Below are 51,221 nucleotides of genomic sequence, written 5' to 3' on the forward strand. Positions count from 1 at the left end.
TGCAGCCAGATACACAGCAGCACTAAGCTCCATTCTGGGAAACCAATGCATCTAAAAAAAGTGCAGGGCTGTTTTATTTTCCTCTAACTGTTGGAATGGAAATACACTGCTGTAGTTTTTACAGGGCTTAACCCCTATGAAAAAATCGAGCGCACAGCAATTATCACTGCTCTTTTGCATTCGTTAAGGCAAAACATATCCACATACAGTAAACTACATCCTTAGCCATTTTACTTTAATACTATGTGTGATTTTAAAGCAGAGAAGGTGTAAAATGAGCAGCAAATCACTTAACCACAGATTACCCATAGGGGTTTATGCATTTAATAGCAGATCTTCTTCTATTCATATGGGAAAAAAGTGCAAGCGTAACATGCTACTATGGAGCAAGAACACTGGATCTAAAGGTCACTGTAAACTGCTTTGCAAGCCATGGTATTTCTGGCACTGACTAAAGTATCTACACAATTAAAATTAAATAAATACTGTGATTAGACTTAGAGGGCTTTGGTTTTGTTTCCTTTCCACTTGTACTAGAAAAATATTCACTTGCTGTAATATTGACCACAACTTAACCCTTCCAAAGTAGAAGTCAGATACAAGGTGTGCAGCACCAAGGAACCCCGATTTCCAGCACTAAAGAGTTAAAAAAAAAAATCTGAGGCTTATAGTAATTTTTTATGTCTTTGGAAATTGTTGCAGGACTGTGAACATGAAGTGTAAAATACTACTGAGATGATTAGTACCCAAGTAATGGATAACGCTACATAAACTTCTCAAAATATCTTCCCTCTCAGATTCCGCAAGAGCTACAACAACTCCTGCAGATGCCTGGTGGGTTGGGTTTTCTTCCTCTCTTTTTCTTTTCTTTTTTTTTTTTTCTTTTTTTTTTTAATAATGCAAAACATTTTGGGAAACCACCTGCTATAGTTTCACTGTAACTCAGTTTGACTACAGGGAAAACATGGGTCTTTACTGAAAGAGCACATACGTGAACGACACTATTACCTACAAATAAAGGAGCACTTATACAGGTCATTCCACAGTATTAGTCAAACTGGTAATGCAGAACTCACTCGCTTCACCACTGACCTGAGCCTTTGTTAGGACAGTTTGGATAGCGTTGTTTATACTGCTGCACACTAGGATTTACTTTCTTTAAACCATCTTTTTGGAATTCAGCCAAATGAAAAATAAAAAAGGGAAAAAAGAAAAAAATATTCAATTACATTTAAAGGGAATGGAAACAGTCCATTTAACTTAAATGGTATTTTAAAATGTTTCTATTTATTCCCACTAATTGCTTTATTTTTGTAACATACAATTATCTTCTCTCCAAGTGGCACTTGGCTGAAGAGCACCAAAAATCCACGTCAAGTGGTATTTTCAGATGAACTCTGCCCTCCTCCAGAATCAGCTCTTTTTGCAGTTGTTGACAACTTTACCAAATGGTCCACAGTAAAATTCCTAACTCTGCCAAAAGCAGAATTAAGCAAACAGCATCTTCTAATTTTAAATGAGCACAGATTCTAATTAAAGCCATTGTAATAGATCTAGAAAGGGCTGGTGGCAATTGAGAATGTAAAGAGATAATTTCAGAAAATAAAACCAAAAAACTAAGGCATAAGGCAAAAAATATTAATAATGGAAACTGCACAGGTGAGTGATCAAGATTTTCATTTATATATAAAATTCTCATTATTTCAAATATTATAATGCTAAACACTAGAACTTGAAAATGTAAGTACAATAAATGTACTGACTGCCTCTTTATTAGTGAGCCCCCAAAAAATCCCATTTACTTTAATAAATGAATATTTACTTTTTATATTCACCCTACACAATAAAAAATTATACTAATTAAAATAAATAAAATGTTAAAAAATAAGTTGGTGTGCTATCATATATGCCCTTTTCAATGGAGAGGATCAGAACTTACACACAAATGCCACAAGCAATTTGTAATCCATAAAATAATACTGATCATAAACCTATTACAGAATTAAACTACAGTTAATCTAATAAAATACACAGTAAATTTAAAAATTAATTTAAGCAAGAAACATATTTGATGAGTTCCAGCCTTAAATCTGAGTAAATCAGACTCTGAAAGTTGATGGAAAAATGTAACAGGAATGAAAAAATTCAAAAGTACTAGTGTCGTAAGTATGTATAATTTCCTATAGACCAAACTGCTGTCTGTAAATCCAACTTACATGGTGTAAACACGGAGGGTCCAGAATGGCAAATACTGACTTGGGACTGTAACTATAATTACTGCTCTCATACTGCTACTGGACAATAATGAAAAAACCAAGAGTGAATTTAAAATTAAAAAAAAAAAAAAAAAAAAGAAAAAAGAAAAAGAAAAGAGTAGCAGCAGAACTGGGTATCTATGTATTTTAAGGATTAACTAATCACCTGACTTAGGGTTGAAATCACCAAAAGAAAAAGTATACCCTGCAAAAACAAGCAGTAATTGCCTATGTGGAAAACCAACTTCTGTAGCGCACATATTAAACAGATGTATTGCGAAATTTTAAGCAATGTGGACCAGTAATGATCAGCAAAAACTGATTTAACCTTTATGCAAATATTGATTATTGAAAATAATATGCATTCGTTACAATCTTCCTATTTAAAAATGAAAATAAAATTTCTGATAAAATAAATAGCTGAAGTGTGATTACCACTAATCTTATCTGTAGGAAAATCTTCTCATTATGCAAGCATATCTACAGTGCCCTAAATGTCAGAATTAAATACATGTCGCTCCTTTAAATTGGAAATTACACTTCAATGGTATCATATCCTACAGTGATATATATACACACACAAATACAGGCGATTCTCCTTGGTTCAGTTCTATAAAGATGTTTCAGCATCCACATATTTCACAACAGGTGAATCTTCCACATGTATTTTCACACTTTCTGGTTTTTCAGTGCTGTTTGAAAGTAAAGAAGGAAATATAAGGTTTGGTTCACTTAAGTAAAGATTAACTTTCAAACATTTTCTACCTAACTACGAACACCGAAAGTATTTATGTAAATACATTTTTAATGATGCATTTCTATTACATTCCAGTAATTGTTAAATACTATTCACAGGAAAAGTATAAGCTTAAAGAAAGAAATCACCAAGATCGCACCTATAAATTCCATTTCCAGTCCCACTGCTTCTTTTATTTATTCAATTGATTTTAAATTGTTTTGCAGAACAACTTGGGGGGGGGGGGAGCAGGGTGTGGAACAAACAGCCACATACACACCACAGAGAAAATCCAAAAAACTGTTTAGTTAAAAATAATCAAAAATACATAACGAGCGATATTATTAATACTGCTTAATTCTTGGGCAAGGAAACAATTCTGCTCACAATACAAGACTGCGGAAACATTTCAGTATTTGCAAAATGGGGAACCACACTTGTAACAACAGTAGAGGACATTTAGAAATCTGCCTAAGTGTCCATTCAAGTGGAAAACCCTTAAGACATAGGTGGCACCTGAACAGTGACTTATCTAAGGACAGAAAGGAATGTCCAAGGCAGTCACAGGACAGAAGAAGAGAAATTGGCACAGCATGAGAGGAAGGATTCTCTGGGCATGAATTTTACAAGAGAGAACACATCTGTGGAGTTGCTCTTCAAGGAATAAAAAAAAAAAAAGTATTAGAAATTCATGCGAATAGAAAAAATTCTGTAATTCCTTAGAAAATGTAAGTGTGCCTGGACTCTGCTGAGTCTATAAAATATGACAGATAGTGGAGTGAAAAAGAACAAGCAATCTAGAAAATAATTTTTTTTAAAAAGACAAGATTTCTAAGTAATCGTGCTGACCCTCACAACATGTCTGGAATTCCAATTGCTTGCTTCAAGCTGCATCCTACTTGAAACCTATAAATCTGAAAATAGCAGTGACTACGGAATCATTTTTACCACAGCACTAAATACCTGTCCATACTATCAAATGAAGACTGTTACACAAAAAAACCTTAATGGAACTGAGATGAAAAATTTACTGTGAATTACTTTTTACTGAGCAGTGGTGACATCTCTAAATCTCTCCAGCACCCATAATAGAAGAAAGGGTAGCAAATACTCCAAAACAGCAACCAGTTGAGTTAAGGTTCAAGAAAATCCTGCCTTCTAACATTTTTCCAGATTCATGCAGTAACAGGCAGCCTCTTGAAAGAGCTAGTTTCTGGCATGAGTGGTTTTTATTTTCAATTTGTAGTTTTAGCAAGTTCCCTTCCAAGATGCAATTTTTATCATACTGATCTCAAGCAGGGCGTGTTATGGAATCAAAAGGAAATGTCTTACAGCAAAATATAACACGTCAGAAGCCAAATTTACTAGTCCTGCATATAATTCTATACTACCTTAACCTAGGTTTCTGAGAACTTAACATGAAAGACAATAAACTATTAAAACACAAGGATATACCAGACACACATAGTGTTATCTGCCTAATGCCTCTGTTATCTGTCTTCCTGACAGTCTAGCTCGTGTGGTACTAAAGTTTTTAAAAATATTTCTTTAAATGTTTAAAACATTTATTTCAACATTTTAAAATGTTTAAACAATACAGGCTGAAGATTCACTGAGAATGATCCCTCCACTAATGAGTCTCTTCAGCTTTTCCTATTACAACACCTCCAAGCTCTCTCCTTGTCTCCTTCTTCACCCTTGGTTGACCCACTGTCTTGTCAAAATAAAGCATATTTCCACACCTAGTTTGTAGCAATGTACACGCTGAATAAATAGATCATATACAAGGGCTAAGTGGCCAATCACTACTGCTGTTTCCATGATGCAAGCCAAACAGCACCCAATAGCTTGGACAATTTATGTATGAACATTCCCTCACCACCAACTCTTCCACAGAGATGTAGTTTTGCACAATTTGATACTGCTGAAACCTGTCTTCCTTTGACATGTTTGGCTGAAAGGGATCAACCACAAGAAGATGCACATACAGTCAGCAGGATTGCATAAGCTTAGTTTTCAAAGTCAACCAGGCCCATTCTCCCCTCTTTCCGACATAAAAACTTCTAAGCAAGAGCATTGTAATGGAACAGTCCACAGATACCAGTCCCTACAAATTACAGGCCTTTCAGGAAGTTGGGGATATTCCATGTGAATATTCAGGATTTGGCTCATCTCCCTTGATAGATTTAGCCAGACTGGGAAGAAACTAGGATAGAATAGCAGAATGATCCATTGCACACAGACTTCCTTGTTTGATGGGGAGCTCACTGATAAAGAGGCCCCTAGCTGCCACAGAAGATGCACATTAGCTTACAGGAAACTTTTGTAGCACCAAGGACTCCTAATCTGTCCTGTACTTCATTCAAGTATGTTTCATATCTAGTGAAGATAAGATTTAATTTTTAGATACTAAAAATGAGCTGGGGAAAAACAACAAACCAACCAAACCACAAACACAGGGGGCAGATCCTAGGGCAGCGTAAAACAACAATGGAAGTGCTGGACATCTCTTTTATTCCCACCAGCATTTGTAATGTTCAGTATCAAACAATTCCCATGATCATAGACACTCTAGTAAAGCTTTTAGAAACCCTAAACCCATCAGAGCAGTATACAATTGTTATTAAGCAAATAAAGAGTAATTTAATAATTTTAATACTACATTTAATAAAATAATTGAAATTTCTCATAGAAATTTTAACTTCAGAGTAAAGAGCAAAAATTAAGTTCAAATTCAAGTTCCTCGAAAGTAAAGTCAGTGCAGATTACCAAATCATGTATGCTCATTTTTTTGAGATACATTTCAAGAAATCTAAGTACAGTTATTAGCTGCTAAACACAAGATCACAGTTAGAAAATGCATGAGTAATTATAGCTACCTCAGGTTAGCTCTGGTTACTTTGGCATTCTCAGTACTCATGGCAAGAGCCTTCCACTGTGCGGTTTTGGCCATTTCGTCTGATATGTTTACAATAGAGGGATCAATGCTAAAGAACAAACACACTTCCTGGTTAGTATTCAATACCTTGCAACAGCATTATACTTATGGTCACTCATCATTTACATCAGTTGTGCCTTCTTTCAATATTTACGCAGCCACAAGTTGAGTTCCTCTCCCGAAAACTTATTTCAACAAAAATTTGAATATTTCATTCACTTAATGATGCCTTAATCACATCACATCTTAAAACAGTTTTTCACACAGATACCACCTGTTCCAGTGTCTGACCACCCTCACAGTCAAGAATTTCTTCCTAATATCTAATCTAAACCTTCCCTCTTCCAGCTTAGAGCCATTCCCCCTTGTTCTGTCATTAACTGCCCTTGTAAAAAGTCCCTCCCCAGCTTTCTTGTAGCCCCTTCAGGTACTGGAAGGCCACTATAAGATCTCCCCGGAGCCTTCTCTTCTCCAGGCTGAACAGCCTCAACTCTTTCAGCCTGTCCTCACAGGAGAGGTGCTTCAGCCTGACAACTACGTTGGTTACATCCCCAGTAAGGGAGATAGAGACAAAATGCCTTCCAGTGCTGAAGGAACTTTCCATCAGTGAAACCTCCAAGCAGCACTTCTCTTTCGGGAAGAGAGACAACTGGTAATCCTGTCCTCAACATTCACTATCAGAAAATGACCTTTTAAAGTAAAAATGGCTGCCTGTAAAAAGGTTTTTTATATCACAGAAATTACAGACTTTAGCCCTCACTTAAATAAACCAAAGAACTACACACTTAAGACTTTTTCTGAAAAATCCAAGTGGTTGGTAAACACATGGCTCAACTGATGCTATTAGTTGCTTAATACTCAGCATTTCATGCACAGTAACACACAAGTATTCCACAAAAACTGACCAAGGAAGCTTCTTCACCTTGAGTACAGCTGGTCGAAACTGAGTCATCTGATCTGTTCAAGATGGTCATGTAAATTTACAATTAAGATGCAGCTTTAAAGAACAATGCAACATAAAAATGCTACTATAGCACCATGAGATATATCTTCATACTTCCTCATCATGTCTGAGTTACAAGCTTGGGAAAAAAATTAATTCAACTCATACACAACCAACTTAATAGGTAGAAAACTACAGCATGTGATACAAAAACTCTTAAAAGACCAACATTTTATTATACCTGTATTTTAGGGTTTTTACAGGAAAATCCAAATTTGTTTCTCCATAAGCAAGGTGCACACTTTCACTGTCCCCTGTTTGAAGCATTCTCTCTGCTTCCTGCAAATTCCAAGTAAAAAGTTTTTCAAATTACTCATTCAGCAGAAATCAAAGTAACTCATGCTGACAGCTAATTTTTATTGGAGTAAGGGGTATTTCTCTGTAGGTACTGGAGTTGAACACAGGAGATATAGTTTAAGACCTTTTTTCTTAGAAGTGTTTTATCCAGGTAGAAGGGATAGGGGGGTGGGGAAGGAGGGTGTTACAAGTTCTGTAAGAATTCAGCTAGCTCATGTACAGTTAGGTAAGACTTTTATGAAGAAGTTACACAAGGTATGTTACTATACTACTAGTAACTAGCAGTAGGTTTTAACTACAGCTCTGCAAACACACACAAGCAAAATGTCTCTGATATGATGAATAGTTTGTGATTAACATAAGCAGGGTAAAGATCCTTATTCCACTGCTTTTCTCTCCCTCTCCCTTCTCTCTCCTTCTAACCTGATGAAAGACAAAACAATATTTTGTGCTAAAAGTGCTTATTTCCACTTTGCTTGTTCATTTTAATCACAACTAAAAGTCGTAGTCCATAATAGCATCATTGAAACAGTGACTCTTCCTTAACATAATTGCCAGTAATAGTTCCTCTAGCACTGAATCTCATTAGTAAAGAATTTCAAAAAGTGTATTTGGTATATAAGGTCCTCAGGCCACTTAAAATCCTTTTAAGTCTTGTTGAGTATTTTCTAGTAATTTACAACATGCTTAGTTTCATTGTTTTCACACTTACTGCTTTCTCCTTTTTCTTTTTGTCATCTTCTTTCTTCTTTTTACTTTCTGGCATAAGATCATCAAGCCAGCTAAGCTCTCTTTTGGTAAAACATAAATCCATGAGCTTGCGAATGAACACTAATGCTAGAACCTTAAGGGAACCATAAATAGAATCATTTTCATTAAACTGTTTAAATGAACAAAAATGCACACACACTTTCAGTACTTTCAGAATTTCTAACTGAAGCCCCTTTTTGTAGTACTAGTTTTATCTTACCATGAAGTTAAATAATTTCCACTTTCAATAGCTATTTGCAACCAAATTGCTTATTTTCAGGAAATGAATTGTGTTTCAAAAACAAACAATTTGTACTACGGGTTCTTTTCTTTCCCACTCCCTTCTTTCTTAAGGCAGCAAATATGTTCTGAAGAGATCCTGGACAACGCACGTGTTGTTGGAAAATTATTAACTTGTAAAACAGAAAACTTACCATCATAGGGAAAACAACAGCAGCTGCAGAGGCTTTAATCACCCACAAGAGAACTAGACAAGTGAGCTGAACAACTGTAAAGATATGGACTTTCCAGAGTGGTACATAGCGTAGATAAATCAAGTCAGGTTGATGTTTGGCAGGCATTCCAAACAGTTTTATACGGTCAAAAAACTGCATTGAAAAATAAAATCATCCTTCAGTTAGCTACCTTCTTCCCCTCCAGAAGGAAATAAGTATTTTTAGGGGACTCCAGAAACCTAAATTAATCCCAAATAAAATACTAATGAAGGACACTTGAATACTCAAGGGGATGGGGCTGTGGGCTGTTTTATTTTGTTGGTTTTCTTTGCTCCTCTCATTACTACTACAAAACTGCACAATATTCCTGAAAATTTCTTGTTCAGCTACACTACTGAAAGAATAAATGCAAAAGAACTGGGAAGTGAAAGCATGATAAGGTAACAACAAATATCTGAACATGACACTCAGGAAATTATCCTACATGCTACTGAGACACTATGGGACAACTTTATCATTACTCACATAAAGTAATGTGTTACAGTTTCTAATTAATTTAGTGCTAAACAAAAGCAAACTGCTCATTAAAATCAGACTTTACCTGAATGCCTTTTAATGAAGATGCTCCCATGTAAAGAAAGACACCATACAAAACTGGCATTGGAATAAACTGGGGAGGAAAAAACACTCAAACAGTTACCTGTGGAATCAACATGGCATGACATAGCAGTCCATACTAGTGAAAGACAGACTAAGCTATTTTTTTACTTTTATATTTTACTGAATTGAAATGTATAAACGTTGAGGCTCTTATTCATACAGAAAATATATGCATCACTGAGTAGCAAAAAAAATCTAGACCTAACAAGGCTATCACCAGGATTAAAAACAATAGTTCAGTCTTGACTGCCCATTCATTCAATTTTCTCAGTTGTAACCAAGACTTCTATTAAAGCTAAGTATGCTGCTTTTATGTGGCTCTCTGATAGGGACTGTATTGAGACTATCAACTCCATGAAACTGCCATATGAAGTTTTACTTTTGACCACTAATCTTGCATTTCTGGAGCAAATACATTTCCTGAGCTATGAAAATTTGATAATTATTCAGGGCTAAATTTTGCTCTAATATGATGATCAATTTAAAGCTTAGTGAAGCTTTCTTTGCTCCTGAATTCATGAAGCTTCTAAGTAAAGGACAGTCAAGGTACAATTCAAAGTCTTAATAAAAACTGCTGGTATCAAGCCTGAACAAAAGCCTTTACTGAAATTTAAATAGTGTGGAAGCCTTAGAGATTCCTTACTGCACTTGTGCATGTGTGCATGTATAAAAGCTAGTGGTTTCACTGTAAGCTCGAGAATTTGACATCTTAATACTTCATTTATGTTAACTTCTACTGCATTAAATCAGTATAAATCCATACATGGAACAAAACCACAGTAACCTAAAGATGCAAGGCTCTGTTCCCTTTCCTTCTTTTGAACAGTAACGACCATTCACATTGAAAAAGAAAAGCATCTCATAAAGAGCAAACAGCAGTAATTTTATTCCTATGATCCTTGCTTCCATAAAAAATAGAAATATTAATTTCTAAGAATCAGCTGTTAAACCATGGGGTAAACATCTAACTTCAGCAATCAGCACTTTCATCTTTTGCTTTAGAGCAAAAATAAATTTATTTCAATACTTTTGCTTCTAATTCTGATCATTTGCATTATACAGCTGAGAGCTTCGTAGCTTTTCGACCAGAGCTTCTCAAATCTGAATACTCATTTTTAATAACTGCTACTGCCCTACTGGTTTCAGACATTCTCTAACACATACAAATGGTCAACTATTAAGAATTTATAATATGTAGCTCTAATTACTGAACTATAACTGTGTGTTCATAGGTTTATTTATTCCCATTATCTAAACTTAAACAGCCATTAGAAGCTACCTTTTTGTGAAATGACTTACAATTTGTCTTCAAATAGAATTTTATTAAGTTCTTTAAAGATATTAGCAATTAAGCAATTTATGCCATATCTGCTGTTTTGGCAAGAAAAAGACTGTTTTCCCACTTCTCCCTTTAACTACTAGATTTGAAACAACAAAGCAGAAGCTGAAAGGATTTTACTCTAATCTGAGCAAAAAACCAACTGAACTGACAGGTTTTCTTCCAATAAAGTCTTCAGAAGGGCACTATAGATATAAATTAAGAGACAGAGTGTAAACTGAGGCCACAATATGACCTGCAAAATACCTATTACACTGTGATGATGCATAAAATCATCTTGACACTTTAAACATCGAAGGAAATTTAATAAGGTGAAGAATGAGAAGTGCACAACGTCACTTCTGATGATCATTTTTCAAACCATACATTTCAGTTTCTTCTGCTATGTTACTTCAGCTCAAGTAACTTTATATCTTTACCACAGTCCTTTCTCTCTCCGTTTATGCACTCACATAAAAACTACAGAAGAACTACTTTAGTTAACATAGACTCAAGAAACTAAAAAATAGTTGGCAAGAATATCAGGTAACATGGACACAGGTTGCTTTCTTCAAGACTCACTACATTTCTAGCTTGCTCAGATTTTATTTGCTTAACATTTCCTCCTATCATTTCTATTCAACTAACACCTATTGTTAAAAAGGCAGTTTGAAAATGAGTCCAGGCATATTTTACTTAACATAATAAAACTTCGTAACATTATTAAATGCTAAATCACAGGATCAAAATCAAATGGACAAATGTTTTGGAAAACCTGTCTTTTACCTTTAACACAGAGGTCATGAACACTGACAGCCCCATCAGGACAAAAATCATCAATCCTGTCACTCGCTGCTCCCGGATTCCCAAAAACTTTGGTTGCTCCCCTGGTGCTGAGCATTCAGATTCAACTTTCAGGCTATTAACATGACTTATAGACAGGACAGTTGCAGCAACAAACCATGGTAAGCCCATGATAGAACATATCCCCAACATAACACCAACCATGAGCAGGTCAAGATGATAACCACAGCCTTTCTGTAAAAGTAAGCAAACAAATAATTTGATAAACTTTCTATTTATATGATACCATATCTATAACAGCTGATAACTACAGAAGACAGATACTTTGAGAGTGTCCATAAAATTATATTTGTTCTTTATTAGTCAATACATACATTTATTTAGTAGCTGTTGGTAACGTTTCTCAGACTTGCAGAATGAATCCGATTTAAAATAAACTTAACTTACACAACATTGAGAGTTTTGTGAAAATGACTTTTACCTTCAGCTTATGCTCTTTCCTGTTTATAATAACAGCTGTTATTTGTTGATCCATGAAAATGAGAATGGTACAGAGTAAAGCAGGAACAGCTGCTATCAAGAGTGTCCACCAAGGATTGCTTCCAAGAGGATCTATGAACCACCCTCGGTCTTTTCGCGTGGGCTGAAAAAACAAACATTGACAATAAGAATTAAATGACTAAGACAAAATGTAGATTTTATTGCTGCAAACAGCTGCAATTAATATATCAACAGTCTTTTAAATATGTGTTTGGTTTTTTTTTCCTAATGGCTTTGAGCAAAAGATTGATTTAGCTGTTACATGTGAATGTGACATTTATATGGAAAAAATTAAAACAAATCTATTCCTTCATTTCTGCTCATCAGCATAAAAAGAATGTTTCCTTTTCAGTGATATTGTAATATAAAGCATAGTCTCTTCTGTCAGAGGAGACATACGTCCAAAACAGAAGAGGGAAATTACTTCATCAACTACACTGTAAGTAAAAAAGACAAATTTCTGGTTTTATACAATTCCATTGTTCTACTGTCTATGAAACTGCAAGCATTTAAAAAGTTAGTTTTTTAAAAGGTTTTATTTCTTACTTCAAATTTCTCTGGAACATGAAGCTTAGGAGAAGGTACTCCTACAAGATAATCGATCAGAACCATGATTACTATGGTCAGAAATACTGCAAAGTCACTGATGGTAGAACGCACCTATAAAGACAAGACTTGTGTTAACTCTTCTTTTTCATCATTACAATCTGCACGTATAGAAAGACAATTTTCTCCCCTATGAATACTGAAGTCTATTTTTATCATGCCACTGAATATTACATATATTTTCTCTTTTTATTCTAAAATTTAAGCCGCCTGCCAGCATAGCATGAAGTTGCAGAAGGTAAGTGTTCTGTACAACTGTATGTCCAATTATTGCATTTAAAATGATCCACTGCAAGAAGCAAATTACTTAAAATAACTCCTTCCTCATCTTCCTGTCCTCTCAACCCTGCTGGGAGGCTGGGCCATCACAGCTATTCTCTTCCAGCTTAATTCAGTAACATCACTGAATTGTTCTGAAATCAATATTGATACATTTGATGTTTTAGTAGATAGGAGGGGGATAATTTGCAACAGATCCAGGTTATCAAAGGTGACTTTAAAAAACATTAGGAAGACATTGTAGGGATGAAGTTTAGAGAAGATCTAATCACTTTATTTTGGCTAGCAGAAGTAAGTTATGTAAATCAGTCCAAGGATAATCATTATATTAGCCTCTATTAGAAACAGTAATCCCTTGAGGAACCACTCAGAACCCTTCACACATCAGCAGTTTGGGGAAAGCAATCAGTTGTTCTGTACAACTAGATGTGGAAATCAGCAGCAATAGCATCTCTCCAAATGATACCTGGCAATACCCATTAGCATGGGGAGACTGCTGCTTAGCTCTTCTAATGTTTAGAACATCTTGTAACTATAGGGAAGCAAAGTAAGCACTGAATTTTCAGCAGCTGATTTATTTACTCTAATGTCTTAATTTTCATAATTATTAGCTAATTTTCTGGTTTTAATTTATTTTTCTGTCTTAAAAGAAATCTCTCAATAAAAACTTCTGAAGTAAAATTAAAAAAAAAAAAATCAGCTCTGTTAAGTTGCACTATGTATTTACCACAAGATAACAATAGTCTCCAATGAGAATTACCTTAGTTGGGAAATAGCGTTTGGTCTTGAATTGCTTAAGGAAAGAGGAGAGGAAAAATGTTGTAAAGAATAATATGACAGACCAGAAGAAAACATCTGGAATATATGGTCCATGACGGCTACAAGCTGATCCACGAAACACACCATGGAATTCTAAACATTCCTGCAAAGAGAAAAACTCCTTAAATTTTTGTTTTATTTATTTAGTACATTCAACCTAACTTGTAGCCTTTCAATTTAAAACACACCTCAGAACTTTCACAAGCCTAAAAAGGAGGTTTTCCTTCATCACTACCTGACCCTGAAATGCTAAAAATGTGTGCTGTCTGAAAAGCCACAGTATCCATCACTGATTATTTCAGCATGCCAAAATGCTGGGAGGTGCCCAAGAAGAAACAAGAAACAACTTTATGTTCACCTCATTTCCATTCTATTTCTCAAAGCATCACAAACTTGAATGCATAAATAAAGACTGAGGACTAAGTCCAGAAAAGCAGATTATCCGACATCAACTTTCAAGCTGACAAACAACTAAAAAAAAACCCATACCCCTCCTCAGTTTCTCCCACCTCTTTATTCTTGGCTTTGTTTTGTCCTGATACAATGAAGGAAAAACATTCTTATAAAATAAGATTAACCCAACTGTAAGAAAAAAAAATCCTAGTAGTAAAGTAGAAAAGCATCATAAATAATGAATTTGAATAAAAAGGCGCAAACTCAAGATGATCCCTATCCCAAAGGCTCACTGAAATGAAATCAAAGAATTAGACACATAGATTACAAGGAAACAACAAGCCAATAAATCAAATAGTTGAAAGCAGCTCTGCCACAATCTAGTCCTCAAACAGGTTAATTTATTGAAAATTTAACTTATGATAAAAATTCTCCCAGTTAACAATCTGTTTTGATTATAAGCACCACAAAATTCTGGATCAGTTCTGTCTCTCTGGGAAGACTGAAGATGTTTAAGAGAATGAAGTATATAAAATAAATACTAAATATAAAAACTAAGTTCAAGAGAAACTGCCATCCTAGGTGATTATGGTAGACTAGGAGCGATTGGTGGTACCTAGAAAAAAAAAACCAACACTACAGCTTAAAGTCGACTAAAGCACTGAGGTTTTTCATAGTGTTTTTGCTGTGCAAAACACCTTCTAGTTTCAGTGTGAAAGTTTAGGCTCACACACAAGGAGAGCCTATATACAGATATCTACTACCATTTTAGATGGCCTAAGATGGCCAAGCAGCTAGCAAATGCAACATAAGATCTACAGCAGATTTAAGTCATTAAAGGCGGAGGTGGAAACCAGATGCCAGGATGCAAAGCGGCTGTAGACAGCTGCATTTAGGCAACTGAATCCCACCCAAGTAGCTACTAATCAGCAAAAATGTTTCTTCCTAAAAAGGCTCCAGTATCACTTCCCCATGATAACTTTCCTCCTCTTCATCTACCCACAAAATCAGACATTGTTGTGAAATACCCAGTTCAGAAGGTAATGCTTTCAAGTCTATTCCTTTAAATAGCTCTTCTCCTTTTCTTTTAACCTTCAATTTTCCAAATAATTATTTTCTTACAAACAATATTTAGGTAGTTTCTTTGATTCTGTTGTGGTTTTACACCAATGTCTAACAAGCTGATGATTGTTTGCTACCACATTTTAACTGCAGATTCCATCTTCACACTTTCTTAGAAATATTTGTTCATCCCTTCCAGGAAACTGAAGGAAGCAATCTCCTGTTTAAACACCTCATCGTAGTCATCTGCACTTCAGAAAGAAGACTGTTCTGCCTACCAGGATTAAAGTGGCTACCTCAAGTAGACATTTATGAGATTAGCATTTACTGCCATTGATTTGCTCAGCCAAACCAGGACTGTTTAAAGCATTATGGGAAGAATAAGAGAGTTCAAAAATGGGATTTTAAAGAAAACAGTCCAGGTTCAAATCAAGAAAGAAGCCAGATGAAAAAATTTAACCAAGACTAGTACTGCATGGGTATTTATTTTTTTATAGACACATATATACACACACATAGCTTTCAGATACTCACAGAAACTGTAAGGTTACTCCATGCTATATTTTCCACAGATTTATTCATTGTCCTCCACACCTGCAAAGTTTCATTGCTAGGTTTCTCGGGCTCAGAACACACACATCTGAAGGGAAGAAAAAATAATTTACACGCTTTTAAGCTGTATGTGCCACAATGCCATGATTTGAAATAATTTCAAAAATGCTGAAGAGTTTAAAGCAGAGTTTAGCCCAACCTTCTATGAAAGCAGCATAGTACAAGATGACTCCTTGCATGACATGAACTAAGATTACTGGAGGGGTAGGGGAAATGAAACAAAGAAGCAACTGCTTACAGACTATGTATTTTTAGGAATTACAAGCTGGCAAGATGTTACCTATATGATTGATCTGACATATTTTTAAATAGAATGACACCTGAAAAATACAATTAAATAGATAATATATGCAGGCTTCTACATGTTGTGAATAAAAAGATTAAGATAAAAATCCAAATGACACCCCTGCTAAGAACCTTAGAAATAACACAGTATGTGTTAGCATAAAGATTTCTACATAAATGGACTAATTTGGCACAAATAGTTTTCTGTGTCTGTGTACTAATTAAGGTTTTTAGACTGGTGTAGAGCATAACATCCCACAATGATTGAAACTTTGAATTAGTACTATACATCAATATAAATTCAAGTGGGACAGGGATCTTCTGGAGAGAGTCCAGCGGAGGGCCACAAAGATGATTAGGGGCCTGGAGCATCTCCCGTATGAGGAAAGACTGAGAGCTGGGACTCTTCAGCTTGGAGGAGAGAAGATTGAGGGCATCTTATCAATAAATACTTGAAGTGCAGGGGCGAAATGGATGGGGCTGAGACCTTTTTGGTGGTGCCTAGTGACAGGACAAGGAGCAATAGGCTCGTTTCAGTAGAGCCCAGTGATAGGACAAGGGGCAATGGACAAAAACTGGAACACTGAAAGTTCCACACAAACTTAAGGAAACACTTCTTTACTGTGAGGGTGACAGAGCACTGGGACAGGCTGCCCAGAGAGGCTGTGGAGTCTCCATCTCTGGAGATGTTCAAACCCACCTGAACGCTTTCCTGTGTAACCTGTTGTAGGGAACCTGCTTTGGCAGGGGGGTTGGACTAGATGATCTCCTGAGGTCCCTTCCAACCCCTATGATTCTGTGATTTAAAAACTGGTGTAGAAGACAATTTCAGCAATTTCTTTTCAAACCAGATATGCCATTAGCCTCTAGTCATTTCCAAACCTTTTCTAAAACTTGAGTAGAGTTAGCCGTTCATCTTGCATTTGCCAAAACTGGTTACACTGAATTAAGACACCATTTTTGAGTATGTAGTGGGCTAACTGAAGATATAAACACGTAAATTGCTCAGGTTTAAGGCAACTGCATACATATGTTTTTAAAAACATTTGAACAAGTAAAAGTGTCCCCCTCTACTGCAGTGGTTTGCAAACTTGGAATGCAGAATCCTTTGTGTTTGTGGTGGGTTGACCTTGGCTTACATGAGTAAGCACGCCAAAGGAAGACTGACAAATTTCTTAACAAATGCAATGAAAATAAAAAGGTGCCACCAAGTAGGTAAGTGGAAATTCAGGAAGAGAAATTAAAAATAGAAAATGTGAGAGTATTTGAGACTGTCTTCTGGTTCACTTAGCTGAAGATGCTTGTTCCACACCCTGTTCCCCACTGGGGCAATGGAGGTAAAAAGAAAGGGGGGAGAAGAGGAAGGCAATTGTAAAAGGCCAGATCTCTTACAGCTTTGTTATGGAAAAACATACAGGACAAACCAAATCTGAAGTCTGTGCCACGTTCTGAAAGACACATGTGACACCCTGCAGAGCTAAACCAAGGAAATGTCACACCTTCCTCTTTCCACTCTCATGGCCTGCCCATCCTAGTGTAGCAAAACACAATCAGGTGGCAAAGGTCACAAGACCTACAGACCTACACTACAGTTTCATCCAGATTAGTGAATTTAACATGCTCACAAAGAAGTCCAGTGAGGTCCCAGAGGCAACAGAAGGATGGGCAGCCAGGAGAAAGGGGGAAATCAGGAAGTGAGCATGCTCCTGTGGCCCAGTCCTGGCAACATGTCCTGGTCTTTACAGCTGTCAAGACAGGGGACTGGGTGTAAATGCCACGTGAATGGAACACGTGGGAGAAACAGTGTGAGAGGGTGTTTGCCCAAAACGGATTTGTTGAAGAGGAAGATGATGAACATCATCTGGAACATCACCTGGATTAAATAGTAACAAAGGAACTACAAAAAGACTTGGGTGGGGGACGCACACAGACACAGAATCATCCTGAAAGGAAGTACTTAAGAAACATGAATGTAAAAGTGAGGAGAAATCTTGGAGTAGAAACACAATAGTCAAAACCTGGTTTGACACTGCCAGAAGTCCCCTGCATGTATCATGATCTTTGCCAGGCAGAGCAGTGGCCCAGGGGGATGGTAAGCAGTCTGCCTCAGGTTTGCTGGCAGGACTTGTGACCCCGTGGGGGACCCACGCTGGAGCAGTCCCTTCCTGAAGGGCTGCACACCATGGAAAGGACCCAGGCTGGAGCAGTTAATGAAGAACTGCAGCCCGTGAGAAGGACTCACGTTGGAGAAGTTCACAGAGGACTGTCTCCCATGCGAGGGACCCCACACTGGAGAAGGGGAGGAGTGAGGAGGAAGAGCGTGAGGAGTCATCCCCCTGAGCAGGAAGGGGCAGCAGAAACAATGTGTGATGAACTGACTATAATCCCCGTTCCCAGTCCCCCTGTGCCACTGGGGGAGATGAGGTAGAGAAATCAGGAGTGAAGTTGAGCCCAGGAATAAGGGAGGGATGGGGGAAGGTGTTTTAAGATTTGGGTTTTATTCTCTCATTAACCTACTCTGATTTGATTGGCAATGAATTAATTTCCGCAAGTCGAGTCTGTTTTGCCCATGACAGTAATTGCTGAGCAATCTCCCTGTCCTTATCTCAACCCACAAGCCTTTCATCGTATTTTTCCCCCCTGTCCAGCTGAGGAGGGAGAGTGATAGAGCAGCTTTGGTGGGCACCTGGTGTCCAGCCAGGGTCAACCCATCACAGATACAAAATATACAACTGCCACAGAAATAAATCAAATATAAAAGAGATACACCTAAATAGCTTGCTTATCGCATTCCTTAAATGAAATAAAGTTATTTTTGTACTAATGGTTTTACTGCTAGTTACTGTGATGAATGGAATAATAATTCTACATAGTCAAGAAAGAAAAAAATATGTCTGTACTGTATTTTCTATTATTCTCTTCTTTCAAAAAAATATATTTTTTTAAAAGTCAAGTACTCACCATGATTACAGTAGAAAGCAACACTGTTTAAAGATATTAACTCCCTATTCATAGCACGTGAAAGTTGCAGAAGCTCTCCATGCCTTAGCTACCTGGAAATAATCCTCACCTAGTTGGGGTAAGCTATCATGATTTCTAGAAGCACAGAATTGCCTAGATTGGAAAAGACCTTTAAGATCATCAAGTCCAACCATTAACCTCACACTGACAAGTCCACCTCTAAACCATGTCCCTAAGCACTATGTCTACATGACTCTTAAATCCCTCCAGGGATGGGGACTCCACCACTGCCCTGGGCAACCCTTTCCGATGCCTGAGAAGTAGCAAGGCAGTACTCCTGTTCTGACCTTTAATCTCCAAGCTGACCTTTAAAAAAGCTGTAATAAAAGCAGGCATTGTCATAGCCCCTCATCCTTTTGAGCCACCCATAGTTAACACAGAAAATTCAATACCACAGCATCCTGAATAGAATTTTTCTGAGGTTTCTCATGCCTGTACCACCCCCAGCATTCCTCCTACCCTTCCACCGAGAGGCACACATTACATATTACACACGTTGTAAATGGTTATGTCTCTATAAACATTTTCCTTATGTGTTTTACTAACAGATAGAAACTTGATACTTACGAATATAACGTCAGTTTATCCAAATCATTGTGCATATTGAAGGCATACACTTCTCCCAAGTGAAAAAGCTTTTCCAGTGCCTCATAAATAAATATGATGCATATAAGCGCTGCAAAAGCTTCCTCAGTAAATCGAGTGATGTAACACACAAGGCTGCTGGCATCTGTGGCTACAAGCACTATGCATAAAAATGCAGTCCACAGACCAATGCTCGTTCGCAGGGAGAGGTAGGAAAGCCCATAGTCCCTGTGTGAAGAAACAAACAAAGGCATTAACTGAGCCAAAAGTCACTTATACTATATTCTAGTTGAAAACAGATACTCAGGCCAGGCTCTGTAGGTATTTACCACTTTTATCATCCTTGATGTTAGTTATGAAGGAAGCAGAAATGCTTCTGTCTCACCTTCCACCAAAGCAAAGCAACACTGCTGGGTGTTTCCAGGATAGGAGGGTGCAACTACCTAGCCTGGGAAGCATCATGGGGATGATGTTTCCAGAACTACCTAGATGCTTTCTCCTAAGAAGTCAGATCAATCCCTGTTTATCCCTGCAGAATCAAAGCCAACATGGCCACACAGTCAGAACATAAAACTTCTACCTAAGGCCTAGCCACTTCTTATCACTGATTTCCTCATTAAGGCTCATCAGTGCCTCATAGCTTTGCCCAACCACAGGCATCTCAGTCTCTTGCTGCTGCATTTCCATCTTCCTGGACATCCACTTTGAACACACATCTGCTTTCACTTACAGGTATTCTAAGAGACTAGAAAGTTAGAAAGTGCATTATGCCAATACAAACATCACTTACCTGCAAAATTTAAATAATATTTTTTCAAATACTAGAACTGGTCCGGTGCTCCCCAAAATAGTAAGAGGTTGCCCAGCAAAGAGGGAATAGGCAATCCCAGTTAATGAGGCTCCAAAGAGAGACTCTATTGCACTCTGTTTGGGGAAAAAGAAACTGCTATAATATGTGTCTTTCAGGTTAGCATTTAGCTTCACATCTGCATAAATACAGTTTTAAGATGCATTAACTTAGAAACAAGACAAGATGTAAAAAGCACTGCAATTAACATCGATGTTTGAGAAAAAAGTTAACACAGTTTTGTAGTAACAATATAATGGACAAAAAAATCTTGAAAAATTCACTCCTGAGAAACATAAAGCCATCCAAAACCATGAGAACAAGCTACTAGTCCTGCTAGCTATGAAGGAAAAACATAACAAAAATTACTACAATTTTTTTTAAAAAAAGTTACACAACATGTAGTTTACAGAAATAATTATCTGTCTCTGTAAAGAAAAAAAAAAATATATATATATATATATTGCAACATACCTGTACCAAAACATGATATGGTGCATCAAACCTGCATCAGTCAACCAAGCATTACAAAAGAAAAAGCTGACAGGTGGAGGTGACGGGGAAACTACTGAACAATATTGGTTTATGTATACATGACACCAAAAATAAATGAGCAGTAAACCAATGTCCCACTTGGTAATGCATTCCTTTTAATTGAAGATATCTACTTCAATTCTTGAATTAAATGTTTTACTACAACATTTTCTGCTAAACAAAAGTTAAAGTGCACCTCAAAAGAGAGGGGTTGGAGTTTTTAGATTCTAAAATGTTATTAAAGTTATTTGAAAATAGTTAACTACACCATTTACAACTATAAAAAGTAATGGATTACAGATTAAAGGGTTTGTGGTACAATATTCAAGTGTTTGCTATTTTGCAATTATGCAAGCCTAAGAAAACAGTATTTATGCAAACTTAAGCTCCAATTCAGTAAAGCATCTAAAATTGGGCAAAACTGTTTACTGAACTGGAGCTATTAAAAAGAAAACCTGAGGCATTTCTTCATTATAGTGGGGAAAAATATATAATCTCAGTCTCTTGTTCTATTACCTCTGAATTAGCACTTTTGGTTAGTCAATGCATTAACCTTGGGGCTCTCAATCAGGGTGGCAGGGACAGGAGTACTGTGGAGGTGATGACCTCTGGGAATGTGAGGGAAGGTTTCAAACACAAACTGTGTACCTTACAATGTCAGTTACTGTGCTTGAACATGTGTGTGCAGTAACTAAATTTTATATTCAATGATGCACACCAAGTATCTGAAGGCAGGAACAAACCTGCAAACAATTCCAGATAGCTAAAAGAAAGAAGGTATTTAAGAATCAAGCTTTAAAAGGAGTGTATTTTCATAATCATACATGATGTACATTCAAAAATTACATTGACATTTTGATAATCATTCCTATATTTAGAGCGGCAAAAACAATGCAAAGAAAAGATATAATTCAGTATTTGCTATCAGCTTGAAGTGCTACATCAACAAACAAAAATCTGAGTCAACAGCATTACTTGAAAGAGACAAAATAGTTAACTGCATTTGAATACACCACAAGTTTAAAAACTTGATCTAAGTATCAAGAAGAATTTTATAGAGTCACAAGTGTTACTAGAATCTTAAAATTTGTAAAGGACGTGTCTGAATACACCCTTCCCTCCCACAAAAGGACAGAGCCTTGTTTCTTCATGATAGATTTAAAAACAGAAAATACACTTCAAACTAGTTTACTCAGAAGTCAATTGACACAAACACAAAGTTATTAACATTGCTGATGTTAAGTATTCTTTCCCTGCTCCAAAAACCCAAGTGCAACGATATTTTGGTTAAAAGGATGCTGGGGTTATCTACTGCCCAATATCACACTACCAAAATTTTGCACATGTATGGTTTACATTCAAGTTGTTTACTATGAAGAGTATTTTCTGCTCATAAACCTTAGCCACTTTCTTCTATTGTTAACAACATACCAACAGTGAAAGCATACACATATCCTGTCCATTATTTACATGTACAATTGACTGCTACCCATACACTGCAGGCATTATCATCCTCGTAGGCCTACTACTCAAGGCCAGTACATGTTCTTGGCTGTTCACCTTGAGCCTCTGACTTTGCCTACAGTAGGCCTAGTGGGATGGTGTATCTTCACTGCTATTCATTATTTTTAAGTAGCCGAAAAGAAGGCAATGCAAGCCCTTTCTCAATTCATGAAGCCATTCATCCAACAAGGCAGGATAAACATTTTTTACCTCCACTGTGCATCTTCTCCTGTTCACAGGGGTTCCCCACATTTTCCACAGCAATTACCTTTTGGGGAAGATCTGCTCTGGGGCAGGCTAATCAAGTGCTGTGGGTAAATTCTTCAAATACAAGTATAAATAAGTGAGACAAATGCACACAGTGACTTGCCTCTGAAGGTCTAAAAGCCTGGCCGCTACCATTCTTTGTACTCACTATTCTGCCTTGTGTAGCTTCTCCCAGGAGCCCTCCAAAAGTGATTACAGGAGACATACAGGCACAGTATAGGAAAAGAATCGAGGCCAGGCACTGCAGGCTTAATGCATCCTTGAAGTCACTCAAGAAAAAAGGTGCTTTCCTTTGGATGTCAAGTATCAAACCACCAAAAAGCCTAAATAGGTGAGATGAAACTCATCAAACTGTACACTAAAGGATTCTAGCTAGTTCAAAACTATGGGCTACACATGACTGCCAGTGCCTATTACCAGCACAAATTAGCTATTTCATAATCCAGATTAAAGCATAACAGTTTTAAATGTAAATGAGAATCTTATCTACTCCAATTCATCAGTATTCAAAATATAATCAAGCAGGCTATCCACATTTTTAAAAGCTGGCTAGTTATTTTTGTATATGGGCTAGATACTGAAAAAGTATCTTTGCAAATTATTTTACCTAAATGATGTTTTAAGTCAAATCTGTCTTATGATATTCAAAACAAGGAACAGCAGAAATATGCTAAACCTCAACCAAGACCACTGCATTGATACGTTTCAATATTATTACTCCAATAAGTAGTTGTAGCTTTTTGATTCAAATTTTCTCAATATATATGGTCAGGTCCATAAATAAATTTAGGTCTATCATTTATAACATCGCTTTCATCTGGAGTGTATAGATATTCTACAAATGGAAATATAAAACTAAAAATATAAAGTTATTAGTAAGAAATTAAAAAGCTTCTGGCAGTTTCCAAAAAACTTTCAAGACTCCAAAACACTAGGTATAATTTGCACCTACAAAATATTGATTTTAATTTGAATTATAAAAAAAAAAAAAAAAAAATCGCATTCCTAAGAAAAACAATAGGCTCATCTAGAAATGATCCTGTGGGCAGAAATGAACTTCTCGCTTCACATACTGTCTGCAAAAAGGCAAAAAAGTAAATGTAACAAAGCCAAAATGGCAAAAATCAACACAAGTGGTGTAAAGTCCTTCTTGCAAAGGTATGAGAAAGATGCATTTGGAAGTTTATCATTTTGAGGATAACAACATTGTACATCTTTTCCAGAATTTCTCAGTTGATTTAATCTCTACTCTTTCATATGAGACATTAATGATAATCTTAACCAGATATTTCCAATGTTGGGGACTTTTTTTGGCAAGTATTTCAGAATTGACAGAGAACAACAATGCAACTCTACTGAAAGTAATTCCTTCAATTTTCTTTTAGTTCTAAAAGAAACCTAAGCAAAACCTAACTAGTACCGAAGTATATTCTGATACTTTGTATTCCTTGTTGTTCCATTTTATACCTTTAATAAAACAGATTTGCATTAACGGAAATTTTTAGTACCTAGCCCAATACTGAAAATTGTATATTCCTGCTATAATTATGATAATTGCACGCTCTTGACAATTAAAAATTAAAACCCAACTCTTAAAAATCAGTTAAATTAGGCAGCGTCTTATATGAAATCCTTCACAAATGTGTTGAGAAACATTGCCACAGGCTTGAAAATGCTTTAAGCAGATTGGCATTTACAGGCAAGAATCCAACACTTGAAAAGGAAAAAGGATGTGCTCTGACACTTATACCATCATTTTGTATGTTCAAATGTAATCATTAAAAACTGTGCAGATTTATCACTTATTTCTTTATGGTAGCTAGTATTTAGGGAAGTGAACACACCTTCCAGTTCTCTCAAGTTCAGGTCCAGCATGATGGCCTTCTTCTTTGAGAGTCTCTCCTGTTGGAGTAGATCCATTTGGAAATTTAGGTACCTTCCTTTTCTCCTACAGGAAACAAACAAATAAAAACAAGAACAAAAAAAAAAAACAAAAAAAAAAAAAAAAAAAAAAAAAAAAAAAAAAAAAAAACCAAAAAACTTTAGAAGGGCCAAAGACACCGTGCAGAGACTCTGTCTTCCAAACCTTTTTCATATTCCCATCTTATCAGCAGTCCTCCATTTGCCAAGTTCATCTTTTGTTGAGTACAGATAACTAGAACTGCACAACAACCCCAAAAAGATCTTTTTAGTACCTTGCACAACAGTATTAATCTTCCCTCTTTATATAAGAAATATGTCCCTGAGATACATTTTGAAGACAAAGCAGAGACTCAACCATGTGGCCTGAGCCTGTATTTTGAAGACAGAGACTCAACCATGTGGCCTAGAAACCTTTGTATTTTTTTTCCTCAGTCATTTCCCAAGCAGAAGCCTCTAGCTTACAACAGAAACTGTCCTCACTTTATGACACAGTACTTAGTTGAATTATGAATGAGAAGTCATTCCAGTATAAATGAGAAGTCCTTCTCCTGCTGAGCAAGCTGCTCATCAGCTGCTCATAAATTTCTCTGGAAACAGTGGTAGCCTCAGGCTATTCATGAATAAACTGCACTGCTGCCACCCTTTCTGTTCTACTCACTCCCCCAAAGCACCACTGGGTTAGACACCAACATCAGGCTGTCCTCCCACCTTTCATCCTGGTGGCAGGAATTCCCCTCAGTTACAAAGAGGGAAGAAAGAGACCCTCTAAGGTCCAGCTCTCATTCTAAGCTTGTATCACAACTGAGAAATACAATCCATTTTTATCTACTTCATAAACATTCTGTGAACATTACAGGCTCACCAACATCCATTTAAACATTTCAATCAACGCCGTGTGCAAATAACATTTTTTATAAGAACTACAATATTCTTGCTGATCATTGATAGCTTAATAATAAATTTATAATATGAACACAGGTACAATTTTGGACCAGTTCTCCTAGATCTGACATGAACTCATTTCCACTATCACTAGAGGAAATACAGTACATACAGATTCAACACTTTTTTTTTTTTTTTTTTAAACTTAAATGCCCAATCCACCACTTCTTCCAAATGGGTGTGGGGGCTTTCCTGATGCTTTACTACAGTTTACACTCAGTACACAGTTTACTTGCATTGGGAAATGGCATTTTCAAAGCAAAAATCATGGGAGCTCTCTACTGGACTTTTTTTGTTTTTTGCTTTTACCTGGGAAGGAACACTTTTTGGTGGCTCAATTCGTATAGATGGATCCCATTCTCCTGGAGGCAGGACTGTCACTTGGTCTAAAAATTCATCAATTCCTGACAACAAATCATTTCGGTCTTTTGCTTTATAGGCAACATCATGGAAAACCTACAAGAAGAAAGTACCCAACATTGTTTTGGTTTTGGTTCTGTTTGGGTTTTTCTTTTTTGTTTTGTGTTGTTTTTGTTCGTTTGGCTTGGATTTTTTTTTTTTTTTGTTTGGCTTCGGTTTGTTTTTTGGTTGGTTGTTTTTTTTTTTTAAGGTAACTGATTACAAGGAACACTTTATTATTTTTAAAAAGGCACTGGAAATTTTTTTAAAGGTCCTCAAAATTTAGGCTTTTACTTTACCTGGATACTTTCACATTAAGAACTACCTTTACGCACAGCCCTATGGAACATAAGGAAGTTATATCTTCAAACTCAAAGGGAATATTGAGTTCATTTCTAAAATTAATTTAAAAGTTACCTTCAGTATTCAATAAATAAAGTTCATGTACCATTGCCTGAATGATTCTGCCCTACAGTCACTGTGCCACTATGCTGTGATATATCAGGACAAAAATACTTTAAGTAACCTTCAAACAAAAACACCATTTTTTACTAAGAAATTCATTTGTATACTTTAGCTTAATTAATTTTAAAAGACCTCTTAAAAAGCACATAAAAGCAATCTTCCTACTACTTAAAAAAACCAAAACAAAACACCCACCAAAACCAAAACAAACAACTTCAACAACACTGTTTTACAGACTTCTACAATACAAACTCTGAACTGACAGATGGGTAGTATTTAAACAAAACAATCCCTGAATCTCATGATGTATTTTACACAGAGAGAAAAAAATGCTAGTTCTGCTATAAAAAACCTGTTCACTGAAGATGATCCTAAATTGCTTCTGTACTTTTGAAACCTGAACTGTGTTTCCCAAGATCAATCATTAAGTCTTCTAATTGTAAATTAGACCTTTTAAGCCTGTTTAGGTCTTTTTAGACCACTGAATAATTTGAATATTTCTAGTTCAATGATTTATAGTATTCCTAAAAATCAGCCTACGTAAAAAATTGGAAGCTATTTTTAATATTCGCTTTTCACACTGAACAATATTGTATTCACAGACCAGCTGCCCAGTTGTAAAATGACCAATTTCTGGTTTACATTTCCAAATTTTAAGTTGCTCTAGAGTAAAGAAACATTAGAATATCTGCTAGATAACCATAATAATTACAAGCAATTCAGCAGGTGGTGCTGAATGTAAAGTCAGAATTAAAACATCCTGATTTTGCTCAGGGAGATAACGATAGTTTTAAAAAGTCCAGATTTCCCTGTGCTCTCCAAAACCATCCAACAGGACTCTAGGTATATGACTTCAAAAGTTTACAGTTCTTCATTTAACCAGTTTGTTGGGGTTTTTTTCCCTTTAACCTGTCACTAGAATATATTTACTGAAAACAGTCAGTAAATACATTATTCTAGACTACTTTAACTAAAAGTGTTTAAAATACATCACTCACATCATCTGTCATAAGTGTTGCTATTGATCTTCCAATTTCATGGTACTGTGGAGCTTTTCCTGCTGGTCCCAGCAACAAGAACAAAAACCTGTGGAGATACAAATCAAGATAAATACACCTGACTCATCTGAATATTCTTAGAGGGTTCTTTCACACTAATGTTTAAAGAAAATTTAGTGGTATAGTAAAAATATGTTCTTCATAATTTCAGATCTTAAACAATGCTGCAAGACTAAGAAGAGACTTGCCTCAAACTCATTACTGAAAGGAACTTGAACCCAAACCAAAATTACTCTGAAATCTTCTTAATTAATCCTAATTTTTCAACTTCTCATAATGCAATAAACGTAATAGAAATCCACAGGCTAGAGCTCAATGAATATCTCCTCTGGATTATAAAAACTTTCTGACAAAGACCCCCTCACTGAGAGCTTAGGAGCTTCATGACCTATTCTAGCCTCCCTGATGATCACCTCTTCACAGGAGTTAAATCCCTCTCACTTGCAGTTACTGGGTACATCACATGATAAATGCACAGCACTAGTAACCTAATAAATTCAAAAGCATACAAACCAAAGAGTGATCCTCAGTAATTCTTTTCACAATCTTCTTTCTATACTCCATTAAGTGCTTAAGTACAACATGTTTAAAAAAAACAGTGCCTTCTTTCACCTTACAGTACAAAAATCTCTTATTTTTCCCTTGCAAGTTGACTACCCTAACCAAAACTGAGATTGCATCTTCAGAATCAAGTAGGCTATTCCAAATCTGCAAGTCTACACCATTCTGAAATATTCAGCTACATTAATACAATAATCTTTATGCAAAAAATTTTGGATTTTCCTAGAAACATTACAAGCACTAACATCAACTATCCTCTGAAAATTCTCAGATCTATCTATAAGAATGTTGCCAAGAATATTTTTGCCTTTCATTAGAGTACATAAGATGAAAAATACAAAGATAAACATGCACTTTGATCATTTTAAAACAAAAAAAACCACCCACCAAAAGACATAAACACTCAAATTTATTCCAAACACCACATATCAGCCCAGTACATCAATGTGCACAGAAAAGGAAGTGTCCTCCATGATGACTGATGAAATGACCTGCTATCTGCCTCATGGGACCTGTACTTTGACATTTTGACCATCTGTGGTAAATAAACCCACAGGATACCAGTAAGACCAATGACTTTGGGGGAGTGGGGGTAGGCCCACCAGGCTGGATGGCATGTAGCAGACTGAAAACTGATCCAATGTATTAACTGCAGATTGGTTACCCCAGTGTCAATCACGTAGATCTGGGCACATAATTAAAAAGTTAAGTTTTTCTACCACTAGGTTATTCATATACAGCATATTTGTATGCAAAAAGCAGAGCTTCAGATTAAACAGACTTTCAGACTTAGTGAACTCTTCCCCGCTGTCACATTGTGTCGCACTGAAGGGAACTATAACAATCTTCATGTCCATCTCTATAATAACAACACAGGCTTGGAAGACTCACTGCTTTTACTCCAGGTCAGTTATCAGTTTCAACTTCTGTACTTGCTTAAAGCAGCATCATATATATTTAAAGCATTCTGATAATTTTCTGGTGGGTCTCATTCCTTCAAATTTTGCAGCGAATGACTAGCATCATGCTAAACAAAAGTCTACATTTCTCGAGCTTAACAGAACATGTTATAAAAATCTACAAGTATTTGAGATCTTAAATATCACTATTTTATTGTATAAGTAAAGCTAGACTTTCCACACATTTATTTACCGTGTAGGAACCGGAACCTCTGTGAGACCTGAGAGAAGCACAGCAGGGGAGAGCCTCACAAAAGCAATAATAGGTCTTTCTAAAAAATCTACTTCTCCCACTAGCACATTTGATGCTTCTGCTCCTGAAGGAATTTTCCTCATGAAGTTCATATCAACCTATTCATACAAAGATGAAACAAGTGTTTATTCCCTTACATTTGTTAGGAGAAATTATGTAAGTTTATCAGCGTTTACTAGACATTTATGCTACACAGAAAAATTAAAAAGCAAATTAAATATCCCACAGTACAGAGAAGACAAACAAATGTAGAAAATGCCAGCCAGCCAACTAAAAATAAACTAATTTTCTAAAAGTTAGAATTACTACCACTTACTATATTTTAGAACACTCCAAACTGCATAACCACCTTTCTAATATTACTTATCATGACAAACATTCTATGATGGACATAACTTTAAAAAAGTCTATGCACAATTAGCTAAGGAGAGTTCATGTAGTTACACATCATTTCCAGAATGCGATTAGTTATTTCACAGCTGCATATTTCAAATTATTAATAATTTTGAAACATAATTTGTACATTTATGTTTTCATCCATAAAGAACATGATGGCTGAAAAAATCTTAACTTTCATTTCTGTACATAACTACAGAAGAGTATTAGAAAGTGGTAGAGCACATGAACTCGGTGTTCACATACAAACACGCACACACACACACACACACAAGCACTATTTACATTGCTATCTGGAGAACTTACAGATGGCCTCTTGAGTCCCACACCAAGTGTGCCACAACTACAGTGCCAGGAGGCTGACTCCTGCCCAACAGGAGACAAGGCAGGTGTACAGAAGGACAGGCCAAGCAAAAACATAAAAACTGTGACAGAGGAGCAGGAATAAATGGCACCTGCCATGATGAGATGAGAACTACAGTGCAAGTTAGTTTTCCTTAAACATAATAATTTAACTTGGCAAATCAATTTTCTTAGTGTTTCACAGTTCAAATGACAGTACAGACTGAGTTTTATAGCAAAAGCCATAATGGAACTTGCCCAGCAAATTTACATGCAAGGGTTTTATAGAATTACACAAGATTTTCTTCAGAAAGTGATATTGTACGTTCCTAATGATTAAGATGTATAATACACTTCAGTATAGAAAACAAAATGTATAAAGCAAATCCCCCTTAAAAGTCCTCTTGGGGAGGGGGATGGGGGTCAGTCCTAGAAAACAGTGTTACAACACCATGTACAAAATTGTTTTCATAGAAGATCTGAAAATATCTCCCCCTGTACACGGAAGTACAGTGTCTGTTACCAAAATACTGAAAAGATCAAACAAAACAAAGTTCAGTCCCACAGGGAAGTGTTTCAAATAGTTGACACATTTATCTTATGCCATATTCTGACACTCGTACATAAAGGTCATGTCTTAGTATGTATGTCTTGTGTACACTCATACATATGCGTATATATATATATATATATATGTCTTAGTTGTGGTGGTTGTTAACTGCCCTCTTGGTTACATTTTTTGTTACACAGTAATTCTGCGTTAAACATTAATGTATTAAAATTTATTTACCTTACTAAAATCAACTGTGCTGTTTTCTCTGCTTCCGCCTGTCCCAGTACCTTTAATGTCTCCACTTTTCCCAGTGTCTAAATTTCCAGGTGCTGACTGTGGAGATGCTAATAGCCCTAAATTAAAACAAAGGAGATAAGTTCAAAGTGGTGTATGAAGTGAACTGAGTATGTGACACTACCAACACTCAATGTGGCAGCTTGCTCAAAGCAAATGTGCAAGTTATTCAGTGAGAGTGCCCTACATTAGTATCATAAAATGCAACATTAACAAGTCACTGTGAGGTCAAAATGACATAATTAGAAAAAAAAAAAAAAATATTGCCCAAATGATGGCCATTTGCAGAACAGTCACCAGGAAAGAAAACAAGAGCTACGTTAGTTACAGAAAATATAACAAGTGTTGACCTTTTAATCACCAAAAGCAAACACCTCTGCTATCTAGTCTGTTGCGTAGCAATTATTTCAATTGTAAAATGCCCAGCAATCCTCTGGCTGTAACTACAAGGAATGATACCCTGGTAGTTAACTAAACCTGTACAAGCAAATATTGTCCTTACTACATGAAGGACACAGCTTGCAAGCTATGATTTCAATCAACCGACCAAAGGTACAGCTATTGATCTGACCAGGTGTTACTATATGAAATAGTCTCTCTGACATGCTAGCTAAAGAGGCATATACAATAAAGATAAATTCAAGTTAAATATACAGTTTCCCTCTAACATCTACAGTAGGAATGGTTTTATGTAGCTTGCTACACTACCAGTAACACTGAATTGAAGGTTCAGTGAAGGGTGCAAAGTCAAGTAATCCAGGTCTTAAGGCACACTGAATTCCATGCTGCACCCTGGTTATCTCTACCCACCTATCATTTAAAAGCCGGTCTAGGTATGCATAGCCAAGACCAAATCCCATCTTTTGAATTATAGAGCTTTTAGTTGTTCAGTTTAACATGCACTAAAGTGCATTTGGCCTTATTTGTCTACACTAGACCTTTCAGATGTGGTGATAAAGACGCTTTAAGACAAAGACTGAAGTCTAAACATTGTATTAGATGCAGAAAGTTTGTATTTAGTTCAAGCATCACTCTAGTTAAGATAAAACTTAAGTCCTCACTGGCTACCTTTTGGCTATTGTTCTACCACAACTACTGTACATAACTACTTGCATCCCTCCATGTTTGTAATTTATCAATTTTACTTTTCTTAGTATTTCAAATGACAACTGAATTTGCTTTATTTGATCCCCAAATTTATTTCCAAAAAACTCTTTCAAAGAACCATCATATCAATGGAAAACATGTAGGTCCAAGCCTTTACCATTATTTTTCTTTCTTAATTTTTTCATAGTGATAAACGGTGTGGGCAATTTTTCCTGAAGCAAAAACGTAATTAAGTTAATAACCTGCAATTTCCTTTGTGAATCCTAACGGATTAGCTAACACTATAAACATTATCATTCAGTTAGCTAGGGGAAAAAAAAAATATCATATTCTACCCTTCTACTCAAAGATGTATGCATTATTCACAAGAATAACTAACAGCAATCAACCACCTGTGAAATCAGCTATTCAAAGTATTTAACTGCATAACAGTTGATGTTAAGATGTGTTTGCAGGACTAGAAACAGAACAGAAACATTACAGAGTTGTTGTAAAAGAAGACCACAATACAAATGTTTATAAACTTTTTCACTTTTCCCCCCACTACATAACAATAAAGGTAACTGAAGATGTGTGTGACTGATGAAAGATGAGCAATAATGCATCATTTTGCACTTTTCACTGTGTGAGCAAGAGCAAGCAGAGACTAGAACAAAAAGTAGAGAGACAGCCAAGGAGGAGGATGGAGAATAATGTTTCCATGTATTAGCATAAGTTAATGTATTATTTCAGTACTGAGCAATACTGATCCTTCTAAAAGATTTGCCTTCAAAATTTCGCCAGACAAGCACAGTTAAGATCCACAAGTTTTGGCACTGATACAGGAACATTTGTCTGATCCTAACCCATGGGTAAATATTTTTCCTTTCTGTTGGTCTTGCAGCTGGACAGACTGCTGTGCTCCCATGAGAATACTGCTTACAGGTTTTCAGACCTGAGCAAGCATTTCCATATGCTACTGCATTTCATTATGCATATCAGTCAATCTGATAATTGCAGAGAAACTCAGAATAAAAAAAAAAATTACAATTTCTAACAGTGGAACACTTTTACTCAAATCTCACACTAATAAAAGTACTTATTTCCTTCTCTTCTCCAGTTCAGTGGGTACACTACTGCTAAAAGGAGGACTACCTAGTTTTTCCAGACTGTGAGACAGAAATTCATCTAGTCTTACCAAAGTATTGAGGGAATCATTAAAAATATACAGCACTCTTCTTGACATTCTTATGCAGATATACCACCTGTCTCCTTCAAAAAACAACAGCAGATTGAGATTTGAGTAAGTCTAGATTAAAACCATGTAAGATCACTCAAGTTCAAGTACTTAGAGCTACACCTTCACTAATGATCATGTGCATTTTCTAGCCAGCTACACTTAGTTTAATACTGTGATCACAAAAATCTAATAGACATTATCTACTGGAAAAAAGAAAGTAAGAAGAACACAGATATTTGCCTCGTATCTCCACTTCAGTTAAAAAAAAAAAGAGTTGGAGGAAGTAAGACAAGTTCATCACCTAAGCATGACTGTTGCAATATGATTATGTTTATACAGGTAAAATTTATGAAATACAAAACTTTTAAATACAAAGTTACACCATATTTGTGTTTGAGAAAATAAAAATAAAATTTTAAATATAAATTCCAATGTAGCCCTAATGTGAAAAAAAAAATTAGAAGGTAAATATGTAAACCTTTCTAAATTATTATTTTCAGTAAGTAATTACTGTAAAAGCAAAGCTGTTCTAATTATTATTTTACTCAGTTTTAAAGTACATTCATCAGTGAACTAAAAGACCCCTTCAAACAGGCTGCTTTGCTGTTGTTCACAGACATTATTAACAAAGCTTAATGATGCTGGCAAACTAACGTTTCATCTTTAGCTGTGAAACAGCTCTCTTGCTAGCTCTACATATGGAATTCATTATTCAACAGTTTCAAAGATGGGAAAACAAAAGCTGTTCTTGAACCGATGACAAAAGAAAAAAAATGTTAAAGAGAACCCTTTGCCTGGTTGACTTACGCTGAATTGACTGGCTGACAAAAATCAAGTGGTAGACTGAAAGTGTGTTGCACTTCCTTCTTTTTACAGTAATTCACATTAAGTTCAGTAACCTTCCCAGCTATTTATAAGGACTAAAAAATAAGAAAACCAGAGAGATGAATGCTAAACAGAAGAAAGCCATCTATTAGAAAATTAACACACTTCCTAATTCTCATAGGAGGCAAACCCAACTCAATCATACAGATGAGGAAAAAGTATGTGGCTGCAATATTCTGAAGTACTAGAGAGGTAATACAGATCATAATCTACAGTGGAATGGACCAAGAAGATTTGTTTGTTTGTTTGTTTGGGTTTTTTTAAATACAAGAAGATTACTCCCTCTTTAGGGTTCCCTTCTGAATTTGTCTCCTAAAAGAGCGATTAGTCCAGTTGCAGCCCTGAAGTCATAGTTTGAGAATGTCTTCAAAGGCACCTCTAAGGAAAATGTGTCTTTCTGTGGTCAGATGATTCCTAAATTTAAAAAGGGGGAAAACCTCAGAAAACAAAAATGTCTTCCATCATTACTGGTGTTCATCTTTCTCTGGAAAAATTTCTATTTATGGACTAACTAGGAAATTATGAGAAACATCCCCTTGAGGCAGAAAAGCAATATGAACATGACTTGGGAGAGTCTGGTAGAAAGTGTTATTAGTGATTAATAATAGCATCAGGTACTTGATCTTCATTTGTTTACCTTCTCTTGGGTTCTAAAGATCTTGGGTCTGGGCATGCTGTCATTCCTGTCAGATGAGCAGAAAAATGAAAACTGGAAAACCAATTACAGCTGTTGTTCTACTTCTGGTTTTTAATTACCTTTGAAAGATAACCCATGAGAGATAAAGATCTTCACATGAATTCACTTGATTTCCCATAAGGAAGTTAGAGAAACTTTTTTCATTTGCTTTTCTGAATTTAAGTAAGGATGGGGCCACTACTCCAACTCAAGATGATAGCTGACAGCACAGTTTGCTCTTTCCTTTTCAGTGACTTGGCTGCCCATGTGGAAAGGCAGATAACCACAGCCTTTCCTCTGTCAGCATATTTTCACTGCTACATGTAACAGTGTGCTCTTACATATAAAACAAGCAAGAAAGGAAACCAAGAAAAGTGTCACTGATGAAAGGACTGAGATAAATCAGTTTCCCCCACCCCTCCAATACACGTAGGCATAAAGCAGACAAACCTACAAGGCAGATTTTGGCAAAATAAATTTCTAGGGGGCAGGGAGACAGGAAGCAGAAGGAGCCTGAAGGCTAAAAAGAAAGATAATCACCTTAAAAACATGATCTGTCTAGAAGAATCCTAAAGTCTCTAAATAGGTGGTAATTTTGCAAAAGTAAAGCAACTATAAAAGTATGTATGCAGAACACGAGTTATGAAATATTTACTAAAAATTATTATATTTAAAAAAATTTACATTATAAAAATTATAAACTCTTAACTACTTTATTCTATTTTGCATATCAAACACAGCAAAAAAGTGATCCAGTGTCTGATGCTGAAGCAGTGCACTAACAGACAGCTGTCTGGATTGTAGGTGAAATGAACCCGCCAGTTTCATAGCCAACTACTACTGTTTTAAATAGCCTTGCTTTCTCAAAGCACTGAAGCAAAAATAAAACTGGTTAAAGACTTCACGATACAACCAAACTATAAACACCACTGATGAGGCATCCTAATTTTTTTCACACTTATCTCTAATACTCCACTACATCTTCAGCTGTAGCTGTGTCAGGATATCAAACACTGGTTTAAAATATTATTTCAACCACTGATAAAAACAACAATGCAAAACCTGACATAGACTGTAGGTGAGTGAAAGGAAAAGGCCACCATTTTTGACATTTTGCTTATATATTTTGAAACCGCATTCCTTTTTAATTATACCAATTAATGTTAATTAAAATTATTTTTGCTGGCTTTAGTTAAAAGCTAAAAAGTTAAAAATGCCAAACAAGGAAACAGTCACAACTGAGAAGAAACAAAACATGCAGGCAGAGGTAACAGTTATCATATTCCTTTGTGCCCAAGTTACGTGCCAAAAACATTGCAATGCAAGTGATCCAGATGCAGAGAGCATCACACATGGACAGCTTAAATTTCAATAGTTGCCTGGTGTTTTGTCAATATTTTCCTCTGTCTTCTTTTCCTGGCTTTCCTGCACTTCTAAGTCCTCCTCAGGTGGGTGGATTATTACTGAAGGAATATCATCACTGGCAGGTAACACCAGCAATTCTTTGCCCTGAAGTGGACTTGGCTGGGCACTTGTGGTTGGCGGGCGGCTGCAGGTAGGACTGGACGGTGGTGTGTTTTGAGGGGTAGTTACAGGGGTTGTACACCTTGAGGTTGCCGGTGTTCCAGCTCTTGAAGAAGGAAGAAGGTAATTGAGAAGAACTGACAAACGGTTTTCTCCTCTCAGGGAAATATTTGAGGCAGAGAGACCTGTTCGTAAAGAGTGGCGGGAGGCTGAAAGGCCTTCCCCTGAGATAAAACAAATGAAACACCATGAGGCTTACAACAGGGATATACTTAAAAAAAAAAAAAAAAACAAAAACAAAAAACCCACCACAGACACGAATATGCATTAACAGTTTACATAGTAAATTGCAAGCTTTATGGGGCAAAAGTGTCATACTCATGCAAGTAAGACAAGAGATAAGAGCAAATCTGATTTCAGACATTAGAAGTCAGAAATTAGTGATGAGTACTAATTAGAACGCCAAAGATATGTCAGAAAAAATAGTAAGTCAGTAAGATTTGTTAATATAACAAAAAAAAAAAATCTCTTGAAACTGATCTTAAATTTTCCTAGAATTTCTTATTCCAAACTGCACAGAAGCTACCTTTAACATCATCCAAAAAATACATTAAAAATCATTAGCAGCCAAAATGTTACAAGACTTCAGTTAACTGCATCCATTATATACAAAGAATTGTTAATTTTTTAAATTTAAGTATTTTCAAAATGAACATGATGAAACATATCTAATCGTGTTAAATGCAAATGTCTTCCAATAAAAGTCATATTTTTAACAAGAAGTTTCCTAGCCAGCTCTAGTCTCAATATATAGTTTTGAAGAAGGCACAAGGATAAGATACATAGTCCCTTCTCCATTTCTTCTTGCTGTGACTCACCAAATATCCCCATTTGTCTAAAAACAAACACATTTCTCCAAAATCCATTGTTACTTTTCTTGCCCTATGCAGTCTCAATGTCCCACTATTTTCACAGAAAGAGAACACAGTCCTGTCATGGTTTCCTCAGATTTAAGTTTGTAACGGATTTCAGTTCCTCCTTAAAACAGGAGGAGAGCCTGTCTATCCTCACATCAGCACTTCCATTAGAAGGTTTAGTGATACCATTCCTCCCATTTACCACATTTTTCCTGGGATGGCAGTTTCCTTAAGAAGAGTACCGATTACTTCTCCTATAATCCCTGAAATCAAAAACATGCCGTTTTCACGTACCATACCATCAAGCAAGAAAATAGCAAACTAGAAATATTTATTCTCACATTTATACTAGGTACTACCACGACCAATACCTTGAACAACCCTAAAATAATTTACAAGACAGAGGCGTAGAAAGTATGCCTAGGTAAAGGTCACATCTATTTTTTTTTTGCCCCTCTAACAATGGAAGGGTGGATCCTACAGATACAAACTTGATTTAAATTAAGAATGAAAGCCTCAAAGATCAACTATTAAAACTGCAGTGCAGTAAAGACAAGAGGACCAATAAAGCAAACTGGATTATTTTAATCACTATAGCTATAAATAGACTTCTGTCAGGATAGTGATGAATAATGAATAGGAGATGTCCCAACACACACAGGTGTAAAAAGGAGCCTAGAAAGTAGTATGTACATATGCATGTTTGCTTTACTGGTTTATTAGAGGGTAACTATAGGATTATAAAGAAAAACTAAATCAGTATATGCTGGCAAAGAGTTTATCATGTTATTCTGGTTTCTTATTTCAACATAAATCCCATATTCTGTTGTAGGAATAGTATTAAGAACAAAATGCACTGGAAAGAGGAAATGATACATGACAAGTAACTAACAAGCAAGAGACCTTGAATACAAAATTCTCAGAACTACAACTGTGGATACAGGCATTAAAGGATAGGTAAAACTAAGTTTATATGTGAAATTTTCGCATTTGCTAAACAAAACAGGAAAGCCAGAAGTTAGAGAAGAAATTATACTCTTACATAAATTAGTTGTATTTTCATTCTGGAAAAAATAATTTTGAAACTACCAGGGCAATATTTAAGCATGCATCACAGAGTCACTAGCTAACAAAAAGTATCAGCAAGCTTGGACACTTGCTGGAGTACACTCCAAGCATGTATTGAACCGAGAGCTCCCAACAAGCACCTAACTAATTGGAACACGTTCTAAGCAATGAGGCATCTTCCAAGACAGGAAAGGAACTTCACTTCAAGGACTCATTCATGAAATCAGTACTAGGTTTTCACTTGACTAAAAAATCTCAGTTTAAATTACACATCTTAGTTAATGCAAGGCAAAAGAAAACAAAAACCTGAAAGAAATAGAGGCTATAAGAAATACAAAAATAAAAGTATGCTGCTCTGCAGTATATATTGCTATCTGGACTTTGGAACTGGATGTCTAGAGTAAATGTATTGATATTCCAGAATATTTCCAAGATCTGGAACAGCCTATAAAGACATTGCAAACACCATTCTTGACTTTGGGGTCCCCCCCCATCAGATCCTTCTATACAAAACAAGGTAAAATAAACAGTGTCCTAGCTAGAAGTAATTTCTTCACCATTAGCATAGTGAACTTTTGCTAGTGATATTAAACATAACAACACTGGATTAAAACATAGTAATTGTCAGCATCACTGAACTCATGACATGATCACAAAGTAAATCTCTAGTATAAAGACTGAATAAGCAAGTAGGATTCATCTGACCAACATATAAAGCTGTGCTACGATGCTGAAATTCCTCAAACATTACACGTTTTATTCAAGCATATCCAAAAAACATTAGGACCAACATAGGTCTATTTCTATACCCCAAAACAATAATGCATGCTACATTTACAGGCCAGAGTAGAATGTTTGAGTAAATTAAAAAATATACAGAAACGTCATCCACAGCTACACATAGCACACACTGTTATCATTAGTTCTTGGCTTATCGAGAAGGAAACACTTATCTGCTATTATCAGCTGAATTTTCCTTCATCTCCCAGTGAGAACATTATTTAACAGGTTAGAACAAACTGGATGCTACAACTTATCTCACCATTTCGTTCAAGCAAGTGAGGGTCAGAATGTTTCTTGCCTATATCTGCAAAAGACCGAACCAAGGGAATCCGGTTGCTGAATTTTTTCTCATTCTGATGATGGTGCCTTTTTAGAAGAGCCTCTCTCACATTCTCTCTTATGGATTCATCCAGCTGGCCAGAGGCAATCATGTTGTCCAAAACCATATCTACATAATAACAACAAAAAAAAAGAACATTAAGTATTTTTTTTTATATAGCTCTCAAATCTCTCCTTTACCACACTCAAACAATGTAGTTGCATCACATGATAATAAAAAATGTTAAATGTGTTTTAAAAAAAAGTCTTTTCTTCAAAAATCCACTGAAAATTTTCAAAGATGTCACTAAACTAGCAAATGTGAGAATAAAACCACAAGATGCAGATCCAAAAGACAGTAGCATAATTTAAAAAAATAATAATAATAATTAATATTTTATAATTAATTAACATTTACTTCAACTTTCAAAAAGAAAAAAAAAGCATCGATGTATTCAACAACCCTCCACTAGAAGTGAACACACAAAGACAGAAACACAATGGAGAACAGGTTTCTTCAGACAGCTTTAACATGGTGTTCCCTATTTTGGAAGTACACAACCATACAAAAGCGAAAGTTACCGTAGAGATTAATTCTCTAAATGCTCTGACACCTCCAGATTGCCTAAGTTCCTTAGGCTCTCTACTATTCAAGCGATTCACATGCTTTAGAAGTATAAAACAAATGTTAATTACATCATCTAAAACTATCTAGTCAACTGTCAAACAACAGCTTTTGAAAGGGCATGTCATTAGTATGCTCATACCAGGAAAGAAAGCCTGTACATCTCAGAAAATATTTGCTGTGATTACTCAGGGTTTCTTGTTTGTTTGTTTTTAAATTAAATTATTTTTTTTTAAATAATTAAATTAATTAAAAAAAAAAAAAAACCAAACAAACCTATAGGACAACTTTAAAAATACATTTTGCCAGTCTTAACTGATATATCAAGAACCTAACTGTATTGGTAAACTGCAATTACATAGATTTTTCACAACGCAGCAGAGTCTTTGTCAGTACAGTGCAGCTTCCTTCTGGGATTACTGGCAACACACAGTCTTTTGTTACAGCTTCTCAAAAGGAAACCTGCCACTCTCCCTCCTGTTTTGAGTGAGAACCAAGAATATCTACTAGGTATTCCTGGCTCACAGAAAACAAGACAATACATTTGTATGCAAAGGATTGATATCATACATGCTTCAAAACGGCACTTAAATTAACTTCAAACAAATTAATGCAAACTCCTAGTTCCAACTAAAATACCTGCTATTAAAAGAGTGTTGTTTACACAGAATTAAGCAATAACTGTTTTTCTTACGTACTAAGATTATTGCTAAATTAAATTATTAAAAGTAAATTAAAAACCAAAGCATTACCTTTACAAACCATGTATTTAACACTCTTGCTCAGTAAGTGAGGAAAATAGGAAGGGAATATCAAATTCCTGAGTGAATTTCAAAGATTTCAAAACAAAACAAGAAAATGCTTCAAGTACTGGCAAAGTTTTTAATGTCCTTCACATAATGTTGGTCAGCCTTAAGCCTAGCATAATTCCTGAGAAGGCATTCCAATGTGTGGTCTCTTTAGCAAGAGATACCAGGAAAAACTAGTTCAAAGGCATTCAGGCTAAGCAGGTAGATATGTATGTATGTGTATATGTATGTGTACGTTTATGTATGCATATATATTTATATTTTTATATATATATGAAAAAGTCTTCCAAGTTGATTTTATAGTATCCAAAATGACCATGTGATTAGTGAGGACACTCAACATAGTAGGTCAAACAACATGTACAAAATTTATTTGTGCTCACCTCTTATAAAGGTGAAAAAAATACCAGATGTGCAACAATCAACTGCACTAATGGCATCAAGTTAACATCAGCCAAGTTATCATTAATAATTATGGTACTAAAGTGCACAAATAAGTGCTAAAATGTTCTGGTAGATATTTACATTTCATCTGTAGAAACAAAGACAAAGAACACATACAGGGATTAGAACATAAAGGCAAATTCTGGGCCTCCTCCTAAAATAAGTAATAAGGAGGTTCTGCTCATCCAGTGTAGCTCCTTTTAATTGAAGCTTGTAGGATCAGCTCTTTACAACCAGACGAAGAAAACTGCAGTAAGCATGCACATACCTATGTCTTCAATACAGTATTTTCAAGAACATAAAAAGACACCAAAAAGTCTCAAGTCATAGATTAATATTTAGGAATAAAATATTTTTTTTAAAAAAGTTTTGCTGTAACCTGCTATTTCATCTAGTGTGTTTGCTCTCATGTCCAACATGACCGTCCCATTAAGAATACAGCTTCGCAGTTCAAAGAGACTGTGCAGAGACAGGGTTGCTACATAAGGCTTGCTCCATCTATCACCACCATCTTCAACATCCTCTTCAAATTTTAGCCACCTGAAACACATACAAATACACATATTTATATTTCTCCTGGAAAATGGACAATTTGGCAAGCAATCACATTCTTCCCTGTGGTTTCTGTATGACATGGAACAGGAAATCCCATCAACTCATATCAGCTTTCATTTTATCAGAAAACTCAACTGACTGACAGTCAACATTTTTATCAGGCCTTTTAACCACACTCAACTGTTTTAGTTTTTGCTCATTTTGTTTTTTTTTATTTTAACAATACCTGTCTATTCACAAGTTCCTGTGAACAGTGTGGGATTGTGCCTTGTTACTTCATTTGCATATCTCGGTTTCATGGGTATTTTAGGATTAGAAAGCTGTCTGAAACACACCATATACCATGTTCAAGTCTCCCAGGGTGCTAAGTCAGACATTTAAGAGCTAGGTCATACTAATAAGTGTAACTATAAATTGATCTTAATTCTGACTCACAGGCATTATGTAAATTGAACTTCTGCAAAAGCTAGCATACAATATGGTAATTAGAAGTACCGAATGCAAAAAACTTTATTACAATGCATAAGTAGAAGGAAGCAACTTAACCAATATGGGCTGAAAATAATTGTGGCATCCTGTAATGTTCATGCATGCAATTTGCAAAAAATTAATCAAATACCACTTCAGAAGAACATATGTAAATATGCAATTTTCTTTCTGAGTGAGGGAAAAAAAAAAAAAAGACACTACTATAACAGCCATAATAAAGCAAAGAGATTTCTGATACTGTATATACCATGCTCCATGGCTGAACACCTGTATTTGTAAGTAAAAACAGCTGTACCTTTCCCAATGCTTGGCATGATCAATTTTAGGAAAGTCAATGCAGCACCATTAAGACTGAGGGTCTCTTGGGAAACCACATTTATTCTTCCAGATTTGGACAAAAGTTTTTATATGCTGAGCACGAATTGAGTGAACAACTCCTATAGTTCATGAAAATTCTAACCTAGACCTAGTTTGCAGTTCTTTGAAATAAAATCACTAGAAGATATACCCTGGAACAAGCTACTCTTGGCATACCTAGCTGTTTCTTTCCATTCATATTCTTCTCCATCCCTGAAGCAAAGCTCATCCATTTCAGTGAAGAGATCATGGGGAATGTGTTCATCATCATCTTCAGTACCCAAGATAAACTGCACTCGTTGGGATGGTGTGTCTTGAAGAAAAGGAGAAACTGAATAATTAAAAGAATTCATACTTCTATCGTGCAACAATCACCACACGACAGTTAAAAACATAGAAACATATGCTCAGTTGGAAACATACAGCACAATATCCTCTTCAAGAGGGACAAGGAACAAATGAAACAGACATTTCTTTAAAAGGAGGCCTTTCTAGAGTTTTTCATTGTTTCAGAAAACAAAACATCTGGAAATTTATGTTTACGTAACACAATTGAGTATTTTTAGCTCTTCTATAAATTAACAACATCAACATAAACAACAAAAATTATTAAGAAAGTAAAAATTAATACACCAAAGGGCTAGAAACCTTGTTTTAGGAATAGTTCAAGATGCTAAATAGCTGCCTGCCTTTTTTTTTTTTTTATTCCCCTCTACATGGTGGGTACCCAGGCACTTGTATTGTTAGAGCAGCTGATTTTTCAACTGCCCGTTGCTACTTAACGTAGGATGGAAAAAATTACTTTCTTATTGCATGGTTGGAGCACTGTACATAAACTAGCATAGGAAAGCAGAAACTACACAGCTAAAATGTTGAGGAAATATCTTAACTTCTCATAGTATAATGCCCAGTGAAACAAGCTTAGTAATAACTCATAACAAAACTTAACTATCTTTCTTGATCTAATGTAAGCAGTGAACTTCACTGCTATGAGCAAAACTTAAAAAACAACCCCAAAACAAACCAACAAAATAACCCAAACAACAAACCAACAATAAAAGCACAAGTTTAGTGATATTTTTAACAACTATACACAGCTCTTGTTCCAACTCAAAGGAGAGCTTTCAAATTACAAGGGTTCAGTAATGTAGTAATCGCAATGTTATCTCAAGGAAGGTCAGAGACAGAAAAGCCAGGTAAGTATCAATTTTAAAAGTTTTACTTTGTTCACTGAAACGTCATTCTCACAGCTGCTAGATGTGAACGTAGAACTGAAAGCTTCTACTGCAGAAAGAAGACCATCTTTTAGTTTTAGACATAAGATCTGAATTGCTAATAAGCTTCATTCAGAATTGAATTTTGCCTTTTCATTGTTGTTCAGGCACACATTATCATCCAGTAACATAATTCCAAAATGAGCTCTTGAATACAAACATCAGGATCAATGAAGACCTACAGCAGATTGTTTCTGTCCCAGAACCAACACATCCCAAGAATCCTGCCATATCCTGTGTATCCAGGACAGAAAAATGACCAGAAGAGAGAATTGAATTTGTATGTATTTAATATTACTTGCTATTTCAGAACCTGTACAGCGAGACTCTACAAACCTAAGATCAAATTATAGTCATTCGTATTTCAGATGGGAAGTTTTGAAGATGGATGAAACCCAAAACTGTAGGAGAATGGTAAAAGGAGACTTGTCAAAACATCTCCATTTGAAAACTCCTTTGTTTCAGGGAACTGGCTCCAAGCAGAACATGGTTCTAATCATAGAAAGGTGATAGTGAACAGTGTGGTGTCCAATGGTTCTAGTCATAAAAAGGTGATAGTGAACAATGTGGTGTCCTTGCTTGAAGTGAAACATTACAGTATAATTTTCCCATTCACTACAGTCTATGAATGAAAGTGGATTTGAGGTCTTCAAAAAAACTGCTAAGAGTACTGCCACATAATTTCATTTCAGAGAATGATATGTCAAAATCACATCTTGAGGATAAGAGGCAGGCCATGGGGACAGGGTCTGGCCCAAAACCAAAACTTAAGAGGCAGTACAATTCCTTCACTATTACCAACAGACAGCAAGAAGGCTGAAGTAAATATGTTAATAGATCATTGATCAGATTGCCACAGGAAATGCTGCTTCACAGCTATATTTATAGTTTTAAAAATCTTGAGTGATAGAGGAAGAGTAATACAAGATTACACAATCTAAAAAAAAGGTGTCTAATTCAAAGAACAGATTTTTATATTACAGGCAAGTACTATGAAGCTCTAATCTATTCAGTGCAGGCTGCTGAACATTAATGCAGACACCTGGATGAAGTCCAACAGCTTATGATGTAGATAAAACAATACCACAAAATCCTTGCTTGACTGTACATAGAAAGACACAATTACAGTGAGAACGAAAGAAACAGCACAATCAACATTTAAGCATGCAGAAACTACTACAAAGTTTATTTTCAAGAGACAGAGAACTCGCACAACAGATTTCTTACCATATGATGGAGATTCTCGGCCATCCTCTCTGTCAGTTTCTTTTTCTTTTTTTCTTCTGTGATGTCTGTGCCCACGGTGTCTATGCCGCCGACGGCCCTGCTTTCCAAATGGGACATGAACTCCAATATACACAGCTCTGTGACCTTTTCAAGAAAGTTTAAAAGGAAACAATTAAACAAAACCTGGCCTCCTGTCCAAATTTAGTGTCTCAGTAAAAAAGACGAGGACTTTTACAAAAAGAAACCCAAAAGCACTTGGCAAAACTACCTTTAGTGAACTAATATTGCCATTTATTTCCTTTCTTTCCTTCCTTGGTGTCAAGGAACTAGTGCTATATTCATTTCCCGGATAAATCGAGTAAGAATATGGCCCAATTTAAGACCTCAGTTGTGAAACAAGCCATACAGAAACACAGGTTTGAGCTGTAACACTGAAAGAACCTACCTGATAAACACTAGGGCAAGGCAGAGAATGTATGTGTACTCCTGTTGTTTACAGGGATACGTATTAGGATAAATCATTACAGTGGCAAGAAGTAATCTCCTAGTTCAGTTTATGAACTTCAATAAGAAATCACCCATCATTTAGACTTGCCAAGGATTTTCCCCTGCTTGAATGAACTGCCAGTTATTTCTTCAAGCAGCATGTGATGCATCTAGGTGAACCTCATGTTCAACTATACCATTAATTTAGTATCAATCTAGGAGCATAAAAGGAACTTACATTTGGAAATATATGCCAAAACATCAAATAACTTACAGAGAAGGTTTGGGTTTTCTATTCCAGAATTAAAAAAAAATAATAAATTAGGTAACACATCCTCAAATTAATATAGACTGTTCTTTAAAACATACACTTTCAACACCTTGTTTTTCCTCTGACCTTTCATCACATTAAGGCAATACTAGCATCAAGAGCTTGGCAAAAGAAATCAATCAGATTGTTATGAACATATTACTACCATGTCTCCTGTACTGGACTTAGCATATACAATAACTTTTTAAATTCCTTTTTAAACAAATAATCTCAGGAAGAAACACATTAGCTATAAGCCTGGAGGTTAAAACAGAAAACTTTGTTTTATACTGTAAAACAGTTATTACAGAAGACTGACATTAACAAAAGGAAAAATAAGTGATTTTCCAGCTGTTAGAGAGATGCAAATTCAGTAAATTTGTAGAAGATAAGCAAGCCCTAGGAGTTGTGACTGTACACAGATGCACGTGTATATGTGTGCATAGCACACACACATTAGATTTAGGATAATGAAAAATTCTGTTATTTACAGAGCTCTAAAAGAATAAAAAGTGGTGGTATGTCAAACTTGTTTTCCAAGAAAAGTAACTCTAAGCTCAAAAAGACACACGACATTTTATAAAGCAGTATTTTTACAGTCCTACATGAGTAAAAAGACTGAGCTAAAGTCAGTAATTAAGTTCAGTGTTCAATTAATTTGGTCAAGACTCCTTTCCAAATTACAAGGCCTGATTCTTGACAGACTTCCAAGAGCAGTTTTAATTAGAGTCAACTGATTGGCACTAGGACCAAAACTGAAATTAAGCATATTAAAAGCAGAAAACAGATTAATTTGTTGAAGCATTCATCAGTTCTACATAGAAAGAGACTTTTCTTTTGTGAGCTTTTTCCAACAAGAACATTCAGCTCCTGCCAGGCAGCCTGACCTCCATCCTCCACGACTACTGTGCCCAACGCAATTCCCAGAGAAGTTAATGCAAATGTGACACCTACACATAAATCAATGCACTTGATATAGAATATGACGAGGTGGCACCATTAACAAAGGTCACGTATATATTTTTAGTATAAATAAATATATATTTATTTATTTATAAATAATCTCATGTATAGGGAAAGCAAAAATTACTAGGCTCAAAAATAGCTGCATTACTCACCACACCCCACTCAAAGCTGCCTGGTGCAACCAAGTGACCCACCACTCACTGCAAATGCTTGTTAGGATTTTTATTTTATATATTCAAATAGCATGTATTAAACTATAGTTATACATATAGTTAAACACTTATTTGTCATCAAAGCATTTGATTTTTCACAGGAACTATTTTTTCCTAAGAAAAACTCAAACATATTTCTAGTAATAGACCATTTTATATTATCAGTTCGTTTTAATATTCTTAATAAGACTCTTTTAAGCACGAGTTTTGATCATTGCACAAAAAAGACTTGCCAGTGATTACTTTCTAGAAAATTTCAGGAATCTGAAACTGTTCAAGATTTTACTTCCTGAAAAATTAGGACTTCCACATTTTGGTCCCTTGCTGTTCCCATAAATTAAGACATAAAAATCCCAGACTGCCCTCTGTACCAAAGAACAAACAAAGATCCCATACAATTTTTCAAGAGCTTCCATCTTAAACAATTCACCTTGCTATTGCAAAAATTAGCATCTGTAATAGTGTGATCATTTCCATAGTCAAAGACCCTGCTGCTGCATGGAGAAGAGGTGGAACAAGGAAATGAGAAGTCTATCTCCTATTACAAAACTGCAGTCTGACTGAAAATGTTTTTCAATAGAAAAGTTTAAAGAGTAGATACATTGCAAAGGGACAGCTAAAATCTACAGAAAACCAAGCTGAAATAAGCAACAAATCAAAGGTGGTTTTAAACAACCTGTGACCAAAGCAAATTGCTTTCCCACCCAAACTGCACTGATCTCAGATGTCACTATGTCCAGGTGCCTCACAGCTGCTTCAAGGCACACCAAGTAGGTACAGCCAACTCACTCCTCAACCTGGGCAGCCAGCCCACAACCTACAATACTCAGTATTTACTTCCTACCCCAGACGGAAACTTTAAGGAAAGTGCCTTCACACTACCCCAACAAGTCAGGGTATCACAAAGACTGGGGAACAGACTAGCAACAGGTTATCCTACCCTTCAGCCCACGCTGCCTAGAAGCGACTATTGTGTGAATGGCTGTTTCCTCATGTAGACACTGTCTTGCAGGCAAATGTACAACAAGAATACCTTCCCCAAATCACTTCTGTATAAGCAAAGTGATCAGACTACTACACCTGCAACTTTATTTTAGAATTAATGTGAAATGCTGATGAGCAAGATGATTTTCAGTGATTATTAAATAAAATGCATCACAATCCAATGCAATTCATAAAACGGCTTGGGTTGGAAAGGACCTTAAAGATCATCCAGTTCCAGCCCCCCTGCTGTGGACAGGGTTGCCAACCACTAGATCAGGCTGCCCTGGGTCCTATCCAACCTGGCCTTGAATGCCTCCAGGGACAGGGCATCCACAGCTTCTCTGGGCAACCTGTTCCAGTGTCTCACCACCCTCTGCATGTAAAGTTTCTTCCTAATATGTCACCTAAATCTCCCCTCTCTGAGTTTTAAACCATTTCCCTTTGTCCTGTCACTATCTGGCTATGCAAAAAGTTGCTCTCTCTCCTGTTTATAAGCTCCCTTCAAATACTGGAAGGTCACAATGAGATCTCCCCAGAACCTTCTCCAAGCTAAACAAGCCCAGCTCCCTGAATCTTTCTTTGTAAGAGAGATGCTCCAGCTCTCTGATCATCTTTGTGGCCCTCCTCTGAACCCACTCCAACAGCTCTACATCGTTCATGTGTTGGGGGCTTCACGCCTGGATGCAATACTCCAGATGGGGCCTTACAAGGGCAGAGTAAAATATTCTATCAGAATAATTAAAAAAAAAAAAAAAAATCTTAATTTTTAAAAAGAGCATCGGCATGTTTTTGGTTTGTTTTTCATAGCAAGCCTGAAGGGTGGCAGTACAGTAGACTAACCAAGAAAAGTTTGGCTATTGCAAATAGCAGCTTATGAGTTCACCAGACTGCTCCTTAAAAAAGGGACCTTCTTTCTTGCTACCACAGACATTCATAAACAGACGTCTCCACTACTACCTAGGAAATACAAAACTACTGCTGTTGAGTATACCTCGTATTGCTGTTGCAGGTATATTCAACTCCAAAATGCAGGCCAAAACTGCTTTTAAAAACTTAGAGAAGCTTAACCTTAATTCTTACTCCAGAAAGCAAAGCTCTGAGAAGCCCTCTAAAAGTAAAGACAGTTGTATACAATAGGTCTGTGTTCCCTAAGTTTCATTATTCAGATAGGAGTAATTAATGTTTGCAGATTGACAGATAAGAGATTTATTTACAAACACAATTTACAAGGAAAAACAAAGCAAAAAACACAGGGTGTTTTCTTCCTTTATTCTCAAAAAAAAATGGGCAAAACAACTTACAGTTCACCTTGGTTAAAAAAAAACCACGCACCAGAAAGGTAAGTAATGTAATAGCAACAGAAAACAAGAGAAAAAGTTAACTCTAAATCTAAACAAACGGTGGAATTTCTATCTCTAGCACCAGTGTTATTTCTAAAAGGAACACAACCTTTAACTCCAATGTTGTTTTTAAAAACTTGAAAGCTACAATTATATGACCTTCAAAGCTTTATTCACACAAACATTTGTACCACAGTACCACTCTCAAGCAAAGCTTGTTACAGAATTACTTTAAACCAATAATCAACAGAATTAGCAGACTGCCTCTGATGCTAAATTTAGTAATATAAAGCTCAAGAGATAATTGTTCATTTTAATCTAACATGACTTTATCCAAGCTTAGCTGTTCAAATCCACCAAGAGCAGTAGCTACTTAAGGTCCTTATGAGTATGAAACAAATTTAAATGGTAGGAGCTTGCTACGTGTCTCCATCACATGGTTTGTCTTACTCCAAAAGTCAGTGTATATGAAGTCCTATAAAACTGGCAGAATAGAAAATTAGCAGAACAGAAAATGCTCTGTTTAAGCTCCCTGATACCCTAATAAAATGGTAATAGACGACTTCTGGAGTCTGAGACAGTTCAAAAACATGTATCCAAAAATGCTCCGATGTGACAACCCTGTAAGTACAATTCCACACAGAACTTTCTTTTTTCTAACCGTCATTTTATTAGCTAGATGCCTTTTAAGCTTCATACAAAGAAGGACATTCTTCCCCACATTAACGAGGGGAAGCAAAGAAAATCAAGTTAATATCTCTATGAATTCTCAAATCCTATTACTTAAAAATGGGAACTGCAGAGATCATATATTAAATATGGTTGTAAAGGACATCCAGAGGCTATCTGGTCCAGTCTTGCTCAAAGCATAGTCCACTTCAAAGCTGAAGCCATCTTTTTGATCAGGTTGGTGAGGATGTCAACCAGTGAAGCTTTGAGTATGTGTAAGGAGAGATACTCTACAGCCTCTCTGGGCAACCTATTCCAATGTATAATAACACTGCATTAAATAAATTTCCTAATATCCAATCAGCACTTCCAACACTTCACCTTGTATGCGCTCCCACTCACCCTTTCGCTATGCACCTCCAACAAACTCCTGACTCCATCTGCTCCATAAGCTCCCAAAAGACTGCTGAAAGCAGAGACTTTGTGACAAGAATGACTATTTTCCAAAAGTCTTCAAATAATAATCTGAAGATAGATCATTTATTCTACAGAGAAGGCTTTATTTAATCAAAAAATGTCATAATCTATCTTGTCCCAGCATGAAGCTTTCCAGTGCGGAAAAACTGGAAGATCTGCAGGAGTGATCCTGATCTGTTCCTTAAAACCATAAAATGGGAAAAAAAGCAGCTGGGTTGGGGGGGAAGCTATGTGCTGTTCAGTGTCTTCTAACTCACATCTCCACACACATTGCTCTACTAGGAAGCATTTCAAACCTACCATAATCTCATGCCTTGACATTAACTCTCTTTATATCATAGAAAAAAAAACTTGTATGCACAAAAATAAGCTCAGTGCAATTTATTAGTACAATTTCTACCTTTTCTGTCACAGGTCTGCTCCAAAGGTAGAAGTGCACAAATCCAAAAAAAATAATCGTAGGTGGATAGAAGTCTTTTTCATGCCACAAAAAACTTCACAGTCCAAAGACCTTCTCCAAATAGTCTCTACTCTGGTCACACTTAAGGAACAAGTAGAACCCCTTGAACAAGTAGAACACACCACACCCCTCCTTTCTGTTAACTTACTTATAATGAAAATTTTGAAAATTCACTCAAGTTAGTAATTCAGTGAAAATACTGCTACTATGCTAATTCTCCAATTTTCTAATTAAAAGTAATGCCACATTTCTGAAGTATGCAACTAAATGTACCGTTTAATATTGATAATCACACAATCATATAGAATCACAGAATGGTTTGGGTT

General features: G+C 36.0%; 1 protein-coding gene across 3 annotated transcripts; it reads right to left on the reverse strand.

Annotated features, from left to right (window-relative positions):
* Positions 1–2,855: 2,855 nt before the first annotated feature.
* Positions 2,856–45,129, reverse strand: SLC4A7 (solute carrier family 4 member 7). Of its 3 annotated transcripts, XM_029084457.1 has the most exons (24): positions 45,078–45,108; positions 44,992–45,030; positions 42,668–42,803; positions 41,469–41,629; positions 39,153–39,341; positions 30,658–30,773; positions 29,070–29,227; positions 27,297–27,384; positions 25,744–25,890; positions 24,414–24,517; positions 22,718–22,892; positions 20,209–20,342; positions 19,401–19,646; positions 15,450–15,555; positions 13,402–13,563; positions 12,303–12,416; positions 11,698–11,859; positions 11,199–11,450; positions 9,036–9,104; positions 8,414–8,587; positions 7,942–8,073; positions 7,114–7,211; positions 5,871–5,978; positions 2,856–2,947 (listed from the first exon to the last, which is right to left on the reverse strand). In XM_029084457.1, the coding sequence occupies exons 1-24, from the start codon at positions 45,106–45,108 to the stop codon at positions 2,866–2,868; spliced, it is 3,183 nt and encodes a 1,060-aa protein (XP_028940290.1). In that variant the 3' UTR covers positions 2,856–2,865. The 3 variants fall into 3 exon arrangements, with proteins under 3 accessions (XP_028940290.1, XP_010164124.2, XP_028940291.1); XM_010165822.2 differs by having other exon boundaries at positions 44,992–45,129; XM_029084458.1 differs by lacking the exon at positions 5,871–5,978 and having other exon boundaries at positions 2,866–2,947; positions 44,992–45,129.
* Between the last annotated feature and the right edge of the window lie 6,092 nt (positions 45,130–51,221).

The sequence above is a fragment of the Antrostomus carolinensis genome, unplaced genomic scaffold (assembly GCF_000700745.2).
Source record: "Antrostomus carolinensis isolate BGI_N321 unplaced genomic scaffold, ASM70074v2 scaffold6134, whole genome shotgun sequence".
NCBI classification, from domain to species: domain Eukaryota; kingdom Metazoa; phylum Chordata; class Aves; order Caprimulgiformes; family Caprimulgidae; genus Antrostomus; species Antrostomus carolinensis.

Bases quoted from the DNA above. Each gene is read 5' to 3' on its own strand.
- SLC4A7 (XM_029084457.1), bottom strand. From the start codon at position 45,108: ATGTCCCATTTGGAAAGCAGGGCCGTCGGCG. The intron at 19,647-20,208 runs GTAAGTGATGTT...TTCTTCACACAG, and splicing joins ATATTATTTAAATTTTGCAG to GGACTATGGGCTTTCCTACC. The intron at 8,588-9,035 runs GTAAAGTCTGAT...TTTTCAATGCAG, and splicing joins CTTCATTAAAAGGCATTCAG to TTTTTTGACCGTATAAAACT.